The sequence below is a fragment of the Ananas comosus genome, linkage group 3 (genome assembly GCF_001540865.1).
Source record: "Ananas comosus cultivar F153 linkage group 3, ASM154086v1, whole genome shotgun sequence".
NCBI classification, from domain to species: domain Eukaryota; kingdom Viridiplantae; phylum Streptophyta; class Magnoliopsida; order Poales; family Bromeliaceae; genus Ananas; species Ananas comosus.
Genome location: NC_033623.1, coordinates 5245818 through 5316373, shown reverse-complemented (window position 1 = coordinate 5316373; position 70556 = coordinate 5245818). Strand labels below are relative to the sequence as shown.

The 70556-nt window shown below is 40.7% G+C and overlaps 1 protein-coding gene across 4 annotated transcripts; it reads left to right on the top strand.

Annotated features, from left to right (window-relative positions):
- LOC109707491 lies at positions 15851–22033 on the top strand. 4 transcript variants are annotated; one of them, XM_020228781.1, is made up of 7 exons: positions 15851–16072; positions 17522–17590; positions 17703–17849; positions 18282–18358; positions 18437–20104; positions 20517–20697; positions 21139–22033. In XM_020228781.1, the coding sequence occupies exons 3-7, from the start codon at positions 17768–17770 to the stop codon at positions 21813–21815; spliced, it is 2685 nt and encodes an 894-aa protein (XP_020084370.1). In that variant the 5' UTR covers positions 15851–16072; positions 17522–17590; positions 17703–17767; the 3' UTR covers positions 21816–22033. The 4 variants fall into 4 exon arrangements, with proteins under 4 accessions (XP_020084370.1, XP_020084366.1, XP_020084369.1 ...); XM_020228777.1 differs by having other exon boundaries at positions 15852–16072; positions 20517–20706; XM_020228780.1 differs by lacking the exon at positions 17522–17590 and having other exon boundaries at positions 15852–16072; positions 20517–20706.

The window sequence follows — 70556 nt, the reverse complement described above, 5'->3', positions numbered from 1 at the left end:
TAACTAGATTCTTCTCAATTTCGAAGGTTCTACTAGTTGTAACATCATGAAATAAGAAAACAGTACCAACAAAGGGAACGAGTATATAAACATCATCGAAGACACTCATATATGTTTCCATTTACTTATATCATAGCTCTTCTATGAACTACTAGTTCCAATCCCATGCATACTACATGTAAACTTGCATAAGTTCCTTGTTGTCTACTAGAACCAAATAAGATCATTCCAACTATAAAGAAGTTTCCATTAGATTCAATATGAAATGCATGATGAAACATGCCCAAGATTCAATCAAACAATTTAAATGCATATAATTATGTAACGATTCCGATTCCATATGTCCAAGATGGCATAGAGGGAATTCACCCTTTTCGGGAAGGTCCGACCCACCTATTATGAAGCTCAAATTAGCTAAAAAGGAGTCCCGAAACTCAGCTCAATTGGTTCTCGAACCTGCTGAAATCAAGTATCAAAACCGCGTTGCAATTAGGATCAAAATGTCCGAAATCGGCATAATTTTCACTTAGTACAATATATTAACTTAAATCCCTGTTTTGGTTCGAGTTAGTACCTCAAGTTCAACCTAGAAAGGCTCTCCAATATCAACCAAAGATAATCCAAAGGTTGGTTGCACTCTCGCTGCAAATAGCGCCGAGACGGTATTAAAATCCGCATATACTAGTTAATATAGCCGGAAACTTACGAAATCCGTTTCTAACGGAAATTTCTACTTACCCCTGGCTTAAACACCTTCCAAACCAATTCTCGAGGTCACCAATTTAGTTCAAAGTGGTTTGGAAATCTGCTGCGAAGAAATAATTCTAAACTGCGTCAGTTTACACAACTAACCCGCGTATAGTTCCGAAATTGATTCAAAATCACTAATTACCTTTATAAAGCTGCAATTCAGCTTTCCCCTGGTGATAGGACCACAGAAATTCAATAAGAAGTCTTCTCCCCATGTGCCAAATACTTCTCTTGAGTTTTCACATCAGCGAGTGTCGAGCGCGGCGCGAAAGAAGCTCGAATAGGCAATTTCTACTTGAGGAGAGAGAAACCATAGAGAGAGAAAATGAGGAAGGCGCAAAACCCTTCCTCTGAGCTCTAGCCTCATCCCTCTAGCTCCAGAAGTCATGCTGGGGGAGATAAGGATGGGTATGAGGTGAAAAGACCAAAATCTCCCTGCTGCCACGCAACTACTGCCTCTGCTGCTTGATGTACCGGTACAGCATCATGCATGTACCGGTACACCAATACAAAATGGCCAATTTCGCATGAGCAATGCACATTCTTGCTTCCTACATCCCGATCACTCTCAAACTCATTCATAAACATCTTTAAATCCTTTAGAACATGTAGGAAGGTTCCGAATGTCATTCTCCTTACTCGAACTTCGCAATTGACCCAATTCAGAGCATTGTATTTGAGTCAAGAATTTGCGATGCACTTTCCATTTCCAGCTATCTGTTTGCCCCGGTAATTTGCAGAAGCCTCTTAACAATCCTTCAACGGTTGAAGAAGAGTTCCCTTCACTATTCCAACCCTCAAATTCACAATTGCCAAAGTTCAGTGCATTACATTCACCCCTCCTAAAAAGGAGTTTCGTCCGCGAAACTAGACATTGAACCTCATTCAATATCCTCTAAAAAGATGGGAAATACATACCATCTTGTTCAAAAGTTTATAGCGTTTTCTTACAATACAAAGTTCTTCTTTCATCCATGAAATTCATGATTTTAATGGATGGAGTTCCATTTCTGCTTTTCCATAATCCGAGGACAGGATCCAACTTCTCTCATCTTGCTCATAGGAAGGGGGATTTCCCATAGTACTTATCATTCCTTTGATAAGAAGAATTCCAATGGGGGTACCATTTTCAAGAAGGTTTACTAGTTACACCCGGTACATGTCTCAGGTGCTCATAGAAGTACCAGATAGTGATAGAGAACAATGGAATTCTCAATTATCAACTTATTCCCAAACGTCAAAACTCTGCAAGGATTGCACAATTCTATTCCAAGAGGAAAGTCATCTTTTAATTTGCTCAATCAGTCCCTTCACAATTCACAAATTCTATTACCGTCATAAGTGAAATTCATACAACTTCCATTAATGTTGCCTCTATAGCTTTACTGTTTTTCTTTATACCAATCATAAAGTAAATCATAACCATTTCGTCATTGAGAGATTTTTCTCATGTACTCTAATTTGATTTCCAATCACTTTTGTCCCGAGAATGTGATACTTAACGTATTCATTGTCCTAAGTCCAATTTAAGCAATAGAAGGGAAATCAATTTATAGATGACCCACACGTTCTCTATTGCTTTCTTATACCATATCACTCTATCATGAAGGAAGGATTTCACAGAAGCTTCCCGTTAACCCACAAGTAGAACCTCACAATTTGCTTTTACACTATATGGGATTTCTCCTAATATGATCCTCAATCAAAAGGTTAATCCCAAAAGTTTGTCTCCTGTAATCTATTTCAAAATGCTTAAGTCCAATATCCATAAACTTAACATAGAATGAAACAGAAATAAGTAACCGGTTGATTTCTCTCTCTCAACATTCCCCCCAATACTCGATCTGATTAGGAGAGTCTCTTCTCAATCTTGTGATTTGTGTCAAGAAGCTTAATTCCATTAAGCCTAAGCTCAAATAAAGAAAGAAAAAGTAAGTAACTAGGTGATTTCTTCTTCGCTATTCTCTGATACATTCTCTCATACTTAATCCAAATCCAATTAAGAGAATTTCACTTCAATCCTATCAATTCTTCTATCTGGTCTTTCATCATCTGCAGGGTTTTCCAGAACAAACCTTGTCATGACATAGTTCCTCAGATTGTCACTCAATCTATCGAATACATCAAATGCTTCAAACAGATTACAAGATCAACATACCTCAACATAATCCAACTACTTGATCGAGTTTCCAATTGCTATCACGATATTCAACACATAGTCGAAGAACTCATTTTCTCTCACCACAAGTAGAAAGCACTAGGCACAAGAGCCTTCCTAATAGGCAAACTCACAATTTGTGACTCAACCAGAAATATAGCAACAACTTCTTAAAATCATCCTTCATTTGAGGATTCTCACATTCTAAATTATCAGCCAATTAGGCTCCAACCTTTCTATAAATACCCAATTTAGATAAAATAACCATTTTCGCAATCAGCGAATCTAAGCTGCAAAATGCATTACATTACGTCTAAACTCCCAAGGCGACTCAATTTAGTTCGCACAGTCCAGGGTACAAAGTATCTCACAACTAAAGTTTAACCAAAACCACTTATCACAGGTAAGGCCAATCCATTTGTTGGCATATACTAACTTCCCATTAGGCAGGGCGCCAAGCAAACCATTTCATTACATCAATCCTACATACATTACAACCAGTCGATCCGTGATGCAACTAAAGCAAGCATTATACTCATACTCTAATTTATAGAGACATTGCACAGTGTACAACCTGCAGTAACCATTTCCGTCGTCATATCTGACTCTACAATTCCGTCGGCGTACCTCCACTGGGTACTTCTTGCAACAAAGTCGGTGCAGACACTTTAGTCAACATGTTAGACCTTGGGCACTCGGATCGAAAATGACCCTCCTGACCGCATTCAAAACACTTTCCCTTCCGTTGAGGACACTTTGGGGGAACATGCGGACCTCCACAAATTACACATGGCCGTGGTGATCGACGTTTCACCCTCCTCAGCTTCGAAAAAGAACCATGCTTCCGAGATTGATTCTTCTTTACTTTTCTTGATGATACTCCGACATGTAACTGTTCAACTTTAGTAGTTTCCTTCACTTTCTCATTATATTCCACATCTTTTCTTGCAGTCATGTACGATTCGAAACGTTGTGGAATTTCTTGAGAGCAGCCGTCTGTTGGATCAACAAGTTTTCCAACCGTCTTATTCCTTCATCTTGTCGGCGCAAAGCCTCGGCTTGAAGTAGCGTCACAGTCGATTGTCGCTCCACTACTCCAACTAAAGTGGCCAACTGCTCTTTCAGTTCCCGAACTTCGCCAAACTCAGAAGAAACAAGCTTTTCTGGCTCGGTCGCCTCACTCGCCGTAGAAGGCATCTTTGACCTCGCAAGCTGCAACAAACAAAATAGGCACAGGTTAAACAACCTATGACATCGTAGCCCCACTCATAAATAAACAACCCCAATCATGCGAAAGTAATGAAATGACCTCCCACTATTCCCCAATATTGCATTGTCGGCCGCCAACGTGATCTTGCAAGGATGTAGAGGTTGTACACTTCGATTCAACCCCAACACTTTTGGAGTTATAAATAAAACCCAATCAAAATACTTTCGCCCACAATCGTTGCAAAAGACCCCGTCTCTCACGTTCCTAATCCTGATCATCCAATCGTCCAACCGGCCTAAGGTTTGCTAGGTCTCCTAAAACTCAACCCTAGGCTCTAATACCACTATAATCTGTCACGCCCTGGATTTCAGCGGAAGCTCACCAGTCGCGTGTAAAGACCCGCCGTGTACACCACAACTCAAGTATACACCAGGCGTCTACAATCAATATAGAACAAGAATTCAATTCTAATCAGGTAATCAGAGCAAAACGTAAAGTTGAAACTTATACAACACGACAGCTTAATACAATAGGAAGGAACAACTATAAATTTACAGAATACAGAACTAAAAAATATGAAGTGGTTCCATCTATTTATCATCGAGGAAGCTCTAGCTAGTCGCTGACCCCTCGCCAAGAACCCTAGCCTTTCCCGCTGTGGAAGGCTCTGTAAAAACAACAACAAAGAGGGTGTGAGAACTATTAAACAATAGTTCCCAGTGGGTAAGCCGCCGAGAATGGCGAAGTACACCACTAGGTCAACTGTGACATGAGTAACCAGTAATGAGGAAGCAAGTAAATGCAGTAGGTATGAAATATATCTATCAATCATGCTATTTACTGGTAATAAATCAATCAACTATTTACTCAAAATCTATAAGTAATCACATAACCACAAGATCTCATGATAGGTTCTATCATTCATGTCAAGTAACAATATAACTAGGCATATGTCAAATGGTATACAGGATAATTCATTGTCACTGGACTAACTGATGATATCATGTAATTAGTCCTATCCTAGTAAGACTGTAACACTCTGTTACTAAGTCACTAGCTAAGCAAGATGTCAACTCTAGCTTATTCATCAATAAGTTCACTTGACCAATGTTAAAAGGTATTCTTGCTACTATAGCCAATTAAGGTTAAGGTGACTTATCATAACCCAATTCACAATTGACTTACACAAAAGGTAAAGTCATAGCCGCGCGGTGCCTAATGGCCCCGTGGTAGTGTACACTCCCCACGGCAATCCACTTCGGCGCTCACTTCGTACATAGGCGAGCATCTGTCGCTAAGCAACTTCGGAGTGCTGGGCTTGGGGGGCGCGACCCCCGCAAGCGTGTACGAAAGAGCGTAATGGCATGCAAGCTGTAATCCAGGGTACAAATAGTCCAACGGCATCATGTCTCTGACATGGAATCTCAATTCGACCCAAGGTTGACACTGTAGTACCCAATCATAAGTCACCCTCAAAAACCTATTGCTCAACTCTACCAAGAGCCAATACAACTTAATAAGTTTAAGCTTTGCCTCACACTAGTGCGTCTATCAAGTTACATTGTATACTCACTTATAGTCCTCTCACTACTCCTTACATATAAGGAAAGTGGTTTACTACAGTTATGTTCAATGACTCATGGCACATAGCCTATAGTCCAACATCATCCTTTACTACTGGGTAAACAGAAATTAACAATAACCTAGATGCTTATAACAGAATAACATTCAAGTTATATCATCATGCCAGTATCTAGGTATTCAACTAGACTAATACCATAACATGAAAGTAAAGGAGAATCAATAGTGTAAAATAAATAGATGCAACCTTCTATGAAACGTTTCTCACCAGATTCACATACAAGTCCTTCAAGGTATTCAATGTAAACTCAATTTCGGATTTCTAACTAGATTCTTCTCAATTTCGAAGGTTCTACTAGTTGTAACATCATGAAATAAGAAAACAGTACCAACAAAGGGAACGAGTATATAAACATCATCGAAGACACTCATATATGTTTCCATTTACTTATATCATAGCTCTTCTATGAACTACTAGTTCCAATCCCATGCATACTACATGTAAACTTGCATAAGTTCCTTGTTGTCTACTAGAACCAAATAAGATCATTCCAACTATAAAGAAGTTTCCATTAGATCCAATATGAAATGCATGATGAAACATGCCCAAGATTCAATCAAACAATTTAAATGCATATAATTATGTAACGATTCCGATTCCATATGTCCAAGATGGCATAGAGGGAATTCACCCTTTTCAGGAAGGTCCGACCCACCTATTATGAAGCTCAATTTAGCTAAAAAGGAGTCCCGAAACTCAGCTCAATTGGTTCTCGAACATGCTGAAATCAAGTATCAAAACCGCGTTGCAATTAGGATTAAAATGTCCGAAATCGGCATAATTTTCACTTTTTACAATATATTAACTTAAATCCCTGTTTTGGTTCGAGTTAGTACCTCAAGTTCAACCTAGAAAGGCTCTCCAATATCAACCAAAGATAATCCAAAGGTCGGTTGCACTCTCGCTGCAAATAGCGCCGAGACGGTATTAAAATCCGCGTATACTAGTTAATATAGCCGGAAACTTACGAAATCCGTTTCTAACGGAAATTTCTACTTACCCCTGGCTTAAACACCTTCCAAACCAGTTCTCGAGGTCACCAATTAGTTCAAAGTGGTTTGGAAATCTGCTGCGAAGAAATAATTCTAAACTGCGTCAGTTTACACAACTAACCCGCGTATAGTTCTGAAATTGATTCAAAATCACTAATTACCTTTATAAAGCTGCAATTCAGCTTTCCCCTGGTGATAGGACCACAGAAATTCAATAAGAAGTCTTCTCCCCATGTGCCAAATACTTCTCTTGAGTTTTCACATCAGCGAGTGTCGAGCGCGGCGCGAAAGAAGCTCGAATAGGCGATTTCTACTTGAGGAGAGAGAAACCCTAGAGAGAGAAAATGAGGAAGGTGCAAAACCCTTCCTCTGCGCTCTAGCCTCATCCCTCTAGCTCCAGAAGTCGTGCTGGGGGAGATAAGGATGGGTATGAGGTGAAAAGACCAAAAACTCCCTGCTGCCACGCAACTACTGCCTCTGCTGCTTGCTGTACCGGTACAGCATCATGCATGTACCGGTACACCAATACAAAATGGCCAATTTCGCAGGAGCAATGCACATTCTCGCTTCCCACATCCCGATCACTCTCAAACTCATTCATAAACATCTTTAAATCCTTTAGAACATGTAGGAAGGTTCCGAATGTCATTCTCCTTACTCGAACTTCGCAATTGACCCAATTCAGAGCATTGCATTTGAGTCAAGCATTTGCGATGCACTTTTCCATTTCCAGCTATCTGTTTGCCCCGGTAATTTGCAGAAGCCTCTTAACAATCCTTCAACGGTTGAAGAAGAGTTCCCTTCACTATTCCAACCCTCAAATTCACAGTTGCCAAAGTTCAGTGCATTACAGTCATTGACTACAAAGGTAGTTGGGCAAACCATTTGAAGATGGTCGAGTTCGCCTACAACAACAGTTACCAAGCTAGCATTGGGATGGCACTGTTCGAAGTCCTATATGGACGGAAGTGTCGATCCCCTATATGTTGGAGCGATGTAGGTGAACCTGCGGCATTGGGCCCAGACATATTGTGAGAGGCGGAAGAGAAGGTCCGTCTCGCTCGCGAGAGGCTACTTATGGCACAGTCAAGGCAAAAGAGCTATTCTGACAAACGCCGTAGAGACTTGGAATTCGCGGTAGGTGACTGCGTTTTCTTAAAGGTTTCGCCGATGAGAGGTGTGAAATGCTTCGGAGTGCGGGAAAAGCTAAGTCCCCGATATATTGGGCCTTTCGAAGTGTTGGAACGCATTGGAGCAGTAGCATATAGACTAATATTACCGCCGAAGCTCGCGGGCGTGCATATTGTGTTCCACGTCTCCAACCTTCGTAAGTATGTCCACGATCCCGAGCATGTTATGTATTACGAACCGCCGGATGTACAAGAGGATTTGAGCTATGAAGAGTTTCCGGCGATGATCATTGCTCGAGAAGTGCGGAAGCTGAGAAACCGTGAGATTCCGTATGTGAAGATTCGTTGGACCGGTCACGACAATCGTGAGGCCACGTGGGAACTCGAGGAATCGATGAAAGTGCATTATCCTCATCTCTTTGAGGAAACGCAATGAGGTATGAGTTAATTAAGTTAATGAATTCGTTTCGAGGACGAAACTCCTTTTTAGGAGGGGAGGATGTGAGGAAGTGAATTCTTGAAATGCGAGAGTTAGACTTCATGCAAAATCGACCAAGGGTCGTGTTGGTGAGCTTTGGAAAAGCCAAAGATGTTAAAATCACCAAAAGTGTTTTGGAAGCGAGTCCACGGGACCAAACAGTGCAAAACCTGCACTGGAGCAAAACTGCTCTTGGGGATTGGTCCCTGGCAGGGAGGGACCGGTCCCATCGGCTGGGGTTGCGGGGATCTTTGATGCAACCGGTCCCTGGCAGGGAGAGACCGGTCCCCGAACGTGATCCCAGCGAGAAAAGCCAAAAATTGGCTAAGTCTTGAAATCCTAGCTCTCGGGAACCGGTCTCTCAGGAAGGAACCGGACTCCCGAGGACCGGTCTCTCTCGGAGAGACCGGTACCCGAACGCGTGACCTGAGCTGAAGTTCTCGGGGACCGGTCCCAAGTCGGGGAGACCGGTCCCTCTGGGCGCAGAATGCCCAGTGAGGGGCAGTGCACAGAGTGAAAAGGTGAGGGGCTTACTGGGATATTGTTACAAAATGAGGCATATGGGACCCCTCCTCTCTCTCATTCCCTCATTTTTCTCTCTCCCTCTCTCACACTCTCTTGCTCTTTCTCTCTCTAGAAGAGAAGAAGAAAAAGAAGAAGAAGAAGAAAAGAGAAGGAAAAGAAGGAAGAAAAGGAAGGAGAAGAAGAAGGAGATCAAGAAAAGGAAGGCCTTGGGCTTCTCCCTCTTCCTCTCTTCTCTCTTTTAAGCTAGAATAAAGGTAAGCTTCTAACCCTAGCTTATGAAACTTAGGGTTTTTGTGTTTTAGCTCTTTGGATGGGATCAAATGGATCCCTAGCACCGTGAATGGTAGGATTGGAGCTAGAATCTAGGGTTTTGAAATGGGTTTAGCTTGGTACTAACCCTAGGGCACCAAAATGGGGTTTTTGGTAAAGTATGAGATTGATCTCATTTGAGACCATGTAAACCTAATTGCTAGGTAATGAAACGCGGGGGCGAAGTCGGAATTTCGATTCGTCGAGCGAGTCAAGAGTTATCGACAAAATAAGGCCGATTGAGCATCGTTTGGACCAAGAAGACCGATGCTTCGTCATAAAGAACGCCAAAGCGCATTTCTAGAGCCTCCGTATACACAAAAAGTGAGGGGTGTCATCCCGAAGCATCCAGATTTCTTTTTATGTCTAAGTTATATATATGTTGATCATATTGCGCTATAGGAGTAGTAGTTGTACATTTTCATTTCCTTGCATGCTTTCTTGGTAGTGTAGCGGGATGAGCTTGACACGCGGACTAGGATAGCATGAGGATTGGGTCTTGTGACATAGAATCCTATAGCGGCATAAAGAGCCGAACTTGGACATAGCCTAGTAGAGTGGCAATGAACGAGTGTGGTAGAAACACTATGACATGAACGAGTGACATGTAGAATAATTGAGACATTTACTACAGTGACTGAACGAGTGGCATCGAGTCTAGTGTAGTAAACTTGACATGAACTTAGGGATAGTAGAGGTCCCAACATTGATTATATATCATAATTGTGCAGCAGAGGCACATTGACCCTAGTAGATAGGGTATCCTCTTGTGAGGATTGGATCATACTCACTAGTCTGTTTTGCTTGTCGGTGGTCGATCCACCGAGGCACGAGTCTCCGGAGTACTTCACTAGGGGCAGACGTAGTTGTCCCGCAGACGGTCTCGGTGTGTGACTGCAGCTTCTCCTCACCTATGAGATTGAGAGTGAGTCGAGGGTTTAACCTACGATTAACCAAGCAGATTGGGTAATAAACATGGAATGCATAGTAGATTGCATTATTACCTTGAGTAGATATAGTGTTTGTTGTACTTTGCATTGCTATATGCTTTTATATACTCATGACATGATACTATTATGATAGTAGTTGTTGCATGCATTATTATCATTGACGGCATGATAGAGTAGTTGCAGTTCATTTCTCCATATATCTATCTATCTCTCTATCTGTGCCAGCTTAGACCCAGTGGGAAAACCGGCGGCGTCGGCGGCCGAACCCACTGGGAACTATATTTATATAGTTCTCACCCCATGTGGTTTTGGGATACAAGTACACACAGGGACGAGCCGAGCGAGGATCGCGGCAAGGGCATAGCGCCCTAAGTGAGTTAGTTAGTACCTTTTTCCTTATGCATATGAGTACCCCCGTGTACGAGACATGATGTTGTGGATAGCTATTGGAGACCTACTTGTATTTTGAGGAAAACATGTATTTATATTTTGGAAGATGGAAATATAATATATTCAAATGATGTAAATGTTGAATGGTTGTCATAGTTAACTATCTCTCTTTATACACTTGTGCATTCACTTGTGGTTCTTGCTCTTAGTTATAGTGCACTTGTGTGCATCGTATCGATCATGTATGTTATTTAAGCATTTCCTGGGCGCTTAACTGTATATGATCCGGTTGCTTGGCCTTGGGCGGACAGGAGAGGTGCTGTCCGTTCGGCGCGTCCGAACCGTGCCAAATTGGTAGTGGATTCGGGGCGGGGCGTGACATTTATGGCGCTATCATTTTGTGGCTTTGGTACTATGGTTATTATAGTTTTTAGATATGGTTTTGGGTTTGTGCCTTTATAGTTGATGGCTTTAGTTTCACGGTTTCTACTGCAAACTATTTTCTATCCCTTATGGTAGTTTGTTTTAAAATGCTATATTTTCGTGTAGAAAATGATTTTCAAATGATTTTTAGATTTATCATATCTTTAGGATCTTAAAATAAAGTTTTTGGATGCGAAATACTTTAAAGGATGGTTGGTTTTCAATGAATGATGTATTTTGCATTCGTATCATCACTTCTAAGGAGTGTTTAGCTAAATGTACAGGACATGCATCATCTCCGCTAAGGATCGGTTAGCTGTATGTGCAGTCGCATTGCATTTGTATATTGTTGATTAGTTTGAGTGTAAATTGTAGTTTGTATGGTGTTGTAATTGGATGGCACGTCATGCAAATGAAAGGAAGGCTCTGTCTGCATGGATAGAAGAATCCCTATATTTGTGGCGGGTTTGCACGTCCCATAGACAACCCAGGTTTCAAAAATAAGGCACTTTTCCACAAACTTTGAATCTCAAAGTATACATTTCTCATAAAATGATTTACAAAAGGGTCCCGCGACGTGATACCTTTAAATTTTATATTTGCCGATATGTAAAACTTTTCAAAAATGCCCTTTAAATTTTTACTGACAACTTTCATAATCACACTTAGATCACACGAAAAAATTTGAATTGAAATATAAAATTTAATTCAAAATCTAAATTTAAATTTATAGTCAAATTCAAATTTAAATTTGAATTTTAAATTATAATTATAATTTAAATTTAAATTTGTAAGTCGATTTCAAATCCAAATTTGAATTTAAAATTTTGAATATGAATTTTAAAATGAAATTTGAAATTTTAATTTAAAACTAATTAAACATCTAGATTTGAAAGTAAAATTAAGTACAAAATCTCAATTCAAAATTGAACTTGAATTTAAAATTCGAATCCTAAATCAAAATTTAAATTTGAAATTCAAATTCAAATTTGGAATTTAAATTTGACCGAATTTAAAATCAAAATTTAAATTGAAATTTAAATTAAAAAAATCTGACTGTAAATTTTAGAACTACTTAGGGCGTAAAATTGGTATATTAAAACTAGCTTGTATTTAAAACTAGCCTTGAACTAAGGTTAGGGTAACACTTGGTGATGTGAGATAACAGAAAAGGGATTTAGGATACAACTCATTACATTGGAAGGGCATATTTGATATTTTGATATTTTCAATAATATTTGTGGTACTTCTAAAATTTTGAGGGATAGTTATAAAATTGTTCCTAAAATATTTGAGCAATAATGCTGCTACACTCCAAAATGGGATGCATATTTTACACCAACTCTATCCCATTAATATTCTATTTGTCACATCAATATTTTTTGATTTTTACTAAAACATTTTTAAATTTTTATCAGCCCTAAGGCGAGAGGAGTAAAATCTACGCTCTCTTTTTGGATGTACAAGAAGTATTTTTTAAAATATTTAAGGCCAATTGCCTATATAGCCCTATAAAATTTTCAACTTTTGTATTTATCCCTGTTAAAAAATTAATTACTTTGCTATTCTAAAAAATATCCTTATAAAGTAAATTGAGTCTTAAATATACAAAAAAACCCATTGTTAATTCAGAAAAAAAAATAAAATAATAGAATCTTATACACAAAATTGATTAAAAAGATTTATGTTATCTTTGTTCGAAGATTAGAAAATTTTTCTAAGAAGTGGACTCCAAAGAAGAGGATCCAATAAATATTTTTGCCGGTCGGTTCTATTATATATCACAAAGCCGCGGAGGAAACGTTACAAAAAGTTGATTACATTAAAAGGGGCAAAAACAATATTTTGCTTTGCACAACAACTGTCTTTGAAAAATTTGAGTTGAGAATATAATCTGGATTTAACTCGAGATAAACTAACAACTATTAACGGTAAGAGTTGATTTAAATAATAGATAAGTTATACGGATATTTTTAAACAAATAATTTTTAGAAATAAATAAGATATATTTTATATCTAGAGTATTTTGCGAATTCTTCAATAAATTTATATAAAGGTAGAGTTTGAAAATTTCCAATATTAAAAATATTTTATTAAATATTATTATATTTTTGGGTTAATTTTATCTATACTTTCGCAAAACTATGAAATATCATAAATACCTTTTAAACTTTTAAAATTTCACCAATACCCTCTAAATACAATATATCTTTCATAAATACCCTTACCGTTACTTTTTTTTGCTAACTTTCGTTAACTCAGCATTTTTTTTCTTTACTTTAAAAATATGAAATTATCATTACCCTTTCTTCACTGTTTTTTTAGAGAGACAATTTTATTCATACCCTTGAAAAGTTCCCGGTTATAATAAATACCCCTACACAATTTGAAATATCAAAATTAACCTTATGAATATTTACTTTGTTTTAAAAAAAACTTCAAGACATATTATCATCAGTTGGGTCGTTTTAATCTTAGTTACATTATAGTATAATGAATGTTAAGAATAAAATTTTCTATTTTATCCCTAAATATTGAAAATTGGTGAGGGGTATATAAATGTATGCTAGCCCATTTCTTTTTTTAAATTTTTATCCATTCAAATTTTGTTTATTTTGATTTCAAATATTTTAATCAATTAATAATGGAAATTCAATTAATCAGTTAATTAGCTATTAAATGAATTTTGCTATTTCAAATGAAAATTAGTTAAAGGTATTAAATTTGATGGAATAATTATCTTACTTTGTGAAATTTTTATTAATTAAAATTTCATGTTTTCAATTTATTGTTTCAAACTAATATTGGTTCATGTAATGTTCATTGATTATAAAAATTTAGTCGGTCTTTTCATAATAAAACTAATTTTTTTATCTGAGGTGGAAGTTTATACTAATGTATTGCTCTTGGTTATAATGTGTATTCACAACCACAAACTTTCTCTACTCTAAGTAGGTAAATTAAAATTTTGTATTACTTTACAATCGGTATAGTAAAAGAAAAAATAACTAAAATGAATTATCTTCTCATTTTGACAATGAAGCAAAATAAAATTTAATTTAACTACAATTTATTTGAAATATATATATTTATTTCTAATTGAAATGAATATTTTTTCTAAACTAAAATCAATCGAATTTTACTAAATCGAATTTAGTTAATTTTCAAATATAACAGGGGATATTTATGAAATAAAATTAGTAATTGACCATTAAATATAAAGAGGGGTAAAGTTGGAATTTAAATATCATGAATTTCAATTTGGGTGGGTACTTAATGGTAGTTTTTTTTGAAAGTTTCTAAATTTATGAGGGTATACTTGATATTTTAATTTTTAAATGAGTATTTATAAAATTAGATAGTTTTAGAAAGTTATTGAGAAAATTTTCGCTATGTTTTTATATAAGATAGTTAGTATGAGACGCTATATTTTTTCGACTCGTCTCTCTGAGGAGGAATTCTGCACTATCACACTTGCACCGCGTCATCAATAACAAACCAATCACATTTCTTATTTTCAAACAAAAGTACAATAAAAATATTTTTTTACAATCATAATGGGGCATATACCCTTAAAAAGATATATTTGATTGATTTGTTACGCCACGTCATCAATATATCCGTTGCATTCTAGAATTTTTTCTCCCTGAGATACTCCTCCAGCTCATAAAGATAGCGAGTGTAAGAAAGAGACAACGGTAGTCACGTGTCCTCTTCTCCCCTCAAACAAAGTGTACTCTCATTAGGTTCTTTAATGCCCTCCTTTCTTTTTTCTGCTATTGCTAAAGAGTAGCTTCCTTTAAGGCAACTTTCGTTCTACACACCCCAAACTCGGAGCAATATTTGCCTGGATTGGACCACACCAACTTCACCATGGGCAATTTAGAGACGATTGGATCTGTAGTAGTTATAATTCAACCAATATTTAAGTTTAATAAGAGTGAAAATATTAATTTTATGGAGGAGCTTTAATTTGGCAGCATATAGGTTAGCGCTTTTACTTTTTCTTTTTTCACTATAAATATATGTTGTTTCGCTGAGATACTTGTACTATATCTGACCTGCTTAAACTCACATAATTATAAATTAGTATATATACTTGACAAATCATTGGATACCGAAATATAGTATTTTACTAATTTAGTGCATTTTTTATTTTGCTATCTTGTTATTAAAAGGTGTCAATTTTTTGTATGTCACTATATATCTTGCAAATCATAGAGCTGTAAATTAATATACTTAACAAATCATAAGGTGACAAAATATAGTACTTTATACTATAGTTTGTAATTTTATTCCGAGCCACCCTATAGATGGTAAAGTACCGTATTACTTTAGTATCATATGTAAGGATAGATTTTTATGATAAAATAAATCAACGTTATAAAATAGAAAATATACCTTTTCAAATCATGGAGAAGCAAAGAGAGATTATGCGAAGTCAAGAAATTATGAAATTTTATCCAATTTTATTGTCTCTGATTGAATGAATAATGACTGAATCGCATTAATGCTAATCTGAACACCGGTAATAAATATGCCTGCCATTTCTTTTTATGTAGTTAATTTCAGTAATAAAGTGAATTCGGATTTCTTATGCCGATCTTCATCATGCGGTAATTTCCAATCTCCTGAGATTTAAACAGACATATGAGTGGTGAATCATGCCCATGCAATGCAATACAATCGATCCCACTAACGAGTGAGTGCCTATCCCCCAGTCCCACAGTCCCACTACTGCAAAACTATACAAGAGGGGGTGGGGGGGGTGGCTTTATCACACACTCTCCCATGTGCCGTTTCCCCCACCGTCGCCTCCTCCGTTATATCACACAAACGGATAGATTCCATTCCCACCCGCCCCCACTCTCGTCACGTTCATCTCTCGCTCTCTCGCTCTCTCGCTCTCTCGCTCTCTCTCTCTGCTCGACCGTACGCCACGACGCAGACACTATAACCCACCCCCGTCCGACATTACCCCCTCCCCGTCCCCGTCAGACCCCTCTTTCTCTCTCCTCCGACACTCTCTGGGGCCCATCGCCGGAGATGCTCTCGGGTTCCGATCCTCCGGCGGGGGCGGCGGCGGCGGCGGAGCTCGTTTCCGGGGAGCGAAAGGTAGGGTTTGATGCGTGGGAGAGGGGATCGATGAGAGATTTATTTAGATGTTCTGCTGTAGATTCCGGTCATTGTTCCCTGATCTCGATCCTCGGATCACGCTCGATCGCTCTCGCGAGGCCAAGTGTAGCTCGATCGCCGAATCGGCTTTACTCTTTCCCTTGGGATTCCGGGGTTTAATTTGTGTTCTTGGGCCGAGATTTCGAAGCTCTAGGCTCTATTCCTGCTTAATTTGCACGGCCTTTTGGGGTGCGATTTGCCCATGAAAAATGTGACCTTTCCCTTTCGTGTGCTTCTTTTCTCTCTCCGCTTTTTTCCTACAAAATATAACAGCTTTTCACTGCTAGAGAGAGTCCTTGGGAGAATATGATGCAGTGAGGGATCAGGTTTTATATGATTGTTTCCTTTCTCCTTCTCGTATTTCGTATCCCCCCCTTTTTCGCTCTTTCTCCTCACTTTTCTTCCTTAGTTTGTCTCCCCCGACCGATCGAATCTTTCGGTTTCGTGTGGTATTACTCGCTCAAAAATCTCTATAAATATATATATATATGATAAAAAAAAAAAGAGTCCCTTTTATTTTTATTTTTAATTTTTTTTTTTTTTTTTTCGAATGTATTACTTTAAAAGGTGGGCATTCCTTGTGCTTTTATTTGTAAATTAAGCCTCCTCCCAAAAAAAAAAAAAAAAGTTCCAATTTAGCAACTCCATGTTCTGTTTCTGATAAAATATATTATATCCTTTCACAGCTTGAAGCTTGAGAGGGGAGCTCTCCTTAGTTTGGATGGCTAAATCTGTNTTCTGCTGTAGATTCCGGTCATTGTTCCCTGATCTCGATCCTCGGATCACGCTCGATCGCTCTCGCGAGGCCAAGTGTAGCTCGATCGCCGAATCGGCTTTACTCTTTCCCTTGGGATTCCGGGGTTTAATTTGTGTTCTTGGGCCGAGATTTCGAAGCTCTAGGCTCTATTCGTGCTTAATTTGCACGGCCTTTTGGGGTGCGATTTTCCCTTTCGTGTGCTTCTTTTCTCTCTCCGCTTTTTTCCTACAAAATATAACAGCTTTTCACTGCTAGAGAGAGTCCTTGGGAGAATATGATGCAGTGAGGGATCAGGTTTTATATGATTGTTTCCTTTCTCCTTCTCGTATTTCGTATCCCCCCCTTTTTCGCTCTTTCTCCTCACTTTTCTTCCTTAGTTTGTCTCCCCCGACCGATCGAATCTTTCGGTTTCGTGTGGTATTACTCGCTCAAAAATCTCTATAAATATATATATATATGATAAAAAAAAAAAGAGTCCCTTTTATTTTTATTTTTAATTTTTTTTTTTAAAAGGTGGGCATTCCTTGTGCTTTTATTTGTAAATTAAGCCTCCTCCCAAAAAAAAAAAAAAAAGTTCCAATTTAGCAACTCCATGTTCTGTTTCTGATAAAATATATTATATCCTTTCACAGCTTGAAGCTTGAGAGGGGAGCTCTCCTTAGTTTGGATGGCTAAATCTGTTGTCCTACTTGTTATATCTGGTGGGCAATTGTAAAGCACATCAATTGAGTGCTTAGTGTAGTGGGGAAGGGCTATTCTGATGGGCTTCTTCTTCTTCTTCTTCTTCTTCTTTCTCTTTTGCCTTTCTACCAGGTTAGCATTTGAGTGGTTCTCGGAACAGGAAGGCTCTGGATTCGCAGAAGCCCGTTTCTGGGTGTATGGGAAAGATGATCAACTTATTTGAGTTGAGCGCTGGTATGACTGGAACAAAGCTGCTTACCGATCGAGCTCATAGAGATGGTATTAATTTTTTTCTTTTGGATTTTACTTCCTTGCTACTTAATTTGCTCTTTACTAGATTAGCTGTTTTGAAATCTATAAAAATACCTATTCAAAGTTCTTGCCCTCTAATTTTTCAACTATCTTTCGGTCACACTTTTTTTTTTTTTTTTTTTTTTTTTTTTTTTTTTTTTTTTCTTTCTGTTGTTTGCTTCTAAATTGCCTTTCTGTTTTTCCAGTGGTACTGATATGATGTTGATGCATGTGGATGGTTAATCTGTCATAGTTTCATTTTATATTGGCACTTCTATTTTGTTGTTTTTCGCAAAACAGATGGTCATAGATAATATAGTACACCATGGATAGTTTAAAATAGTAGTGCATTTCAAAATTACTTTTGTTTCTGCACTAGAAGATCTCATTCTTCTGTTAATCAAATGGGCGGTATTTCAGGTTCTCCAGTTCGAAAAAATAGGCCAGAAGCAAAGGAGGCTAATGGTCCTGGTGCAGTTCATGCGGATGACAAATCTGTAAGCACCGCAAAAAAGATCTAGCCACAGTTTTCGACTAGCTATCTTGTATTCTGATATATGTGTATTGCATCGCAGGCTAATAGCGACCCGAGAAGGAGTTCTTCTGCCAAGAAATCGGGTGGAACACCAATGAAGATGCTAATAGCACAGGAAATGTCTACAGAGACCGAATCAAAAAGAAAACCACCTAGTGTAGTTGCAAAATTAATGGGCCTTGATGATGATCTACCTGCTCCTCCAGCTAGTAAAAGAAGTTCACAAGAAGACCGCTGTTTGAACAAGCCGACCCCATGTGAAATTCACTCCTCATCTAGTGAGAGGATCGAGTACAAGGATGTGTATGAGGTTTGGCAACAACCTTCGAGACCCAATTATTCTCACGACCGGCAGAGCGAGAAAAGAATGGACCTGGTGCGCCAAAAGTTCATGGAAGCAAAGCGATTAGCAACGGATGAGAGGCTCCTTCAGTCTAAGGAGTTCCAAGAAGCCCTGGAGGTTTTGAGCTCGAACAGAGATATATTCCTAAAATTTCTTGAAGAGCCAAATTCCCTCTTCTCAAAACAAATAGATGGGTTACATACCATCCCGCCGCCACCTCGTACTAAGCGAATTACCGTTTTGAAGCCAGCAAAATCCGTCGAGGTAAAAGTTGATAAATTGATCAAAAAGCAACAATACCCAAATGTTGATAGAAATGGATGTGAGTTGAACAAGCCTTATTGGAGATCAAGTCTCACTAATTCAAAGTCGGAAAGCTTTTCTCAGCCTACTAGGATAGTGGTTTTGAAGCCCAGCCCTGCAAAGGCCCAAATTGTTTCACAAGAAGTGATGACACAGAATGACTTGTATGGAGGTTTGGGAGATATTGAAGCCAAAAGCTACCATCGAAGGGATGAGTCCTTGCTTTCTTCTGTATTTTCAAATGGATATGGTGGAGATGATAGCTCATTCAATCGATCGGAAAATGAGTACATAGAAGAAGAAGAAGAAGAAGAGGGTGGTAGCTTCAGCGATTCGGAGATAGTAACTCCGACTTCCCGCCATTCATGGGATTATATTAACAAATTTGGAAGTCCTTACTCTGCCTCATCTTTTAGCAGGGCTTCCTATTCTCCTGAGTCATCGGTGATTAGAGAAGCTAAAAAACGGCTCTCCGAGAGGTGGGCTTTGGTGGCAGCTAATGAGATAATCCACGAAGAAATTCAGGTTCCGAGGAGCTCAAGCACTTTGGGAGATATGCTTGCTATACCTGATGTGAAAAAGAAAGAAGAGGGAAGCAGGTCATATGGGGCAGAACATGAATTTAGGGCACAAAATGCTTGTTTAATTCAAAAAGAGGAAGAAGGGGAGGGCTCCCCTAGAAACTTATCGCGGTCTAAATCTGTTCCGGTCTCTTCATCAGTTTATGATAATGTTGGCTTGAATGCTCAAGTTTCTAATTCTCAGGATAGCAGATCTATTGTTGCCAAGGAGGCTGCAAGGCCTAATAAAGGGAAATCATTTTTCAGGAGTTTCTTCTCTAGAAGTAAGAAACCAGGTAGAGAGGGACCTAGTCCTTCATTGGTGGGCCCTGGTAAGGTCCATTCTCCTTGTATGGAGGCATCTAGTAATGATGACTTGTTGAAGCCAGATGACAAGAGTTTCCCTGATGAGAGTCCGGTAGTAAATTCAGAGGAGGAATTTGAAAAGGCTGTTTCGGCCCCAGCATCTAGTGTATCGAAGCAGGGAACTGTGTCCTCCAAGGTATGCCCTATGTTTTTCATTCGCTCTCGTACACGCGGCTGTTACAGTTCAGCGGAGAATTATTTTTGAACTTTTGCTGAATATCATACCATCAAAAGATATTATATATTGCTGGTTCTTTTTACCTTTGGCAATGTAATAGTTTGCTTCTTATTAATATATCTATCATCATTTTCCTCTTTCCAATGTTTTTCTGTTCACTTGACTGTTAATTTTCTGTTAAGCCCCTAGAATAAAGAAAAAGTATCATTTTTTCCCCTCCACTTTGGCATTCTTGCTTGATGGACTGATGGTTGCAAGTTGAAAACTATAAAATGCACGTATTGTTTATCTACCTTCAATTTCCTTTCTTTGCAAAGTGTTAATTTCTTCTTCCCTGAGTCACTGATTACGAAAGACTCACTCTTTGCAGGCTACACTTTCTCTTGTGAAACCTACACCATCGGATTATCCGTTTGAGATCCAAGAAAAATCCAAATCATCTAATAGTCCAAGAATCTACCTTGATCAGCCCAGCCCTACTTCAGTTCTTGATGCACTGATTGAAGATGCTAATGAGAATGAGACCCCATCCCATGTACATGCCAACACTGGTAATCAGCGTATGTCTCTCGTACTGTATTAGGTATTTATTATTTGCTAAAAGTGTATAGACCTTACTTGAACTATAGTGAGTTCTGAAATGAGTACTTTGATATTGAAAATTATTTATTTTACTACCTTGCCTTACAATATATATAATTTCGCTACTTTGAACCCAATAGTATTCTCAACTTTTAGTGGCGTATTGTGTAATCTAAAAAGAATTTTCCATTAGTTGACTGAGTACTCGTATAAGTTTTCTGGCGGAAACTACCAAGTTCTAACAGCACTTGACGAAATCTTTATGAAGTAAATAGTAATGAAAGGTTGGTGAGCACACTCAAATTTCTTATTCAGGTGGCGTTTAAAAGTATGCTAAAGTTCAAATTAGGTCTATAGGTTGTTACATAACTATTTTTCTTTGCCTGCTTCTTAAGATGATCTTCTTACAGAGGCAATTTCGAGATCACCAGCAATCGAATCAGTCGCCCGATCCTTATCATGGGAGGATGCAGATGCTCACATGGAAACACCATCATTTATTGATCCCCCAGATTTTCTTAGAACAATTTCCCGAGGAAATGTGGATGAACAAGAGCGTTTTACCTTTGTACAGAACCTACTATCCTCCTCTGTTTTAAACAGTGAGAAACCCAATTCGGTCTTTGCCGGCTGGCATTCAATTGACTGTCCATTGAATCCAAATTTGCTGGACAAATTCTTGGATCGCAAGGAGGAAGCCGCTAAGTCCCGTGAGAGGAGATCGAACCAAAGGCTTCTCTTTGATTGTGTCAATGCTGTTTTACTGGAGATTGGCCATTCTACCTTACTTGGTGTTTACCCATGGGGAAAAGCACATACCGTGTCACAGAAAAGTGCTTTACTGGCAGCTGAAGTGTGGGATCGTGTAAAGAACTGGTTTTCCAATGAGGCGAAGTTTGTACATGGTGAAAGTGAAAATGCAGGTGTAGTGGTCGAAAGAGTCACGAGGAAGGAGATAGAAGGAAATGGATGGGCCGAATTAATGAGGTTTGAAGTCAACGAGATTAGCAGAGAGATTGGTGGGGAGGTATTGGAGCAGTTGGTTGGCGAGGCTCTGATGGAATTTGCTGCCGGATGTTGCTTGTGATAAGGTAACATCCTCGCATTAATGCTCTCTTTTTGCTTGTTATTTTCCATTTCCTACTCCTTTATGCCTCTGTTATGTTCTGTTTTTAACTGTGATGGAGGCCATTGGTGTGACTATTTCTACATTCTCCAAATTGTGATATATGTGCATTATTATCTATTGTCTGATGAATATGTTCACAATTGCTACATGTAAAAATGGTTTCCCCAATTTCATCTCGCTTTGCCCTAAGTTCGATTCAGTTGTATTTATCTTTTCCATCGATATATTATTTGTGCTGAAGAATCATGATGACCAACTGACTAATTCTGAGTGTGTTCTGAGAGCAAGTGGGATTAAAATATTACGTAAAATTGCTCAAAGATTCACGAAAGATTAGAAATATGAGTCCCATGTGGTTGCAACAGACCAATAATCTATTTAGGTGTGAAACATCCTTTGTTTAATTCTCTTTTTGTTTGGGCTTATATATATTTTTTTAAAGTTAATATGGCTGGCTTTAGCAGCATTTTTTAATTAGCCAACTTGATAAGCACTGGAGGGCTTTTGTCTGTCAAACTGACCAGCTGAATAAAAGAAGGAAAAAGAGGACCCTCAAATAAAAGACTCGTTAGATTCTTAGAACAAAGGCTTCTTGTCAGTATACAGATTATGGTCGTATTATATTAAGTCGAGCATGCATTAGTTAATTGTTTCGATTACCTGTATGAAGTATCAGACAAGTATCCTTTGTTTATTTAGTTTTATAGTTGTGTGATGCCGGAAGGTGGTCTGGTGCCATGTACTATTTAAATGTATCTTAGCATCAGGTTTATAAGTGCTATATGTAATTTCTGTGCTGTATTATTGTGCCTGTTCTGATCCATGTCATGAGCTGTATTGACCTGTTGTATTTGGTGCATGCTTAATCATGCGGCCAACGAATTAGATACACGATAAACTGGTCTGAAACTTAAATGAGTCCAACATTGGTAGGTACACCGTCTTAATTGGGCATGAAACTTCGATACTCCATGCCTTTTTGGTCTATGGCTTTTTATGAGCTGTTTATCATTAGGTTATGGCATACATATAGCAGTTTAGTTTTTAATTAATCATTTTGTATCTCAAAACGACTAGATGGAAAGTTGTAAATAACAAATAAAAATGCTGTAGGTTCCAAAAATTCAGGGTTTGCGTGAAGTATAACTAATTTGAAAATTCAGGGTTTGCTATAGGTTTCGAAAGTATAACTAATTTGAAATTTTCTCTTCTAGCTATAGTCGGAAACTGTTAACTGAGCAAGCCCTTGTCATATTTTGATCATGAGACACCAAACTAGTTTGCCTCATCGAATTGTTAACCCCACATTCAACGAGGAGTTTTCAGTTAATAAGCTTACTTAGCTGCAATCTTATGAGATTTACATGTTCATCCGGTAATATGTAATCTATATACTCTTATTAATGCCCGTATGGAGAGTCCACGTGGCAAGTTTTTCTTGCCTATAGACGTGGAACCTGCCTGTCAATATTACATACTCCTTCCCTACCATTGAATCGTCTCATCGTTCTCATCATTAGACCGGTTTGCTTCGTCTGTTGCTACCATTGAACCGGTTTCTCATCTCATAGTTGAACTGGTTCGCTTCATTTGTTGTTGTTTCGTTCGGAGCATGTTCCTTTGGGACGGGAAATTGGCCTAATACATCGTTGCTCTTTCTTCCCTCCTCGGAGTTTTCGTTACCGCCGCTTCGTTCCCATCTATTGTTTTCATTCTTGATGAAAAAAATGAATCCGATTCATATTGCTTTCGGTCCCTTCGTTGCTTCGATTTTGCGGTCCCTTTGCCGCTTCTATTTTGTGTCTCTATTCATTATGAAGGGTTATTCTATGTCCTTTTCGCTCCTTATAAATGCCTATATATTAAGACATTCATCATCTTTTACTGTGCTTCCATGGACGTCTGGTTTTCTAAGAGCAACTTTGATTCCACTTGGTTGCAACAGTTCCTCTGATTATACTGATTTTGTTGGTTCTTCATCTGATTCCACTTGGTTGCAACCATTCCTCTAATATCACTGGTTTGTTTACTTCGAATTATCTACTGTATATATATTTTTAAAAAATAATTTTGATCCTTTTTACTTAGGAATTTCTTAGCTTCAATGGTTGTTTTGCGACCATTGCGCTCTGAATTTCTTAGTCTTTTTGTGCGTGATGCTTAAAAATAAAAAAAATATTTAGTTTATTTCTTCTTAATATGCAAATCTGAATATATAAAAAATAAAAAGGGTTGGTAGGGCTGGCAATCTAGTTCATTGTTTACTGGTTGGCTCTTGTTCGGCTCGAAAATGAGCTCAAGATTGATCGCTCGTTTAATAAATAAGCTAAATGAGAGTTGGTATCAGCTCGCTCGTTTGACTCGATATAGCTCGAATATATCTATACTATATATAAAAGAGTATAGAAATTTCGACAATGACAGACGGAATACAAAAAGGAATAAAATAATATTCCTTATATTCCCTACAAACGGAGCTTATTAAAAAAAATTCAAATAAGAACGAACAGTTATGATCAATCTGTTTAAAAATAGCATTCTTATCCATCTATAAATCCAATCCTACGAACAGTTGTATCAATTAAAAATAAACAGTGTATCTATAAATTCAATTCTATGAACGGTTGTGATCTTAAAAACAAACTGTTATAATGATCAATCTGTTAAAATTTTAATCTAAATCGAAAATTAAATTTATTATAAATTTAAATTAAAAAAAGTTTAAATTGTAAATTAAATTTAACTTGGGTATCAAATTTGAATTATTCATCGGTTGTGATCAATTTAAAACGAACGGTTATGATCAATCTGTTAAAATTTTAATTTATATCGAGTCTACAAATGACTGTGATCAATTAAAAACGAATATTCATGATCAATTAAAAATGAACGGTTATGATCAATCTATTCAAAAATAGTATTTCTATCTATATCTATACTATATATAAAAGTGCATAACAATAAAAAATATTTCAAATAAGAACAGACAGTTATGATTGATCAATTTGTTTAAAAAAATTTATTCAAATCTATCAATAAATTTAATTATACGAACAATTATGATCAATTTGTTAAAAGTATTTCAAATAAAATGAATGATTATAATTAATCTGTTAAAAAATAGCACTTCGAACCATCTATTTTATATTAAAATTTAAATTTGAGTTTAAATCGTGATTTAGATTTTATTTTTAATTTTTGATATCAAATTTGAATTAACAATTAAAAACTTTTAATTATATAATGGATCAAAATTAAATTTTAAAACATAAATTTTATTCTAAATTTGTTGATAAATATNTATATATATATATATAGTCCAGCTATGGTGCTTGTAAAAGTACAAAGCATTTGGTGCTTATAAGTTTTTTACCGTTAGATCTACTCCTTGAATCATTTTCAACCATTAGATTATACTATTCAACCAATCACCCACTTAACCCTAGAGGGCCCACATCATCCTAACCGCATATCTCTTAATCCAATGACTAAAAATCTATAAGCACCAATAACTTGGTACTTTTAAAAGCATAGGAGCTCAATTATATATATATATAGAGGTAGGCTGAGGTGCTTGCGGAAGCACTGAGCCCTCCGTGCTATGAAGTTGTTTTCAATTAGATTTACTACTCGGATCATTTTCAACCGTTAGATTATACTATTCAACCAACCACCCACTCAACCCTAGGGGGCTCACATCATCCTAACCGCACATCCCTTAATCCAACGGCTAAAAATCTACAAGCACCAATGTTTTGGTACTTTTAAAAGTATAGGAGCTCAATTTTATATATATATATATATATATATATATATATATATATATATGAGAGAGAGAGAGAGAGAGAGAGTCTAACTATTATACTCTTAGGGTTTGTTTGTTTACACGGAAGTGAGGTGGGAGTGGGAGAGGGGAAGTGATTCTCGGTAAAAATTGACTACTTCTGTTGTTTAGTTAGCCGTAAAAAGGTTACGGTCGAAACTCTAGTTAACCTAAAACGGCGTAATTGATTTCGGCCTATCATGGGCCGAAGTCAATTACCGTGAAGGGAGGTGAAGAAAAATAATAAAATAATATACTAGGTAAAGATAGTTATATTTAATATATTTAATTATAGTATTAATTATTTTTTTATTTATTTGGCATATTTAAAATATGATAAAATTTGATTAGTTAAGTTTTAATATTTTTTTTATTTAGTTTGTACAATTAAAGTATAATAAAAATTAATTAATAAAATATTAATATTTTTTTATTTTATAATTTTATTGTTGTATTACTATAATTTATGTATATAAAAATAATTTAGTTGCTTTAAATTAAATTTTATATAATTATATTATTTTTATTTATTAAATTATTTATTATTTATTATTTATATATAAATTATAGTTTTACATCATACACTTTCTATCAAACAAACAGCAGAACTAATAAACTTCACTTTCATAACTACAAAACAAACAGCGTAGAAAAAGTAATTTTCACCGAACTCCATTTCAACCCAAAATCCACTCCAACCCAAAGTCCAGTTTCGATGAAACAAACATGTTCTTAACGATTGTCTTCGTATTCACAAGTTTTTTTCGGTAATAGAGCTTTCAAATTGATAATCCATACCATTAAATATTATCTAGAGCATTTAAAACTTTTAGAAATCGAATTTCATAATTTTTTGATATAATTTACCTTATGATCAAAATATCTTAAAATTGATACTTCTTCACGGTCGGTATAGAATACGTACTAGTTTAATAGTATAAAAGAATCAAAATCGATTGAATTTTTGATAAAAAATTTTATTCACTGTCTAGATAAAGATCAATAACTTTGATCATAAATTGAAGTATTCGATCATTATTTTTTAAGACATCATTCGATTTTGATCATTCATTTTATACCCGCTTGATGGACTTTATTATGATTTTGAAAAATTACAAAATTTATTATTTAGAAGTTTTAAATACTCTTGATCATATTTGATGATATGGATCGTGGATTCGAAAGCTCTATCATTAAAAACAACTTATAACTCCATCATTAAAAATAACTTATGGATGTGTTTGGTTCGGGTATAAGTAAGAATTGTTTATTTCAAGATAGGTATAAGCAGGAACTAGACCAATTTTATATTTGGATGAAAATTAGGTTGTCTTTAAAAATAAGATAAATAGTGTTTGGCTGGTTAGGTCGGAACAAAGGGAATAAGAGATATAATTTTAAATTAAAATTATTTTATCTAATTAATTAACATCAAATATGACTTAATAATAATAAATTAATATTAATAATTATAAATAATAAATTAATTAAATAATAATAAATTATAAATAAATTAATTAATAATTAATTAATCAATAATAAATATATATAAATAATAAATTATTAATTATAAATTACTAATAATAAATTAATTAGATAATATATTCATAAATAATAAATTAATTTAACTAATAATAAAATAAATAAAAATATAAATAATTATATTATTAATAATTATAAATATAAGATTATTACTATAAATTAATTAACTAGTAATAAAATTATTAATTAGTTAATTATTAATAATTATAAATTACAAATTAATTAATTAATATTAAATTAATTAATTAAATAATTATTAATAATTATAAACAATTATAAATAAAATAAATAAATAAATTATAATTATTTAATAATAAATAAAAGAATTAATTAATTATAAATTAATGAATAATTAATTAATTATAAATTAATAAATTATTTTATTATTTAAGCAATAAATAATGATTTAAATATATTAATTAAATTAACTAATTATTTAGTACCATAATTAAAATTATTTTTAGATTTTAATTAATCTTATTGTCACCTGAGAACAAGCTTGTTATAGAAAAAAGGTGGAACTGTAGGTCCAGCTTTATACCGACTTATTTTAGAAACTCGAGAACTACTGTTCTCGGATACCAAACGCAGCATTTGGGAACAAAGGGGGGAAAGGGCTTATTTTCTCCCTTGTTTCCGAACCAAACGCTATCTGAGTACGAAAGGCTATTACTCATAAGAGTATAATAGCCCTACTCATCTCTCTCTCTCTCTCTCTCTAATTAGAATACTATTAATATTACATACTATTCACTCTTCCAATATTGGATCATAACTATTACACCAATCATTCATTCAACGCTAGACTTCTAATAGTCACAAAGTAGGTAGTGTCATATTATTAATAGTATTTCAGTACAACTCTCTCTTTCTATATATATCTATAAAATTACAATTAAAGTACCAAAAATTTTTTAGCCTTGGAAGTACCATTTTGATCATTGGATCAAAAGTAAGTTATAATGGTTACTTGCGGGTCTCACCACTGTGTATGATAAAAAATTAATAGGGTTGATTCAATGACAAAAAATGTTTTAGCACCAACAATTTAGTGCTTTCAAAAGCAATCCAGCGGAATTCATTCTCTCTCTCTCTCTCTCTCTCTCTCTCTCTCTCTCTCTCTAGATATATTAAAAAGGGTTTTTTTTGCAATTGGATCCCTGAAAAAAATTATTTTTAAAAATAACCCTAGCAAATTTATATTTGCAAAAATGGCCTGCTCCTGCCACACAAGCGCCACGTCAGCGCCACGCGGGCGGGGCTGGAGGCGGTAGTTAAGTTAAACCCGGTGAACCATTCACCGTGTCTAAACACGGTGAATGGTTCACCTTGTTTAGAGCTAGTACGTATTTTTTGTAATATAAATATTGAAAAGATGATTAGAGAGTAGGAATGTCAATGGATATGGATATCCGAAATATTATTTGAATCCAAATCCGAATAAATTATATATATACATAATTTATTTTTATTTATTTATACAATATATAAAATATTTAATAATTTTTATTTCTTAGATCTCTATCCAACGGTATAGATTTTTAAAATCTGCTGGGTTCAGGTTCGGGTTTCGAGTTTTTGGTCAGATATGGATATGAGTATGAATTTTTAAAATCCGTCAGGTTTGGATTTTAATTTGATTTTCAGGTTCGGATTTGGATTTTTGAAAACGAAAAAAAAAAGGAATACAAATATGAAACACGGTGAACCATTCACCGTGTTTGAATATAGTGAATGGTTCATCGTGTTCAACTTAACACACTGGCCCCGGCCCCGCCCGCGTGGTGCTGACGTGGCGCCTGCGTGGCAGGCCCAGGACCATTTTTGCAAATTAAATTTTGATAGGACTATTTTTAAAATAAAAATTTGTCAGGGGGCTAAATGCAAAAAGAGCCCTATTCAAAATTTTTACTATTTAGATTTTAGGCCAACCTAAGTGTAAAGAGATCTATATTTTGAGAAATTTAATTATTAGATTAAGATTTTAATTTTTTAATTTTTTTTCAACTTTTCACTTAATAGTAGGGTTGGCAATTTAACTTACTCTTCGCGTGAGCTGAATTTTTTAGCTTATTATTTTAACGAGTAGCTTGTGTTTGGATCGTTTATTGAACAAGCCGAACATGCGCTAGCTCCAACTCACCCTTGTTCGGCTCGTCGACGGCCCTATTTGTTGGTGCGCTCACTTATCAAAGATCTTTATCGAGAAGTATGTCAAATGTGGTGATGGGTGCAGTGGCCTGTGACTCTGGTAGTTAGTGTGGCCGAAGGGTGTGCTCACTTCTGTTTCGTTTAGTTTTCTTTGATTTTGTTTTGAGAACCAAAATTTTCGATTTACAGATTTAGGAACGGACTGAACTGACTAAATGAACCAAGTCAAATCAAAATCAAACCATCTCTAACGTGGCTTTTGTATGATTTAACCAATCAGTTAAGGTTTTTTCCTTGCAAGTCCGATTCTTTTTCAAAGTTTGACAAGCACAATCTAGTCAATTTGACGGATGACAGTTGTTCATCTTTACATACTCTTAATCATTTGTGTGATTATTACATCAAAATTGTTTGTCACATATAAATATGTACGGAAGAAAACAATGCCAATTTATAGCATTAGCTATTTGGCTATCGATTCTTCTTAGAAGTCGTCAAAACCAAACTGAATCTTGGTTTTCCCATCCAAGTGTAAACGAATACAAATCATATCTAGTGGTCGATCGGCAGTGTTGAAGTTGAGGAAACCAGCTCATGGGCCAGGCTGTGTCATATCATTCATACTCGGCTCAAGCAAGGCCTGATCTGCCGCTGATGACAGGTCCAAGCCGCGCTCACGAGAGGTCTTGGCTTTTCATAGAACCTTTGGGCCATAGAACATGCACTGCAGGGTCAGGCTGCGCTGCTATTAATGCAATTGCTCAAGCTGTTGGTGCCTTAATAAAGTCATCTTTAATAATCTGATATTCTATCCGACAATCCATACTATTAATATGATCTAGCGAGTCCGGCCTTTCCGGATGCCAAATCTTATAAATTGTTGACATTATTAATTTAGCCCATGATTGGTTTCCAGAATTAGTTATCCCGTGATGTTCTATTCATGATAGAAAGTTAGGAGTTTTGTTTTATTGTAATTCTTTTCCTCCTTAGTAGCTCTTGGTGTCCATATTTTGCTAGAATAGCATATTTCATCTTTGACTTAGGAAGTGATTTCTTTTATTCCGTTAAAATGACTCAAGGCTGAATATAGTATACCAATCTAGACACTTTGTCACGCCCCGCGACCGCCAATTTGGTCGGTTTGGATACGTCCACAATCGCCGAACGGACAGAACCTCCCTTGTCCGCCCAAGGCTCCACACAACATCAACATGTATAGCAAATCATACAAGGAGAATTCGGATATACATGGCTTGCGCAAGGGCAAGCAACCACAAGCAAGTGAAAGGACTACTACCCATACATCTACACATGTAATTTGATTTTCTTTAACAAAATACAAGCTTTTTACATATTACATTGTTTTTTCAAATACATTACATATCCTTCATCCAAAAATATAATCCACATATGAATTTACATCATTTGTACATAACCATTTACATCACCATTTCTTATCGTACACAAAAGATGATAGTAGATAGGGTACAACTATACTCGGGAAGCCGCTATCTAGGGTGCGATATCCTTGCCGCGATCCTCGACCCCCCACTCGCACTAGGATCTGTAAGGTTAGTGGTGTGAGAACTAATGAAAGTTTTCAGTGGGTTCGGCCGCCGACTCCGCCGACTCCGCCGACTCGCCCACTAGCTCTACTCAGGCATATGTAGGAAAAGAAGAGATAGATAGCTAACCAAACTAATGCTACTACAATGCCTGTACAAGAACTGAACAAGTAATATGCTCATGATGCATTCATTTCATTTTTACCTTTGCTATTACCCAATTCTCTTGGTTAACTCATGGTTAACCTCAACTCACCAACCAAATCTCTTTTAGTCGGGGAGAATTTCGCTACGACCCGACGGGACCGTCTACTGGGGAGAATTCTGCTACAACACAGTTGGTCACCACTACGGAGCTCACCGCTCAAGGTGCAGCGATCACCCTCAAGCATATAGACCAACTGTAAGTATAATCTAATCCTCAACTTTGAGGATACCTTGCCACTATTGCCACTATTGCCACAATGCTCATAAGGTTTTACCTTGTCTAGCATACCAATTTTCAGGTGCTAATCATACCCTCTAGTATCAATGTCACATTTATTTACTAATGTCATAGTCCAACATTCAATTCATACATTTATAGGGTTTCTATATGCAGGGTCCATTATCAGTTCATATGTTCTTTTACATTGAAAGCATACAAGAGTTTCCCAACCATAGCCACATATCACAATAACCCTACCATGCATGAATGCCACAAGTACACATATATGCTCAAAAAGGCGACATACACATAATGAGAAATTCGATGATTTCGGATAGCACCACCGATCTCGTAGTGATGCCGAAAGGTTACAACTCAGGTCTCACGATTTATGGTTGCCTATTTCCCCCGACCCACGGCAAACGAAGCTGAAATGAGGTTTTTCCTCAATATCTCGACGTAGACTCGTCGGAATTCTAATCCAAGTCTCCCAACGCGTCGGTTTATACTCCAATTAGGGCTATAAGAGATCAAACGAATATTAGATCTCATACTCTACAAAACCCCAATTTCTAACCCTAAGGTTTCCATCATTACCAAATACCCAATACTTTTGGGGATTCATGAGTTAATCTACTATACCATCTTCTAGGTACAACAACTAGAAGAGATCTGACCAAACCCTAGTTCATAACCACAAAAACTCACCTCAAGTTCTAGCTTTCTCCTCCACTCAAGCACAAGAGCTAAGCTTCACCCTTAAGGAAGCCTTCTTCTCCACCAAGCTTCTCTCTTGAAGTAAACTCCAGTGAAAGAAGGAGAGAAAGGGAAAGAGAGTGGAGAGTCTTAGAGAGAGAAAGAGAGTTTTCTCTTAGGTCTCATGTGAGGGGAAATGAGGTTAAGGGCATTAGATCCCATATGTAAACCCTCCCAACAAATAATTGCACTAAGGCCCCTCACCAAAATAACATTTTGGTCCAACTCAAACTGCTGCGTGTTTGGCGTCCGGACCCTATACTCAGGGTTCGGACTCCGAGAGCATTTCCAGCACAAAAGGCTTGGAATTTCTCAACTTGCTCTCCAAGGTCCCAAACACTTGTCTAATGTATTCCGAAGCACTCGGAATGACTAACAGACCTCACCATCTTGTCCATCACCACCCTTGGTCAATTTGACTGAAGTTCGGTACAACCTATTGGGCATTCGGTATGTTACATTTTCCACCCCTTAAAAATAGTTTCTTCCGTGAAACTTAAATCCATACCTTAGCTCGTCTACTCAAATGGATGAGAATAGGTCTCACGCATTGCGTCATCAAGTTCCCAAGTGGCCTCACGCCTCGCATGATTGCTCCACTGAACTTTCACAAACAGAATTGTACGATTTCGCAATTCCCTCACTTCTCGAGCAGGGATGCACACCGGAAACTCTTCATAAGTCATATCTTCGTGCAATTCTACCGGTTCATATTCCAAGACATGAGAGGAATTATGGGCATACTTGCGGAGATTGGATACATGGAATATGTTATGAGCTCCCACAAGCCTCGGTGGTAGTGCAAGTCTAATGCCACCGCACCCACACGCTCCAAAACCTCATAGGGTCCAATGTATCGGGGACTAAGCTTTCCCCGAACGCCAAACCGCTTCACACGCATGGGTGATACCTTTAGAAAAACGCGATCTCCCACCGCAAACTCTAAACCTTTTCGGCGCTTATTTGCATAACCTTGCTGTCGCGACTGCGCTGTTGCGACTGCGCTGTCGCGACTGCGCTGTCAATAATTTCTGGCGAGCAAGGCGAACTTTTTCCTCTGCCTCCCGCAGCACATCTAGACTAAGGGTGACTCTTTCACCCACCTCGCTCTAATGAATAGGGGAGGGACACTTCCTTCCATAAAGTGTCTCGAATGGCGCCATCGTAATACTTTCTTGGTAACTGTTATTATATGCAAACTCGGCCATTGACAAATATTCATACCACCCACCCTTATAATCGAGTACACACGCCCGAAATATGTCCTCAAGGATTTGATCGTCCTCTCCGATTGGCCATCACTTTGAGGATGAAATACCATACTAAAGTCGAGCCGTGTTCCCAGAGCATCTTACAAGCTCTTCCAAAAATGAGATATAAACCGGGTGTAATATACCGAAACTCGGTAGTGTATATCGAACTTTAGCTGAATTGACTAAAGTGTGCGAAAGAAATAGCTGAACGAAGTCCATTTAACATTCTAACAATATTGGAAGGGTTAAAGTTGAGTTCTAAAAGAGTTAGAAAGGTTTTAGCATTGCTTGGCGCGAATTGGAGTCGAAACGCTGCAAAATTGAAGTCTGGAACTTTAGTTACCGGTAATGCATTGAGCTTGTATCGGTACCATGCATCAGACCAAGAGAAGCAGCTCTCGGGTTTGAGTAAAAAAAGGCTGTTGAACCGGTGAAACCCCTGGTGTGTACCGGTACCAAGTTAGTTACCCGAGAGAAGTAGCTCTTGGGTTAGCCTCTACGTGATCGTGTTACTGGTGACAAAATGAGGTGGTACCGGTACCAAGTGTCCTTCGCAGCAGAGTTTGGTTTGCTACAAATATGAAGCTTTGGGGGGCCTAGCTGCTATTGTAGCAACCTATATATGACCCCACACCCCTCCCTTCTCTCTCCACAGTTGAGAACACCATCCTACTTCATTTCTCTCCCTTTCTCTCTCTAGAAACTCTCTCCCAAGCTAAAGGAGGAGCTCAAGAGGTAGATTTTGGAGGAGATTTGGAATTTTTGAAGGGTTAGAGCTCTTCTACAAGGTGGACCTCGGACTGCTCTTGGGCTAAGGTGAGTTTTTACACAAGAATGATGCTAGGGTTTAGTTTTATACCCTAAATCTTTGAGTTTTGATCTTCTTGCAAGGCTAGAAACCTAGTAAAGGCCATGAATCTATGAAAATCCATGGTTTCTTCATGAGCTCTCATGGTGGATTTCTAGGATTTATGTTAGATGCCCTAGGAATGGTTCAAATGACCTAGAAATTATTTTAGAGGAATTCTTAGATGATTCTAAGCTAGTTTTTGCTTAGCTCTAAGATCAATTCAAGAAAAATTACAAAATGACATTGTTAGGGCACCAAAATTGGGGCTTTGTTCTAGGTTGGTTTTGAGGCAAATTGACTTTGTAGAAATCAAATTGGGGGTATTTTTAACTAGAAAATAAATTCGGTTCGGTGATCCGACGAGTCTACGCAAAGTTATGAGCAAAAAGCCTAATTCAGCTTCGTTTTGCTGGAGGCGAGAGAATAGGAGCCCCAAAATTTCGAGATTTGAACCGTAACACCCTTGCAACCATACAAGGTGGATAGTGCATTCTGAAATCATTAAATTTTATTTTATGTCTAAAGTGTCATTTTTGAGCATATGTATGTATATCAATTTCATGCATAGTAGGGTGATTGTAGTATATATGATTGCATGCTTTGAGTATGAGATGCATTTGAGATATTGTGAGCCAATGAGAACATATAAAACCCTATGTAGGCATGAATGGTGACAAAGACTTAGATGAGGTAAAGAACAAAATGACAAAATGACATATAGATTATGTGGCATTAGTAAACACATAGAGTGGCATAAATGAGCTTTGAATGCTAGAGTTGAACACTTAATGTGTGTGTGGCATTAAGGAATGTATGTGAATGAGTATAAAGAACAAGTAGTGTAAGTGACACTAATGAAAGTTAAAAAAATGCAAATAAAGTGGGATAGTTGATATTATGACATAACAACTTCAAAGTTAAGGGTCATATGAGCATAGCATCCTCATAGTGAAGGATTGGATTGAACTTGGTATCCTTAAAGTTAAGGATTGATCATACTCATCTATAAGTCTTGGCTCGGTGGGTGGTAGCTCCCCCATGAGCGATGAGCTTCGGAGTAGTCATCACTGGGTTGTAGAGAGTATCTCCCCAGAGGACGGTCCCGTCGGGTTGTAGCCAGTATCTCCCCGATATTAGAAATTTGGGTTGGTGAGTGGTTGGTTGAGGCGAAACCTACGGGTTAGCCAAAAGTGCCGAGAATTGGAATACTTGATTGTTGAGGTGAAACCTACGGGTTAGCTAAAAGTATCGAAAATTAGAAAGTAATCCTTGCATTCATCATGAGTATTTTATTGAGCATAATCATTGATTACATTGTTCAGGTATATTAGCTGCATTTGTTAGTCGGTTACTATTTATCTATTTTTCTATTATGCCTTATTTAGACCTAGTGGAAAAGTCGGCGAGGCCGGTGGCTGAACCCACTGGAAACTTTGTTGTAGTTCTCACCCCACTATTTCCACAGAGCCGGGACCGAGTGAGCCGGCCGACGATCACGGTAAAGGTATCGCACCATAGACAGAGACCACCCGAGCGGGTTCTATTTTGAGTAGTTGCACACCCTTTTATATATATATATATATTATTTTTTGTATTTTGATGATTAGAGTTATAGGAATGATGCAAATGTATTAAAGATGTTAAATGTAAAGGCCTATTTTGGGAATATGTGATGTAAAAGAAATGATAATAGGTAAATGTAACTTGTGGTTGAATGCTTGTATCTAGTTAAAAGTTAAGCATTGTACTTGTATATGGTTTAGTTTAGTACTTTCACTTTTGGCTATTGCTTGCCCTCGTGCAAGCCAAGTATATTTACGTTTCCGCTATGAAATTTATGTACTTTCTCTGTACTTGTCGTTGAGCCTTGGGTGGACAGGGGAGGTGCCGTCCGTTCGGCGTCTGTTCGACGTGCTCGAACTGGCCAAATAGGACCGGGCTCGGGGGCGTGACACCAGGGGTCTCGATCCGATACTATGGATGACGAAACCCCATGCAATCTCACAACCTCATCGAGATATACCTGCGCCAATTTATCCCCAGACCAAGTGGTATGGATCGGCAAGAAATGAGCCAACTTTGTCAAACGGTCCACTACAACCCAAATAGCATCAAGTTTGACTTGCGATCGGGGTAGACTGACCACAAAGTCCATCGCTATATCCTCCAATTTCCAAATGGAAATAGCTAAGCTTTGCAACATTTTCGCTGGAAATCGGCGCTCCACTTTAACTTGTTGGCATGTCAAACATTGCGCCACAAAATTCCCAATGTCCTTCTTCAACCCCAGCCACCAATAATGCACTTTCAAGTCTTTATACGTTTTAGTGCCGCCCGGGTGTACACTATAAGGGGATTGATGCACCTTTTGTAATATAGCCTTACGAATATCCTCATCTTTGGGCACACACCAACGGTTCTGAAACCGAAGTGCGCCGTCGGACCCTACGCCGAAATCACCGGTGCGCCCGTTCTCGACATCATTCCGCACCTTTTGGAGATATGAATCTAAAACTTGTTGTTCTGTAATCTTCTCCAACAAGGTCAATTGAACTACCAATGCGGCAAGAATAGCCGGAACCGCCGGTGCTATGACTTCAAGACCCAACCGTTGCATCTCATTGCGCAATGCCGGTTGATGCGTGGTTGTCGTAGCTAAATTTTCCACCAACTTTCTACTCAGTGCATCGGCCACTACGTTGGCTTTTTTCGGATGGTATACAATAGTGACATCATAATCCTTCAGTAATTCCAACCACCGACGTTGCCGTATATTCAATTCCTTCTGGGTGAACAAGTACTTGAGGCTTTTATGATCAGTATATACCTCAAAGCGCTCACCATACAAGTAGTGCCTCCACAACTTCAATGTGAATATCACCGCTTCTAACTCAAGGTCATGTGTAGGGTAGTTCTTTTCATAGTTCTTTAGCTGGCGAGAAGCATACGCAATGACTCGCCCATATTGCATTAGAACACACCCAAGACCACTGTAGAAAGCATCACTATAAACCGCAAAACTCTCCCCCGAAATCGGTAGAGCGAGTATCAGGGTCGAAGTCAACATCTCTTTCAACTCCCGGAAGCTCTGATCGCAATCATCGCTCCACACATACTTTATTCCCTTGTGCGTCAGGCGCGTTAGTGGAGTAGTTATTTTGGCAAACCTCTCCACGAACCACCGATAGTAGCCCGCAATATCAAGAAAACTACGGACCTCCGCAACATTCGTCGGGCGAGGCCAATCTTTAATCGCCTTAACTTTCTTCGGGTCAACAGAAACACCACTCCCGGAAATCACATGGCCTAAGAAGGCAACCTCACGAAGCCAAAAGTCGCACTATTTTAGCTTAGCATAAAACTTCTTTTCTCGGAGTATTTGCATCACGATCCTCAAATGCTTCTCGTGCTCTTCATCGCTCCGAGAATAGATCAATAGGTCGTCAATGAACACCACGACGCATCGATCCAACAACGTCCGGAAGACCCAATTCATCAAGTCCATAAACGCTGCAGCGGTATTTGTAAGCCCGAACGACATTACCGTGAACTCATAATGGCCATGACGAGTACAAAACGTCGTTTTATGCACATCCTCCGGCTTGATCTTCAACTGGTGGTATCCCGACTGAAGATCAATCTCTGAATATATCCGAGACCCTTGCAACTGGTCAAACAGATCATCAATTATTGGCAACGGGTATTTACTCTTAATCGTTACCTTGTTCAGCTCGCGATAATCAATGCAAAACCGAAGTGTTCCATCTTTCTTTTTTACAAATAGCACCGGAGCTCCTCCCCACGGTAACACAGTCGGCTTCACAAAGCCTTTGTCGAGTAGGTCTTGCAGTTGAGCCTTCAATTCTCTTAACTCCGCCGGTGCCATTCTATATGGGGCCTTTGAAATTGGTGCCGTTTCGGGAACCAAGTCAATAACGAACTCGATCTCCTGGTCCGGTGGCAATCCCGGAAATTTCGCAGGAAACACATCCGGAAATTCACATACAACCTAAATATCCCCAAGTGTTGGGAGCTCCTTCTGAGTCTCCACCATAGAAGCCAAGTAGGCAACACATCCACTATTAATCAACTTCCTCGCTCTCGACGTCGACACCGTCATAGCAAAGAGCGAGCCTTTACATGCACGATAAACCACCACCTCCTGACCAGGCACATGAAACGTGATTACCCTGCTCTCACAATCAATCGTAGTATAGTACTGTGAGAGCCAATCTATCCCAAGAATTATGTCAAAACCCTTCATCTGGCTCAAAACAAGCAAATCCGCCAGCATAATCCAGTCGCCAATTTGCATTGGACAAGCCGCACACTCCCCATTGACATTAAAGGTGTGCTCGGGTGCATAGACCCACCAAGCATCCGCACTATCCGAGATTTCAACATCATGAGCTTTAGCGAATGACACGCTAATGAACGAGTTCGATGCGCTAGTGTCGAAGAATGCTCTAGTTTTGGTGCCATTGATTAAAACAATACCTGCCATGACATCGTCGGCTACGGCAGGCTCCTCCACCTGGGCAGCAAAAACTCGACCACTCGACATCGCTCGAGATCCCTCTGGCTGACGCAGCACGGATGAGCGTCCAGTCGACATAGCGGGTGGCAATCCTACAAGCTGTCTCGGGGCGAACTGGACTGACAGGGCAGGCGATGCTCCACCCGGGCACTCCCGACTCAAGTGCCCTACCTGGCCAATCTATAACACCTCCCCTCACGCTGAGGACAACCAAAAGCTTGATGATCTCCACCGCAAATCATACATTGGAATGATCCCCGGCTCCTCGACTGACTCCCGGCTCCCCTCCACTGTGTTCGTGGGTACCAAGGGGGCCGCTTAGAACTCGACTAACCCCCGAAACCACCAGCAGCACGTTTCTTAGTCTTCTCCTGTCACGCCCCGGGACCCAGCGGAAGCCCGCCCAGTGCGTGTCCAGACCCGTAATATGCCTACAACATATAATGCGTCTACAACAAAGCGATAAATGAAACAATAAAAAAGAGCATCTATGAGTATCAGAGCATACAACAATTAGATTCTAGAATAAAGAGGTAAATAAAGAAACTAATCCACTAACATAAACATAAAGTAGTACAATAATAAAACCCCAAATACAAGTACTATAATATCTAAAAATGGTGGTCTCTATACATGGGTACAAAAACTCTCCTCCTCTCCAAATAAAAACAAAAAGAGAGGTGAACCACCTATTGTAAAATCCCTCGCTAACTAGCTCGAGGCGATTCCTTTCCCACGATCCCGAGCCTCTCCTGGAGTGGAAAACTCTATAAGAAAACAATAAAACAGGGGGCGTGAGAACTATTAAACAATAGTTCCCAGTGCGCAATTGCTGACCTCAGCGAAAATGAACCACTAGACTAAATGGTAAAAGTAATAAGTTCAACTTTTAACTAGAATGTATAACATGTATGATAAACATGATTAAACTTGCTATACTACTATGCCTCTGCTTAGCATGAAGTTACATAAGTATAAAAGCTATTCTAACATGAATACGCATAAGTATAAGCAACAAGATGTCCACGAGTGCAACTAGTAAATTATCATTGTTTACTAATTTGTTTAATATCCATCTTGCTTTCGAGTTCAATAATATTCCAATCATGTAGGACGTACCCGTGGGTAGTCCGGCTTGCGCTATGCCTAATGGCCCCGTGGTAGTCAACATTCCCACCCTACGAATGAGCCTCCCCCACGGCATCCTATTTCGGCGCCCAATCTCGTACGGGCGAGCTTATATCGCGATGGCTATTACGGAGTGCCCGCTTATGGGGAGCGACCCTTACAAGCATGTGCGAATGAGCACAATGACAAGCAAGCATAAATATCCATCCCTAGTCCAATGTCATCATGTCTAAAACATGGTATGTAAACTAGTGATCCAATGGCCTATCACTATGTCATCAAGTAAAGGTTTTACATTTACTATGTTCCATGCCACTTTATGACATTCTTATCCACTATGTTAAATACGAGTTCTAAGTCCAAGAGCATATTATATAAGTTATTTTCATCACATAAAACATGAGTTCAAACCACAAGATAGAATGCTATTCACATGCATGTCTACAATGCACATATATCTCTCTACTACATAGAGGCGATTTTTCATGATATATAATATAAGGACTTTAAGTATTCGAAAATTCACATATACACTATCTAACATGAATATGCATGAATTTCTATTTTACAACAATTAAAATGATATAAGTGAAATTTTTCTCATTTCGGTGAGGCCAAATCCACCGAGACTCCTCAAATCCCCTTCGTTCGTGCCGACGAAGGTGCCCGTACGTCTCCTACCTCCCTAGAGAAAATTCTAGGAGGGTTAGACAAAACAAACGAACATCCGACGTGTTCAACTCAAAATCAACCCAAGAATAGGGCAAAACTCATCTAAAGTGTAGAAAAATTCTCTCAAATTCTAAAAGAAGGTTAGAGCACTTCAAATCTACCCGAATGAGATATTCTACACCTATCAATTAAGCCCCAAGAGCTACAAATAAAAAATCTCCAAAATAAACCCTAGTTTGCTCATTCTAGGTTTCCATCTCATAAAATCTACTAAAACACGAATTAAAGAGTAGATTTAAGTTACTAACCTCTCCAAAGTTTCAAATCATGCTAGAAAGTGAGCTAGGGTTGAAGATCTCTCCTCCAACAAGCTCAATCCTTCACTTCAAGGCTTCTCCAATGGTTCAAAAGCAAAACCCATGAAGAAGAAACCAGAGGAGATCAAACCTCTAAAAATCCTAATAAAAAAGAGGAAAAACCATGGAAAATGGGGAGGGAACTCACCTCTCCTCCTTCTCTGTTGCAGCACAAAAGCCCCAGCCAAGAGGTGTGGGGGAATATAAGGTGTTGCTACAATTACAAAGAGATCTCTCAAATACTACAAGACTGCAGTTTGCACTGCGTACCGGCACACGGGAAAGAGTATCGGTACGAGGCTACAGTACGAGCAAACTCGAGCCTCGGGTTCGCAGAAAAACACACAGGGTACTGGTACTAGCTCGATACTATACCGGTACCACCTCCAATTTCGGTACGGGCCCGATACTGTACCGATGCTCTGCTCTACAGAGTCCAACCCGAGAGCAGCCTAAAATCTTTACTTTAGATATTTTAGTGCTAAGTTTTAAATCTCGATTCTCGGGATGCGAGCCATAGGTCGGAACACTGTCAATGACCTTCCAGAATACCTTGAAAAACTCGGAACACAGATCAAACACTCGAACCTCGCAATTTGTAAAGGTCCAGTGTGTTACATTTTTTCCTCCTAAAAAGGAGTTTCGCCCGCGAAACTAAAAGTAAGATACCTCAAGGCTCCATCTAAAAAAGATGGGGATAGCGCTCCTGCAATGTGCTTTCCAGCTCCCACGTGGCCTCGCGTTCATCGTGGTTGCTTCAAAGAATCTTCACATAAGGAATATCACAATTCCAAAGCTTCTTCACCTCACGAGCCAGAATCCTCACAGGTTGCTCTTCAAAGCTCAAATCATCCCTCAACTCCAATGGTTACACATCCAATACGTGAGCCGGATCGAAGATATACTTCCGAAAGATCGATACATGAAAAATATTGTGTACACCCGATAAGTTCAGTGGTAGGGCAATTCAATACGCTACTGGGCCCACACGCTCCAAAACCTCATACGGTCCAATAAATCAGAGGCTTAACTTTCGCCGAATACCAAATCTTCTAATCCCTTTGGTCGGTGAGACTTTCAAGAAAATATGATCTCCAATCTGGAACTCCAAGTCTCGTCGACGCCTATCGGCATAACTTCTCTGTCTACTCTGAGCTGTCAACAAACGCTCCCGAGCAATACGAACCTTATCCTCATCTTCCTGGAGCACATCCGGGCCTAAAACCAATCTCTCGCCAACTTCAGTCCAATGAAGTGGCGATCTACACTTCCGTCCATAAAGTGCTTTGAAGGGTGCCATCTTGATACTTGCTTGATAACTGTTGTTATAAGCAACTTCCACCATCGGTAGATGCTGTGACCATCCTCCCTGGAAGTCTATCATACATGCTCGAAACATATCCTTTAGTGTCTGTATAGTGCGCTCAAACTGTCCATCACTCTGAGGGTGAAATGCGGTGCTGAAATCCAAACGAGTGCCTAAGGCGTCCTGTAGACTCCTCCAAAAGTGAGACACAAATCGATGGTCTTGATCAGATACAATAGAAGTAGGCACTCTATGAAATCGCATAATCTCATCAAGGTACACCTGTGCAAGCTTCTCCCCTGTCCAAGTTGTGTGAAAAGGTATAAAATGCGCCGATTTCGTCAACCTATCCACGATCACCCAAATAACATCATGCCCGGCCTGTGAGCGAGACAATCCCATAACGAAATCCATGGTGATCTTTTCCCACTTCCACACGGGAATAGGCGAACTCTGAAGTTTTTCCGCGGGAACTTGGTGCTCAGTTTTCACTTGTTGGCAAGTTAAACATTGAGCTACAAACTCGCCAACATCCTTTTTCATTCCGGGCCACCAATAAAGTAGTTTCAAATTCTTGTACATCTTGATGCCTCTCGAATGTAAAGCATACGGTGCACGGTGTGCTTCTTGAAGAATATCCTCTTTAAGTACCGATTCCGCCAGTACACAAATCCGCCCATGGAAACGCAATATTCCTTGATCATCCACAAGGAAATCACCGGTGTAACCATCAACCATCTTAGCTCGAATCTTTTGCAACTCCACATCGTGAGCTTGCTTTTCTTTAATTCTTTCCAATAGTGTAGGTTGCACCACTAATGTTATCAATCTCAAGGGTGTATCAGGAGTCACCACCTCCAACTCTAACCGCTTCATCTACTCAATCAACGGCGGTTGAGTGACTACAAGTATCGCTAAGTTTTCCGTCGATTTCCGACTTAACGCATCTGCCACCACGTTAGCCTTGCCCGGGTGGTAGAGAATCGTCAGATCATAATCCTCGAGTAGCTCCAACCATCTGTGCTGCCTCGAGTTCAGCTCTTTCTGAGTGAATAAGTATTTTAAGCTCTTGTGATCCGTATAAACTTCATATTGTTCGCCATAAAGATAATTACGCCATAGCTTTAATGCAAAGGCTACGGCCGCTAACTCCAAATCATGTGTAGGATAGTCCTTTCATAATCCTTTAATTGGTGAGAAGCATACGCGATCACCTTCCCGCCCTACATCAAAACACAGCCCAATCCATTAAAGGAAGCATCACTATAAATCACATACCCTACTCCATCAACTGGCAGGGTCAAGATCGGTGCGGTCGTCAATCGAGCCTTCAACTCTTGGAAGCTTCTCTCGGACGCATCATTTCAAATGAACTTAGTGCCTTTGTGCGTAAGCCACGTGAGGGGAGTAGATAACTTATCAAACCCCTCTACAAATCTCCGGTAGTAGCCGGCCAAACCAATAAAACTCCGTATCTCGGTGACGTTAGTCGGTCGAGGCCAATCCTTGATAGCTTCAATCTTCCTAGGATCCACGGCTATACCCGATCCCGAAATCAGATGTCCAAGGAATGCCATCTCTCGAAGCCAAAATTCACACTTTTTCAACTTGGCAAAAAACTTCTTTTTCCGAAGCACTTGGAGTACAAGTCTTAAATGCTCCTCATGATCCCTATCACTTCGGGAATAAACCAAAATGTCGTCGATGAACACCACGAGGAACCTGTCTAGATAAGGCTTGAAAATACGGTTCATTAGATCCATAAAAGCTGCAGGGGTATTAGTAAGCCCAACTCATAATTTCCATACCGTGTTCTAAAAGTCGTCTTCGATACATTCTCAGGTGCAATCTTTAATTGGTGGTATCCCGACTGTAAGTCGATCTTGAAATACACACTCGATGCTTGAAGTTGATCAAAAAGATCATCAATTCTCGGCAACGGATACTTGTTCTTGATTGTGACTTTATTAAGTTCACGATAGTCCACGCACAAGCGAAGTGATCCGTCCTTCTTCCTAACAAACAAAACCGATGCTCCCCAAGGTGAAACACTCGGGCGAATGAAGCCTTTGTCGAACAAATCCTGTAGTTGTGTCCTCAGCTCTTTCAACTCTGCCGGTGCCATCCTATAGGGCACCTTTGAGATTGGAGTAGTCCCAGGGACAAGATCTACCACAAACTCAATCTCCCTATCAGGTCGCATACCTGGAAGTTCCGCTCGAAACACATCACAAAACTCCCGTACTACCGGGATATCCTCAATCCTAGGGGTGTCATCCTCACCCCTCAGAACAACAGTAGCCAAATGGGCTATGCAAACCCTGCTGATCAACTGCCTAGCTCGAGACGAGCTTATCATCATCGTAAACAGCGAACTCTGGCATCCTATAAATACAACATCCTCCTGTCCCGGCTCTCTAAAAGTGACAGTCCGATTCTTGCAATCAATAGTGGCGAAGTACCTCATCAACCAGTCCATACCCAGAACCACATCAAACTCCCCCAGCTTGCGCCAAGCTAGCAGATCCACGGGCATAATCTAATCCCTTACCCGAACAGGGCAACCAGGGCAAAACTCCCTAATATGAAAGATGTGGTCGGGTACAACAACATGTCCCGGAAGCAACAAAGAAACTAACGGGATGCCATGCAACTCGACAAACAGCCGATCTATGAATGAATGTGATATACCGGTATCAAATAAAGCTTGAACTCTAATGCCATTTAATAAAATGATACCTGCCACCACATCCTCGGCTGCTGCCGCCTCCTCTGTATAGGCCACATACATGCGCCCGCTCAGGGCCTGTCGTGACCCCTTAGTCTGATGCCGGACGGGTAACCATCCAGGTTGGTAGTGTGCCGTTGGAGTCCCCTGACTGGCGGCTGGTAAAGTCGGTGCCGATGCAGATGACGGTGCCGGTGAAGAACCTCTCGGGCACTTGGTCCGTAAGTGGCCCTCCTGGCCACACAGGAAATACCTGCCTCCCCACTGCGGACATTGCGGTGGAATGTGAGGACCACCGCAGATCACACACTGGGAAGGCCGGCGACGGTCAGAACCTCCTCTCTGCGCAGATGAGCCACGCCCTCTCGGCGGGCTCCTAGGGTGCTTCGGCGGCCTCCTAAAGTGCATTTGACTCCCACCCTCAGCTGCGGGCCTTTTGCCCTTACCCATATCCAAGCCCTCTCTCCGCTCCTGTACATCCGCTGCGCCGCTCTCCACAATAAGCGCACGGTTCACCACCTCTCGATAGGTTTGGAGGTTGGAGGATTGCACAAACCGAAAGATCGACGGGTGGAGTCCTCGCTAAAAAATGCAGGCCTTGTCCTTGTTGTCCCGCACGACGAAAGGCATGCAATGAAGAAGTCGAGAGAACTCCTTCTCGTACTCAGCCACACTCCTCTCCCCCTGGCGCAAGCCGCGCAAGTCCTTCTCCATCTGCCTCTTTACACTGTCGGGGAAGTAGTGCGCCAATAGAAGCTCCTTGAACTTCTTCCACGAAATCGCTGAAAGGTTGGTGTTGGGGTTGTCTTGAATATCCAACCACCAACGGTAGGCCTCGCCGTCCAGGTAGTGAGTGGCGCGCCAAACTCGGTCTCTTCCTTTACAAAGGTGTTGCGAAAAATCTTTTCCATGTGCATCAACCACTTCTCCACGATCCAGTGGTCGACTTTCTCTCCATCGAAGATCCGGGGATTGCACCTCCTAAACTCGTTGAGGCGATTCATGAGCCGGTCCCTTTCCTCTCCAGCAGCCATCATGGGGAAAACTGTCCCGAGGCGCTTGAACTGGTAGTGCCACAATGTCCTCCTCCCGAGGCGCGACTACGGGTGCCGCCCGCGAAGAACCGGGTATGGGAGACGGCACCCTCGGTGCGACGTCGTCAACGGGCATAGGTGGTGAGGGAATCTGAGCCTCCCTAGAAGCTGCCTGTTGCAGAAGGAGATCTTCAAGGCGCTTCATCCGCACCTTCTGCCGGCGCGCCGCATCGGCCTGCTGTCGGGTCGCCTCCGCCTGCTGTGTCACGAAGTCAGTGAGGGCCGCAAACTGGCCCCTCAACTCATGGACCTCGCCAGATCCAGAGGTAACGGAGGTCTCCACCTCCTCAAAGTTTGCCGCATTATTCCCTCCAACTGATTTAGAGTGAGTCGTTGACATATCACTACAACATCATAAAAGCGCAAGTTAGTAAAACCCACGCTATCGCAACCCCACTCAAGCCAATAATACCCAAATCATGCGAAAGTAAGGAGGTGCCCTTTACTACTAACTCCCGATGTGACGTTGTCGGCCGCCAACGTAACCCTCTGCGAAGTTAGAAGCTATACACTTCAATTAAACTCCAACATTTTTAGAGTTATCATAAACCCAATCATAGTACTTTCGCTTACAAGTCAAATAGACCTCGTCTCTCACGAGCCTATTTTCTATAGTCCAACCGGCCTAAGGTTTGCTAGGTCCACTAAGACTTAACCCTAGGCTCTGATACCAAAATAATCTATCACGTCCTGGGATATAGCGGAAGCCCGCTCGGTGCGTGTCCAGACCCGCTGTAACACACTGGACCTGTGCAAACTGCGAGGTTCGAGTGTTTGATATGGATTTCGAGCTTTTCTATACTTGGTGGAAGGTCGTAGACTGTATTCCGACCTAAAAGTTCGAATTCCTCGATTTTGGCTAAGTCCTGAGAGTTTTCACTCTCGGGGACCGGTCCCTGGTGGGAGAGACCGGTGCCTGGTGGGAGAGACTGGTCCCCGTGGAATAGTGTTGTGGCAGACTTGAGGCAACCGGTCCCTGGCAGTGACAGACCGGTTCCCGAGAGCTTGTTTTGCTGGAAGGTCCCGAGGGACCGGTCCCAGCTGGGAGAGACCAGTCCCTCTGGGCGAAAATTGCCCAGTCCGGGCTAATGCACTGCTTCGATTGTTGAGGGACCTAGGTGGATTTTGTTACATGAGAGGACTTTTAGGCCATTTCCTCTCTCTCTTTCCCTCACTTCTCACTCTCTCACACTCTTTAGAAAGAGAAGAAGAAGGAGAAACAAGAGGAGAAGAAGGAGAAGGAGAAGAAGGGAAGCTTGCCTTGTGGACTTAGGACTTCTTCCTCAACCTCTCCTCCTACCATTGGAGGCTTGGAGCTTTGTGGAGGATCAATCTTCAACCCTTGAGGATTTTGAGCTTCGTTTGGAGTATCTTAGAGGTAAGTGATGTAACACACTGGACCTTTGCAAATTGTGAGGTTCGAGTGTCTGAGTTGTGTTCTGAGCATTTTCAGATTTTCTGGTAAGTCGTTGACAGTGTTCCGACCCATGGCTCGTATCCCGAGATTTGAGGTATTTGAAGTAGCCCTAAGGTCACCAAAAAGTTGGACTTAGGCTGCTCTCGGATTGCTGTTTTCGGGGCTGTGTACCGGTACAAGCTGATGGTTGTACCGGTACAGGGTTGATGGTTGTACCGGTACAACCACCGGGCTTGTACCGGTACAGAGCCGTTGAACCCCCAACCCGAGCCTCGGTGTGATGTTTCGTAGGGCTTGTACCGGTACAGGGGCCCGTGTACCGGTACAAGGTGGCAGATTTTGAGCAGTTCGAACTGCAGGGGTGTTTTTGCTATTGTAGCATCTCTATAATACCACCCACGCCCCTTTGCTGATCTCCTGAGCTGGGAAACACAGGAGGACAAGGTAGGGAGCCCTTTTCTTCTTCTCTTTTGATTTCCCCCCCTTTTTGCTTGGATTTTGATGGTTATCCCCTCTTTTTGCTTTTGGTGACTTTTCCACCATGGGAGAAGCTTGGGAGCTTGGAGTTGAGCTTGTTGGAGGTGAGATCTTCGATCCTTGGGGATTGTGAACCTTGTTTGAGGCTTCTTGAGAGGTTAGTTGCTTACTATTTCCCTTTCTATCATGAATTTCATGAATTTTGTTTAGAAACCCTAGAAATGAGGATTTAGGGTTTGTTTTGGGGATTTTTGATCTAGGGCTTTCGGAGCTCAATCGATCGGTTTAGAACCTTCCCTTGGGTTGGTTTGGAAGGGATCTAGCTTCCATTTGGAGCTTAAAAGGGATTTTCTACACTTAGGTGAGATTTTAGCCCTTTTTGCCTTGATGGTTAATGTTTGAGTTTCGGGTTGTTCGTTTCGTTTGGGTAAACCTCGTTTTGATGCTTCTAGGGTACTAGGAGTCTTGTGGGCACCTCCGTTCGGCGAAACGAAGGTTTCGATTTTGGTGGGTTTGGCCTCACCTAGATGAGATAAACTTCTCATATGAGGTTAATTTGTAAAGTGAAACGAATGCTACTCTTATTGGATAGAATATTTGAGAAGATAGAATGCATTAAATTGCCAATTTTCTATACAATGCATATTGATCCGCTATATAGTAGAGAATTTTCATGTTGGCTAGACCTATGGGTAGCATTCTTACATTTTGATTAGATTCATGTTGGCATTGGTGCCATAGATACTTCGATTACACTCTGAGACTATAGAACCGCGATGCTTCCTCACATGGTTGACAAATCGACATAACGTGACATAGGCCTTAGATGGTTATACAAATTAATAAGTAATGTCATAAAGCGCAGTCATTAGGGTTTGAGCTAGATATGGACTTAGCAAGTACTAATAAAAAATATAATATAAAAACGCGTGTCAATTTAACACGCGGCATTAGGCTTGGATGCGATATGTAAATATGCAGTGTACATTGTTATTATTATGAGAAATATGCAAGTTGATAGTATGCATTGTATAGATAAGCTAACGTCATAAAGGACACATATAGGTGAAATTCTCTAGATACTATAGTAGGTTTAAGTGTACATAAATTGCCACTAAACATCAGTGAATGTGGAACTTACTAGAATTTGACTTAGTAAAGCTAAAGGTCATAATTGTATATCGCGAAATAATGATACGGCTTAAACTTCACTTTGAGACATAGACTTAGACTTTGGGTTGTAGGACTGTTACCATGTTAGAGACATTGATGATTGGCTACTTGAGTTTTGACCATGCTTGCTCTGCATTTTGCCTTATTCGCACCCATGCTTGTTCTATCCGGCATCGATTATGACATTTGATGCTCGCCTCGGTATTGAGAAGCCTAGGGATCCGAATGACAGACAATTTCGCTAAAGCCAGGAATTTGGTGCTTACAAGGCAATAGCCCGCACAGCCGACACACCCGTGAATCCTAATGAGCATTGAACCAGAATAATAAACACAGTTTGTAATCACTACTATACATTCATAGTAGTATGGATTCCTTGACATGCTACGCAGAGTTGGACATTGACAGATCATTAGCATACTTGACCGTATCGCTGCTATGCATCCGTACTCTTTACTTGGATTGCCAGGATAATCTACATACTATCATGAGTTGGCTTTAGACATTATATTATACTTATAGTATTACTTTACATCATAGCATCAACTTGTTTTATGTAATTTGTCATACGTAGATCATGTAGAATAGAATGTACTCCATTTTACTTATACATACTTGGCAAATAGCATAGCATTTAACTATTATGCTTATTTACCCCCTGTATTAATTATCTTATCCTATTTCTGCTCTCTTCGAGACTAGTGCTCGCTGATGTGCCAGGTCAGTAATTGCCCACTGGGAACTATAAATTATAGTTCTCATGCCCCCCTATTTTATGTTTTCTTTCAGAGCCTTCCATTCCGGGAGGGGCTCGGGATCGCAGGAAAGGTTTCGCCTCGAGCTAGCTATCGAGGGATTTGGCGATAGGTGGTCCACCTCTCTTTTGTTTTCTGTTGGAGAGGTTGTGAGAGTTTTGTACCTTATTATAGAGACCACCCTACGTTTGTATCTGGAGACTTATGATGTATTAGTTTCTTTATGTTCTAGTGGTTTAGTCTCTTTTTCTTTCCTTTTTATTTCCGCTTGTTGATAGAACCTAGCTATATACTTGCTCTGATATCTCTAGTTGTAGATTTTCTCTTGCTTTACTCTTCCGCTTTTGTGTAGACGCCTTATATGTGTAGACATATGGCGGGTCTGGGCGCGCACCGGGCAGGCCTATGCCGGGTCCCGGGGCGTGACAAGTAACTAGCTTCCTTCCTCTAGATCCTAGTTTTGGAGCTTTAAACTAGATGAAACCCTAGATTTGGATTTTAGGGTTTATTTTGGGGATTTTTGATTGGAGGGCTTTGGGACCCAATTGATTGGTTTAGAACCTTCCTTTAGATTGGATTGGAAGGGTTCTTGCTCTCTTTTGAAGCTTGAGAAGGGATTTCTACGGGAGGTGAGTTTTTCTCCACCTTAGCTTGAGATGGTTATGATTTAGCTTAGTATTGTTCGTAAGGTTCATTTGACTCTTGTTCCTACATTTTTAGGGTACTAGAAGACTAGTGGACACCTTCGTTCGGCGAAACGAAGAGTTCCGTTTTTCGGTAGGTTTGACTTCATGAAAACGGGGCAAAATGACCCCTATGCTTTCTATACTTATCGTAAAGTCTTTTTGAATGCAAATTCATGCTAGATAGGATTTATGTGAATTTTAGAACACTTAAAATGCATGTGCTATGTGTAAGATAAATTTCACTCTATATAGTAGAGCATTCTGGGTAATCTTCATGCATGTGAGAAGTGTTCGAGATAGCTATGAAAATCTTGTCTCTTGTGTTAAATTAACTCATAATTGGGTAATTGTAAATACTACACTATGATTGGACTTGGTGAACAAAGTGTCATAAAGGAGCACTTGACTTGGTAGACTATGAAGCTATTATATTGAGACATTGACATGATGACATAGTTATAGGCCATTGACATCTATTACTTTTCATGTTTTAGACATGATGATATAGAGATAGGCCTTGAGACATTCGATATATTCCATGTTGTTAGACATGAGGACTTGGTACTTGAGACGGATCTTACGTTACTTGCCATTGTGCTGATTCGCACATGCTTGTGAGGGTCGCTCCCTACAAGCCGGCACTCCGGAGATGGCCATCGCGATACATATTCGCCGTACGGGATTGGGCGCCGAAGTAGATTGCCGTGAGAAAGGCTCATTCCTAGAGTGGGGATGTTGACTACCACGGGGCCATTAGGCTCGGCACCGGCCAGACAGCCTACGGGTGGGTCTTCAGGCCAGACAGCCTTCGGGCGGGTCTCACGAGATTTAACGTTAAGTAGTTAACGTGCCATGTGGACATTGACTAGAATAGTAAATAATGACATATTTACTATTTAGCTTGTGGACATCATACTAGTGATACCTTAGTACATTCATGCTAGTGTAGCCTTTTATTACTTGAGCAAAATCATGCTAAGTAGAGTTATCTTGTGGTAGCAAGCATTCTTATTTATTTACTCGTTGTACATATCGCTCTTACTTTTACTTGTTTACTGACCCCTTTTTGTAGCTTTTGGGCCTAGTGGCGCATTTCACTGAAGTCAGTAATTGCCCACTGGTAACTATTATTTAATAGTTCTCACGCCCTCTGTTTTATGGTTTTATTTTAGAGCCTTCGGCACCGGCGGAGGCACGGGCTCGCGGCAAGGGTGTCGTCTAACTAGATAGAGCGGAGCTCGCTTTTGCTCCTAGGTGATTACTCTCTTCTTTTTGCGTTTTTGTGTGAGAGAGGTTTTGTACCATGTATAGAGACCACCTATGTACCTTGTTTAGCTCTTGTATTTGGGACTCCTATTGTATTACTTTATGGTTTTATCTAGTGGATTTGGCTTATGTTCTTTTCCCTTATTGTAGCCTCTAGATATACTTTGCTCTGATACTCTTAGATGTTCTTCCTCTATTGCCTTATTTATCGATTTTGTATTAGACGCCTTGTATGTTTTAGACGTATGGCGAGTCTGGGCACGTGCCGGGCGGGCTTCCGCTGGGTCCCGGGGCATGACACCCGCCATATGCCTACAACATATAAGGCGTCTACAATAAAGCGATAAATGAAATAATAAACAATAAGCATTTATGAGTATCAGAGCATACAACAATTTAGATTCTAGAATAAAGAGGTAAATAAAGGAACTAATCCACTAACATAAACATAAAGTAGTACAACAACAAAACCCCAAATACAAGTACTATAATATCCAAAAATGGTGGTCTCTATACATGGGTACAAAAACTCTCCTCCTCTCCAAATAAAATCAAAAAGAGCGGTGAACCACCTATCGTAAAACCCCTCGCTAGCTAGCTCGAGGCGATTCCTTTCCCGGGATCCCGAGCCTCTCTCGGAGTGGAAGGCTCTGTAAGAAAACAACAAAACAGGGGGCGTGAGAACTATTAAACAATAGCTCCCAGTGCGCAATTGCTGACCTCAGCGAAAATGCACCACTTGGCTAAAAGGTAAAAGTAATAAATTCAACTTTTAACTAGAATGTATAACATGTATGATAAACATGACTAAACTTGCTATACTACTATGCCTCTGCTTAGCATGAAGTTACGTAAGTATAAATGCTATTCTAACATGAATACGCATAAGTATAGGCAACAAGATGTCCACGAGTGCAACTAGTAAATTATCATTGTTTACTAATTTGTCTAATGTCCACCTTGCATTCGAGTTTAATAATATTCCAATCATGTAGGACCTACTCGTGGGTAGTTCGGCTTGCGCTATGCCTAATGGCCCCGTGGTAGTAAACATTCCCACCCTAAGAATGAGCCTCCCCCACGGCATCCCATTTCGGCGCCCAATCCCGCACGGGCAAGCTTATGTCGCGATGGCTATCTCCGGAGTGCTGGCTTGTGGGGAGCGACCCTCACAAGTATGTGCGAATGAGCACAATGGCAAGCAAGTGTAAATATCCGTCCCAAGTCCAATGTCATTATGTCTAAAACATGGTATATAAACTAGTGACCCAATGGCCTATCACTATGTCATCAAGTAAAGGTTTTACATTTACTATGTTCCATGCCACTTTATGACATTCTTATCCACTATGTCAAATACGAGTTCTAAGTCCAAGAGCATATTATATAAGTCATTTTCATCACATGAAATATGAGTCCAAACCACAAGATAGAATGCTATTCACATGCATGTCTACAATGCACATATATCTCTCTACTATATAGAGGTGATTTTTCATGATACATAACATAAGGACTTTAAGCATTCTAAAATTCACATATGCCCTATCTAACATGAATATGCATGAATTTCTATTTTACAACAATTAAAATGACATAAGTAAAATTTTTCTCATTTCGGTGAGGCCAAACCCACCGAGACTCCTCGAATCCCCTTCGTTCGCGCCGACGAAGATGCCCGCACGTCTTCTAGCTCCCTAGAGAAAATTCTAGGAGGGTTAGATAAAACAAACAAACACCCGACGTGTTCAACTCAAAATCAACCCAAGAATAGGGCAAAACTTATCTAAAGTGTAGAAAAACCCTCTTAAATTCCAAAAGGAGGTTAGAGCACTTCAAATCTACCCCAACGAGATATTCTATATCTATCAATTAAGCCCAAGAGCTACAAATAAAAAAATCTCCAAAATAAACCCAAGTTTGCTCATTCTAGGTTTCCATCTCATAAAATCTACTAAAACATAGATCAAAGAATAGATTTAAGGTATTAACCTCTCCAAAGCTTCAAATCAAGCTAGAAAGTGAGCTAGGGTTGAAGATCTCTCCTCCAACAAGCTTAATCCTTCAGTTCAAGGCTTCTCCAATGGTCCAAAAGCAAAACCCATGAAGAAGAAACCAAAGGAGGAGATCAAACCTCTAAAAATCCCAATAAAAGTGAGGAAAAACCATAGGAAATGGAGAGGGAAGTCACCTCTCCTCCTTCTCTGTTGCAGCACAAAACCCTAGCCAAGAGGTATGGGGGAATATAAGGTGTTGCTACAATTACAAAGAGATCTCTCAAATACTGCCAGACTGCAATCTGTACTGCATATCGGTACACGGGAAAGAGTACCAGTACCAGACTACAGTACGCGCAAACCCGAGCCTCGGGTTCGCAGAAAAACACACTGGGTACGGATACTAGCCCGATGCTGTACCGGTACCACCTCTAGTTCCGGTACGGGCTCGATGCTGTACCGGTACTCTGCTCTGCAGAGTCCAATCCGAGAGCAGCCTAAAATCTTCACTTTAGAGATTTTTGTGCTAAGTTTTAAATTTTGATTCTCGGGATACGAGCCATAGGTCAGAACACTGTCAACGACCCTCCAGAATACCTGGAAAAACTCGGAATACATATTAAACACTCGAACCTCGCAATTTGCAAAGGTCCAGTGTGTTACATCTCCTTTTCCTTCTTGAACGAGTTGCGCTCCTTTTGTGCGATCGTGTTGCCTCGCTCCACCCAAAGAGTGCGATCTAACACATCCTCATAAGTCTTCAACCTGAAGGAATATATAACTTTGAATATCTCGGGCTGCAACCCCCACTCAAAACATTCCGCCCGGTCCTGGTCACTATGGATTAATCCCGGGAGACAATTTGGTTTTGGTGGTGTCAGTAAAGATGTATCAGGTGGCTTGATACATGGATGTGTCTGTCGGATACCACTTGTCGGATCGTTTGCGCTTACCATTAATCCCAAAAGCTCGAGCTGTTAGAAATACGCAACCAATTCACTTAAAGCATACAGAAACAGCGCCCACGGGTCTCGATTGTGACTCGGCCCACATGGCCTCACGCCACTTCGAACATGACTCGGCCCAACCCAGCCTCACGCCATTTCGAACATGACTCGGCCCACATGGCCTCTCGCCACAGGGCAGGATGCTGGCCCATTTAAGTCAACAGTGTCATGCTTCCAACATGTTGTTGGTAGTGGATTTTCTGATATTTCGGTTTTCTTTTGATAAGTATATTGGCTGCAGATAATGTACTATCGAAAGTTGGGTCGAAATACCTTTTTTCGTTTGGGACTTTTGGATTGGGTCAGTGTTTTCTCTTGTTTTTGGTTGGTAGTCTCGGTCTTTTGTCGGGAGGTTCAGAATCATAGTTGTTGAGTGACTTGAGCCTATTTGTCGGCTTTGATTGTCACGGTATGTGATAGTCTATAAGATTTGTGTCTCGACTTATCGTGCAAATCTTGGAATATTATGCTGGTCCGATTATTTGGGTCTCAATGAGACTGATGTTTGGTGTTGCTGGGAACATCGATCGCTAGGGTCCCTTTGGGACGGCAGCGTCAGAGTCTCGTAGAGACAGGTGTTGGGCATCACCGATCGTTATTATCGCATATTGCAATTGGCAACCCTGTGCATCAAGTGATGGACTTGCATAGAGCATATGTTGGTTTTATTGTACCGGATTAAGTTATTAAGGAGACAAAATTATCAAGTTCATGGGTAATGTCAGCCTTGGATCTTTTGGCCAGGCGGTAGGTGAAGTCTTGGACCTAGGACTGTCGAAATACCGCAGGTGGCTTTCCGCTGATGGGGATTTGACTTTGGCAGTTTGTGTTTTAACTGGTAGGAGACTGTGGTCTCTGAGGTGAGTATTATTGACTCAGGTTTAGGACTATGATACGTTTTCGCTCGTGATGAGCTAGTTGACGTTGTTGGCTAGTCGGAGTGTGTCATTTCGACCTACAAAAATATACTCCAGACTTGTGGAATTGTCCCATGACTCTTCTATGTGAACTTTCGACATAGATGAGTCGGCTACTGCTACACGGACCAAGGTTGGGTGGACTTAGAGTTTCTAAGTGGTGAATTATTTTCTCAAATTTGACAGATTTGGGATCGGATAATTCTGGTCGCGGAACTTTTTTATCCGCAGGTTATAGGATGGTGTTGATCCCGGTGGGTCTTAGTCCATGGTTTTTTGGGTTGGTATGTTTTCCTTCGTCTCATTCGAGTGGAACCACAATTTTTATTCTCCCCTACTTCGGAGATTGATCTTTCCAGATTCAAGGCTAGAAATTTGAATTGGGAGTAGCATCAATACTCGAAGGAGGAACCACATTAGTGGTTCGGTATTCAAATTTGATTATGGTAGGTGCGTAGTCAAGTTTCGGGGACGAAACTTCCTTTAAGTGGGAGATGATGTTAGGACTGAGATTTGGTAGTGTAGCTAAACTCTCTGTTGATGATGTTTTTGTCTGTAATTTAATTACATAAGCACTCATCAAGTTTTAGCAGAAAACGAGTTAGAATGGAGAAGTTACGTAAGCTTTATTAATAACTTAAAGTGAATAGTAACTCCGATTTTCTAGAGAGGCCAATCAGTGGAGAGGGCTTCTGGTGCGTATTGGACTCCATTCATAGTGATCCAATAGCTCGTTTTAACGGTTCGACTGTCTTGGACCCAATAGCATTGACGGATTTGGGTTTTGATGCACAATTTTCAAGGAAAATGGGTTTTATCGAAAAAAGAGTTTTCGTTCCTTACTATTCTTGCGTTGTAACACTTCTCGTGCTCCGTGCATGTGTCCTCGAGTAGGGTGGAGGATGTTTCAGGTGCCTATCAGTGGTAGGGAACTCAAATTCGAATTTGAATTTGAGGTTTATTGGATTTACACTTATATATAAGTGTGGTTTTTGAAATATTGGAGAGTGGATGCGTTTCATCGCAAATTGGCGACCAAATCGAATGAAACAAAATCGTGAGTTTGATGTCTCAGTCGTGCTGATTTCACTCGTGCGATCCGTTCACAAATCTGACGGACGGATCTCCTAATATCGTACGTGGATCAAGGAGGGGTCATTAATGGCAAAACGGTAATTTTGCGAAAAGCCCTACATTTTATGTACCGTTTTGCGTGAAATCAAATTTGCGGGTGTGTTCTCGCATTTTACTTGCGCTGTGAGGGACTCGAATTAAAATATCCAAGTTTGGTGGACTTATACGCAATTTACACCTTATGTATATATAGCCATTTAGGGTTTGCACCATGCAAACCCTAACCCTTGCCCCAGCTGAAACCCTAGCCGCCTTCTTTGCTTTCCCCTGACCTTGTCGGGCGCGCCCCGGCTGCCGCCGTGCGCCGTCAGCCACCGGAAATGAGCCACATTGCTTTCCCTCTCGATCATCTCCACTATCCTCCATCATTTCTTCCCACGGACTACCCAGGGTGATCCCTCACCCTTGGGTGCTGCTCCGGCGACTCCCCCGACCTCCGATGACCTTCCCCAACCGGCCACAGCCGTCCTTGCGCGCCGCCGTCGCTACCTGGGTGCCCTGCAGCCGAGCTGAGTTTAGCTCGTGGCCCAGTGGCCGCCGCTGCCGCCTGGGACCGGCCGCTCCGCCCTCCCTCGACCTCCGACGACTCTCTGCGCGCGTTCCCGTCGTCCCCGTTGGCCGCCGCCTCCGCCCTAGCTCCCTGCGACTGCCGCCACCTGGGGCCACCCTTACTGCCTCCCTCCGGCCCTAGGCGACCCCTCTTCGTCGCCTCGAGGCACCCCGGCCGCCGCCTAGGCCAGCGTGGCACCTCGAGCCCGAGCTCGGCTTGTGCGGGCTCAGCTTGCTCCGCCGCCGTCTCCTGCCGCCTGCTCGCACAAGCCCCGGCCTCCCCACGTCAGCCGCACCCGTCGGCGGCCGGCGTGCCCGCCGAGAGCCGCCGCTGGCCGTGCCCTATCTCCCACTACTCCGGTAAGCACAATTAGAGTCTTTTGGTTGCTGTTCTGGGTTATGCATGCTTTTCCGGTGATCCGAGGCTGTCCCGATGCCTCCAGAGGTGAGCACGGTGATCACTGGTCAGTTCTGATCACAATGCTCACCTCACTTTGGATCAGTGATTCCCGAAGTTGCATTTTCGGCGCGATTTTCCCTGAGTGCGTAATGTTCACTGAATGTTCAGGTCGCTCCCGCTCCTCCCATAGTGGGCCGTTGTGCTTTGGATCGTGAGCACGGCCTCCGGCACGTCGAGACCTATCAGTACATGTCTCGGCTGAACTCGTAAACCCTCGGTTTGTGGTAACAAGCCACAAAATCTCCCTATTTACATAAAATAATAGGATTTTATGTAAAGGTAGGGACTTTTATGCAATTTTGCACCTTGTGGCTACTGTGGGCTGTATGTTTGTGTGGTAGGTGACCTCTGGACTGATCGTCCAAGGTCCGTTAGCCTTCGCGGAAATCGAATGTCGATTTCGATGCATTTTTTGGCAAAATTCGTCGGTGGAATGCGGTTTTGGTTCAGATTTCATCTGACGGTGTTTGTTTGCCCTAAGATTTGTTGCTACGCCTTCTCGGCTGGTCACCATCCTCATATCGTGAGTTCGGAGATGACGGATGAGCGACGGTGGGTTCCGGTGTCAAAATTGACACTTTCGGGAACCCGAATCGGAACGGTTATCCAACGATAATCGTTTTCGATGTGAGCCTATGTATTTTACTGCCAAGACACCTTTATAATGGTGTTGTGTGGCAACGGGTGACTCGTGGCGCGAGTCGGTGAGTCCCGGGACACTTCGTGGGTCCTGGCGGAGTCCCAATACAATTTTCGGGACTTTCGATGAGTACGGTAATCGGTTTTGGAAAACCAATTCCCGTGGGATTAATTATGGGGTTGTGAGTTCAGTGTTTCATATTTGTGGGTTAGATACTAACCCGGTGGACCCTCCGTAGGTTCGATTGACGTGCTTCCGCAGTTAGGAGACAGGCACTACATTCGTACAGGTGGGTACTTCGATTCGAAGTCGGTACAGTGGTGCACGCTGGGTGACGTTCCCTCTATCCCTTTCCGTTTATTACCTTGCATATCATGTTATGAGCCTAGCACCTCTTGACTTCGTACTTACCGCTCTACTTGGTTACATTCTATATTTATCATCATGATTTAGAAGTAGAGTGGACTATCTGTTGTGACCTACTCGATCGGTTCTATGACTCTTGTCGTTTGATGACCTATGAGGTCGATATACTGTCACGCCCCGAGACCCGCCTATTTGGTCGGATTCGAGCGTGCAGATAGACCGCCGAACGGACAGAGTATCCTCTGTATGTCCAAGGCGTCGCAACCATACAATACAAGAAGTTCCAACGAGGAACATATTTAATACATGGATTGCATAAGAAGGATACCAAAAACGTAACTGCTAAGCTATTACAAGCATTCAGCTCATTACCATACCTTTACATTCAACTTCAAAATACAATCCTCATTACAATTATTACAATTTTATTCTTTCCGGTACCCTAAGCTATGCTGAATCGGGTACTGCTATCTCTAGTCTCAGTGGTAGGGCGCTATCTACTGAGCTACGCCCTTTCGTCATGCCGCTCGCGTGTGGACTTAAAAAATGTGGGGTGAGAACTATATAAATAGTTCCCAGTGGGCACGGCCACCCAACGGAAGAGCTCACCGACCAGGTCCAAAGGAGGCAACAAAGCAAGTTAGTCCAATAGATATATAATCATCACATAATTTTATGCAACTAATCGCTAATATGCTTATGCCTCACAACATGCAATCCGCAAGTTATGCAACCAACGCAAGTAGATCTACTGATTCTACTTTCGATTCCATAATCTATACCATTTACCATTTTATATTATTAGCTATTCTCTATCATTTGCCATTTGCTTCTAAGGTTTATTTACCTTAGCCAACTATGCCGATTGACTCGGTCTCGAGTCAATCATCCACGGAATACTATGCACATCTAGGCCTGAAGAGTGGAACCTGTCGTACACCTCAGGCTTCAATCCATAAACCACATCGTCCAACGGGTCGTGAAGCACTGCGTACACCCATGGTCAGGGATCCCCCGACGGGAGAGGAACATGCCGCATACACCCACGGCCGAGATTCCCGATAGGGAGAGGAACATGCCACATACACCCGAGCTGTAATATACCGAAACCTCGGTAAACAAATATCGAACTTTAGTCAAAATGACCAAAGTGCGGGGTTGGTACGCTTCGGAAAGGCCGAAGGTGTCAAAAGAGGCAAAAGTGCATTGTGGAAGGTCTCGGAGAGCAATCTGGAGCAATCTGCACAATCGCAGATTTTGTGCTCTCAGGGACCGGTCCCTAAAGGAGAGACCGGTCCCCGTACGCGCAGCCAGCGAGAAAGGGAAAAAATCGGCTAAGTCCTGAGAGTTTTGCTCTCGGGGACCGGTCCGTGCGGGGAGAGACCGGTCCCCGTGAGATCGGTCCCTCAGTGGGAGATCGGACCCCGGCTACGTAAACTGCAAAGAGTGCTCTCGGGGACCGGTCCCTGCTAGAGAGACCGGTCCCCGTGCCCAAAAAATCGCCAGTCTGGGCAGTGCAATGAGATGAAAGTTGAGGGGCTTAAATGCAATTATGTATCATGTGGGTTATGTAAGGGGTATGAGAGCTCTTATCTCTTATTTCTTTCCCTCTCACACACTCAAAGCTCTCTCTCTCTAGGATTTCCAAATTTGGGGCTTTTGCATTGGATGGGTTTAGATAAAAATTGATCTTATAGAAACCTAATTGGGAGTATTCCTGACGCGTTCGTGCGCTCAGTTCGTCGATACGAAAAGTCTATGTGAAGTTATGAGCGAAAAAGCCTAATTTAGCTTCGTTTTGCCGCAGGCAAGGAAATAGGCGGCTAAAAATCATGAAATTCGAACCCGAGCACCTTAGCAAACCTACGAGGTGGGTGGTGCTTTCGAAACTCTTTGAAATTCCTCTTATGTCTAATGTGTCGCTTATTGAGCATATGAGCAAGTATTGTTGCATGCATTGTAGGGTGATTGAGATGATATTCATGTGAGTGGTTGCATGTTGTGAGTACAAATGCATTATGAGATGGTTGAGAACTATGTACCCTATGTATGCATGATTGGTGATAACAAGAATCCTAGTTGAGGTAAAAAACAATGTGACAATATGATATGTAGATCGAGTGGCATTAGTAAATGCAAAGATGAACACTAGAGTTAGTGTGTGTGTGGCATGAACAATGAACTTGAATGCTAGAGCATTGGAACACTAGAGCTAGTGTGTGGCATTTATCGAACAAGAGTGGCATTAACGAATAATGAATGCCAGAGTTGAGGACAAAGGACATGTAGTGTAAACGACACTAAAGAATGCAGAAAATGCAAGTGCATGTGAGAGATTGGCATTATGACATAACAACCTTAGAGTTAAGGGTCATGAATGCATTGTTTCCTTATAGTTAAGGAATGGATTGAACTTGGCATCCTTATAGTTAAGGATAGGATCATACTCGCCTTACGTCTTGGCTCGAGGGCAGTAGCTCCCCCTCGGGTGATGAGCTCCGGAGTAGTCATCACTGGGGGTAGTAGTCTCCCCAGAGGATGGTCCCTGTCGGGTTGTAGTAGTCTCGCCCGACAATTGGGATTACGAGTTGGTGAGTTGCTTGAGGGCGAAACCTACGGCTAGCCATGAGATTGAACTTCGAGATTGAGAACTTGCATTTATCATGAGTAATTCAATTGAGCATAATCATTGATTATTTTGTTTAGACATATTAGCTGCATTTGTATAGTTTGGTTACTATCTATCTGCTTATTTCTTCTATTATGCCTTAGTTAGACCTAGTGGGAAAGTCGGTGAGATTAGGGCCAAACCCACTGGGTACTTCGTTGTAGTTCTCACCCCACTATTTCCACAGAGCCAGGACCGAGCGAGCCGACGAGCGACTGCGGTAAAAGTATCGCGCCGTAGACAATGACCACCCGAGTCGGGTTTCATATTTTGCAAGTAGCATACCCTTGTAGCATCTTTTGTATTCGATGATCATAGATGTTAAATGTAAAAGCCCATTTTGGATGAAATTGTGTTGTAAAGAAAGAAATGATGAAAAGCATGTATATGGTAAAAGAATTGTGAATGTAAAGTTTGAATGCTTGTAAAGGGTTTAAAGTTAACCTTTATACTTGTGTAGTTTAGTATTCTTTCACTTCGGCTATTGCTTACCCTTGTGTAAGCCATTATGTATGTCTCCGCTTGTGCATTTCTCTTTGCTTGAATTGTACATGTGTTGAGCCTTAGGCGGACAGGGGAGGCTCTGTCCGTTCGACGTGCCCGGACCGGCCAAAGGGATCGGTCTCGGGGTGTGACAGATATAGTGGTATCAGTGCCCAAAGTGAAAGAATAGGAATGGACCTAGAGACTGAAAGTTTTGAGGAGCCCAAGGATCTATCTAGATTGTATCTATCACCTAGAGAGCGGGGTGAATAGGTGAACGGCCAAAAACCACAAATCTCGATGCAATAAAAATAAATGCGGAAAATAAAAAGCACACCAAGATTTACGTAGGAAAACTCCAACTTGGAGAAAAACCCTCGGGACCAACACGCGAAAAAATAATTCACTAAGAGAAAAGATTACAAGGTGATTTACCGACTCCACGGACTCAACCTCTCTTAACCTCCTATGAATCTCGCGCAATCCTCCGGGTTGTCCACGCCCTCACGTTCGAATCCACGAACGCCTCCACTTCGAATCCACGAAGCTTCAATCACGCCGAATCCACGACGCCACTCGAATCCACGAGCCCACGATCCGAATCCACGAACCGCCGTCAAATACGCCGAATCCACGACGCCACCATGAAGAATATCATGAATATGGTGATCCTTCGCTTTGGAGTATCGTAGAAAACCAGGGAATAGAACTCCAAGCGAAGCGGAGATCAAATCGACATATTAATATCAAATTTCAATATCTCGATTTGATCTAAAAGAGGCTTTTTGTAGAAAATAGGTTTTTGATGAAATCCGAGCCTCTAGGGTTTCTCAAATATGTATTTTCGTGATGCTTAATCAGTTAGAGAACCCCTATAGCTTATTTATAGACTTTAGAATCAAAACAGAGTAGGATTAGAAAGTTTCTTTCCAAAATCAGCACCTTGTACCGGAACAAGGAAAGCTGTCCAGGGTACACCATGACGGAAGATTTTTCTGCGAAGCTCCTGTACCCTGGATAGCTTTAGCTTGTTCCGGAACAGGGCTTGTACCGGTACAGCATGAAGCTTGTACCGGAACAACCATCAAACTTTCTGCGCAACGTTGATGGCTGTACCCTGGACAGAAAACCCTTGTACCGGTACAGCAATGCAATTTTCGCTGAAAATGCATTGTTTCGGGTTTTACAAACTCTTAGAAACTTTCTAATCAATTACAACTTGAAAATATGATTCTAAGATCTATAAATAAGTATGAATCACCATAAACAAGATTTAAAACTTACCTACGCATCGTGATTCAAGTTTTGCGTGTTTTGCGTCCTTTCCGATTCTTCGAAGTCTTGGATTCTTCGATCTTCAATACTCCGCTCCGAACTTCTTCAAGACTCCGACTCGACCCACGAAACTTGCCAACACATAGGACCTAACAATCTCCCCCTTTGGCAATTTCGTGACAAAACACACACAAACTCACAAATTACAATTTAAAGAAAAAACGAAGTTCAATGTCATCACCAAAACATCGAACCCCTCGCGTGTAATCCAAATACAATTTGAAACTCAAAATTACATCAAAACTCCTAAAACAGACTCTATGACTTAGACGCAACTAGGAGTCTTGAAGTCTTGATTTCCTGCAAACCAATTCATTCAAAAAATAATTAGCACTAAATTCTTATACCTTCTCCCCCTTTGTTCTTCACATCTCGATCACATCTCCCCCTTTGTTCTTGAACTCATCATCCTCTGCTTAGTTCATTGCCTGTTCATCCATGCTCTCCCCCTTTATCTACGCTCTCCCCCTTTTTGTCAAAAATTGCCAAAAGAAAGCAAATAAAGAGAGAAAACATACTAGAAAAGCATAAGCGTAATCAAGTCATAGTTACAGGCCTAAAAAAAAAAACAAGCAGAACTGAAACTAAAACATCATCCTAAAATGCAAATGAAGTGAAAGAGAGAGACTAAGCTCGACGAACGATCTCAGATTTCGAAAAATTTGCTTTAAAAATCCATCAAATTAAATTAATTTCAAATAAATTAAGGCTTTTACTCCAAGAATCATTATAATGACAATAAGATATTATAAAATTTCAAAATACATCAAAACATCAAAATTTCATTATCAAAAATAATTTAATGATTCAAAACCATCAAGATGTAAGTTGATGAAAAATGATTTTTAGAAATTCAACAAAAATTGACACCAATTTGTCGTAACACGTTCAAAATAGAGATTTAACTAATATGATACCGGGGGTGGCTCTTTGAGCATCTTTTTCAAACTAGCACCTTATTACTCCGAAAATTCTAAAATATTTATTTTTTTTCAACCTTTTTCGGCTTTTTCAATTAAATTCCATGTGGTAGCTTCACACACTTGCCGGACGACCGGGGTGGTAGCTCTTTCCTACATGTGGTGGTAGTTTTCACACTCCTTTTGGATGTAACTCTTTCCACATCTTTTAAACATAGGAGTTTCTTTTTCTCTTTTTTTTTATTTTTAAACAATTTCAAACTCCCCCTAAATTAGACAATCTCACAATTGAAAATAATTTTGACGAATTTTAGTCAATTAGAGAATATCCATTCATCATATCCAACACTCACAACCAAGATGAATTAATCACCAAAAAATCAAATTTGATTTCAAAATTTTGATGAATTTATGCAATAAGAAATCATATAATAAATTATCGTCAAAATAATAAATAGTGGAGTAAAGACGATAATTAATATGAATTTACCTTAATATGATTGTGAAGATTAAACCCGTTTAACCAATTCTTTTTTAAAAAAAACTTTCTCTCCAAAAACGATTCTCAATCATCTCCTTTCTCAAAGATTTGAATTTTCCAAACACCTCTTCCTCAAAAAGATTTTTAAATAAACAAAAATTCAATGCACCAAAAATCATTCAAACATGTAATGCAATGAATAAAATTAAACAACAAGCACCAATCAAAGCATTACACTAAAGATCAAAAATGACTAAGACGAGGAGCAAGGAAAGATATCACCTTTCCGGATCCAAACTTGTCGGATCTTTGGTTTTCTCGGCTTGTCGACGTTTGGTGCCGTTTGCTTAGATTTTTGATCAATCGTTGGTGTTTTCTTCGCTTGAGGCTTAGGTAGAACTTGGCGTTTAGGCTTAGAAGTCCGATTCTTTTGAGGCACTCGACTTAAATTATTTTGCTTTTGATTCCGTGGGGGATGTCGAATAGTAGATGACGCCGATGGATGTTTTGAATTTGCCGATTGTGACTTGCCATTTTTGTTTGGGCAATTCCTTTTGATGTGTCCTTCGATGCCACATCGATGACACACTTTGCCTTTTGAAGTTGTTGAGACTTTAGATGTCGCCGTTTGATCCTTCTCAACATATGTCCGTTCATATCCAAGGCCCAATTTGCTCGTTTGACCCAATCCAAGCATTTTGTCCAACTTCTTTGATCCCGAAGAAAATTGTTGAAGATCGGATTGGAGTTGACGAACTTGGTTGGTCAAGACTTGATTGGACTTGTGCGATTCATCAAATTGTTGCTCCAAAAATCCAATCTTGTCGTTAGAAGATTTGATCGTTGATTCCGCATCATTAAGCTTCTCTTGGAGGTCCGAATTAATCTTCAAGCTTGAATCCCTTTCCTCCTCAAGAACCTTATTCAAATTCTTTACGTTGTTGTTTTCCTCCTCAAGTTCCAACAAACGACGTCTCAACTTCTTGTTGAGTTTAGCCATCTTCTTTGATTCAATGAGAAGTTGATTGTACGCTTCCGCTATGTCGTCGTCGTTTGATTCCTCTTCACTTTCGCCATTGTTGCTCGATGAATCATGTGAAGAAAGAGAAATATTGGAGTTAGTAGCAAAAGAGGATAAACACACAACATTCGACGAAGGAGTATTAGCAAATAAAGCAATTTGATCATTCTTTTCTTCGTCACTTGACGATGATTCACTTGATGTTGAATCATCCCACGTCTTTGCTTGCATAGCCTTTTGTCTATACGTCTTCTTTGAAGGACAATCCGTCGCAATGTGGCCGTAGCCTTTGCACTTGAAGCATTGGATCTCGCCTTCAAAGACATCCTTTTCTTTCGAAGCCTTTGCACGCTTCTTCTCCTTAGATGTAGACGATGAAGATTTAGACGATGAAGCCTTGTCCGATCTATTCTTCTTTCGAAAATTCCGACGAAACTTCTTCGTGAGAAGCGCCAATTGTTGTTCAAAGTCCGCAATTGATAAATCATCGTCGGAACTCGAGTCTTCGTCCTTCTCCTTTGTAGATTTCAATGCAACACCTGTGCTTTTAGAAGAAGACTTGGAAGAAGATTGATTAGTAGGAAAAGTCATTTCATAAGTTTGTAAAGCACCTACTAATTCTTCGACTTTCATCTCGTCCGGATGTTTGACCGTTTCGATCGCGGCTACTTTAGCCCGAAAACGTTCCGGAAGAGTGCGAAGGATTTTCCTAACAACCTTTGAATCCGGGATTTTCTCTCCCAAGTTAGCACATGTGTTCACAACATCTTGTAGACGTGTATAGTACTCGGTAAAGGTCTCATTTTCGTCCATAGAAATTGAATCAAACTTGCTAGTTAGCATTTGCAATTTTTGGACCTTTACTAAGCTCGTTCCTTCATGCGTAACTTGTAGAGTATCCCAAATTTCCTTTGCCGTTTCGCAAGCCGAAACACGAGTAAACTCCGTTTGAGACAATGCATTAAATAAAGCGTTTATGCCCTTGCCGTTAAACGAAGATGTCTCGTTTTCTTCTTTCGTCCATTTGTTCCGTGGTTTTGGCTTTTCAACATTATCGACCTTTTCTATCGGATGTTTCCACCCAAATTCAATTGATTGCCAAACCCGCTCATCGATAGCAATTAGAAAAGCTCTCATGCGAACTTTCCAATAGGCATAATTCGTGCCGTCGAAGAGCGGAGGTCGATTAATGTTACCACCTTCGGCCATTAGATAACAATTTATCTAGATCCCGCTCTGATACCAATTGAAAGTTTTGAGGAGCCCAAGGATCTATCTAGATTGTATCTATCACCTAGAGGGGGGTGAATAGGTGAACGGCCAAAAACCACAAATCTCGATGCAATAAAAATAAATGCGGAAAATAAAAAGCACACCGAGATTTACGTGGGAAAACTCCAACTTGGAGAAAAACCCACGGGACCAACACGCGAAAAAATAATTCACTAAGAGAAAAGATTACAAGGTGATTACCGACTCCACGGACTCAACCTCTCTTAACCTCCTATGAATCTTCGCGCTACCCTCCGGGTTGTCCACGCCCTCACGTTCGAATCCACGAACGCCTCCACTTCGAATCCACGAAGCTTCAATCACGCCGAATCCACGACGCCACTCGAATCCACGAGCCAACGATCCGAATCCACGAACCGCCTTTGTTCACGCCGAATCCACGACGCCGTTCATGAAGAGCATCATGATTATGGTGATCCTTCGCTTAGGAGTATCGTAGAAAACCAGGGAATAGAACTCCAAGCGAAGCGGAGATCAAATCGACATATAGAGAATGCGAAACGATATCTCGATTTGATCTAAAGAGGCTAATTTGTAGAAAATAGGTTTAGAATGAAATCCGAGCCTCTAGGGTTTCTCAAACATGTATTCTTATGATGCTTAATCAGTTAGAGAACCCCTATAGCTTATTTATAGACTTTAGAATCAAAACGGAGTAGGATTAGAAAGTTTCTTTCCAAAATCAGCACCTTGTACCGGAACAAGGAAAGCTGTCCAGGGTACAGCATGACGGAAGATTTTTCTGCGAAGCTTCTGTACCCTGGACAGACTGCATCTTGTACCGGAACAGGGCTTGTACCCTGGACAGCCGTGATGGTTGTACTGGAACAACCATCAAACTTTTCTGCGCAAACGCTGATGGCTGTACCCTGGACAGAAAACTCTTGTACCGGTACAACAATGCAATTTTCGCTGAAAATGCATTGTTTCGAGTTTTACAAGCTCTTAGATACTTTCTAATCAATTACAACTTAAAAACATGATTCTAAAATCTATAATTAAGTATGAATCACCATAAACAAGATTTAAAGCTTACCTAAGCATCGTGATTCATGTTTTACGTGTTTTGCGTCCTTTCCGATTCTTCGAAGTCTTGGATTCTTCGATCTTTAATACTCCGCTCCGGACTTCTTCAAGACTCCTCGGTGTGTCATTTAAGGCGGTGAGCATCGCCCGGTGACGTGCACGCAACGCGAAGGAAAATGCTTCAAGTGCGATCAAGCGGGACATATGGTATGAGAGTGCTCGGCTTGGACGTCGTCTGCACCGACGACGGCATCAACCCCGTCTACCCCGGGACAGCTCGCGGGGTTGCCACCGGTGATGTCGGCTAGACGTGTATCATCACCACGTCAGCCGGAGGGATCACGAGCACCTAGGGGCCGAATTTTCGCCACTCAGGTGGAGGAGCAGCCTGCAGCACTAGATGACATTGTGGCAGGTATTATTTTGATCAAAGGCACTAGAGCTAGAGCTTTATTCGATGAGGTGCATCTCATTCATTCATTGGTGCATCCTTTGCGAAAACTCATGGCATCAAAATAGTGCATAATTACGACTATTGGTGGGTCAATACACCGGAACTTTCGTTCAGAGCGCACGAGGAGTGCTTGGCTTGTCCAGTTCAGATAGGTGAATGGATCATGCCAATCGACTTATTGGTGCTAGACAGAATGTGGGGATTCGATGTCATCTTGGGGACCAATTGGCTCTCCAAGTATTATGCAGTCATAGATTGCGAGAGCAAGGTGATCACGTTTCGTGAGCCTAACCAAGAAGAGTTGGTGTATCGAGCATATAAAAGCTCGCGCTTCGCGGCGACCGTATCGGCGGCGAGGGCGAGGAAGATGATCAAAGGTAGATGTGTGGCCTATTTGGCCACCATGGCAGATACTCAAGGGGAGCACCCAGAGTTGGGGAATATTCAAGTAGTATGCGAGTTTCCGGATGTATTTTTGTCGGAGTTACCGGGATTGCCACCGGACTGGGAGGTTGAGTTCATCATTGACTTGATTCCCGGGATGGCGCCAATTTCGAAGGCCCCGTATAGAATGGCACCGATGGAGCTAGTGGAGTTGAAAGCACAACTACAAGACTTGGTCGATAAAGGCTTCGTGAGGCCAAGCGTGTCACTGTTGGGAACTCCGGTGCTATTTGTAAAGAAGAAAGATGGTACACTTCGACTCTGCGTGGATTATCGCGAGTTGAACAATGTAACGGTCAAGAATAAGTACCCGTTACCCCGAATCGACGATTTGTTTGATCAGTTGCAAGGGTCCAAGGTGTATTCGAAGATTGATCTCCAATCGGGGTATCATCAACTGAAGATTAGACGGGAGGATGTGCACAAAACGGCGTACCATATGCGGTATGGCCGTTATGAGTTTACGGTAATACCGTTTGGACTTACTAATGCCCCGACAGCGTTTATGGACTTGATGAATCGAGTTTTCAGGCCGTTATTGGATCGATGCGTCGTGGTATTCATTGACGACGTGTTGGTATACTCGAAGAGCGAGGCGGAACACGAGGAGCATTTGAGAACCATGTTACAAGTACTCCGATAAGAGAAGCTTTATGCTAAATTGAAGAAATGTGACTTTTGGCTTATGGAGGTCACATTCTTGGGCCATGTGATATCGGGCAATGGAGTCTGGGTAGATCCTAAGAAAGTGGAGGCGATCAAGGATTGGCCTCGCCTAACGAGTGTAGCAGAGGTTCGCTGTTTTCTTGGACTCGCGGGCTACTACCGGCGGTTTGTGGAGGGGTTTGCCAAAATAACTACTCCACTAACTCGCCTTACCCACAAAGGAGTAAAGTATGTATGGAGCGACGATTGCGATCGAAGCTTCGAAGAGTTGAAGAACAGGTTAACATCGACCCCGGTGCTTGCCTTGCCGACGCCGGGGGAGAGCTATGTAGTGTACAGTGATGCTTCATATTTCGGTCTCGGGTGTGTGTTAATGCAAAATGGTCGGGTGATAGCTTATGCTTCACGACAGCTAAAGAGTTATGAAAAGAATTACCCGATTCACGACCTTGAGTTAGCCGCGGTGATATTCGCGCTAAAGTTATGGAGACATTACTTGTACGGCGAGCATTGTGAGATTTACACGGATCATAAGAGTCTCAAATACTTGTTCACCCAAAAAGAATTGAACATGCGACAGCGGCGGTGGTTGGAGTTGTTGAAGGACTACAATGTCACTATACTATACCACCCCGAAAAAGCCAATGTCGTGGCCGACGCACTTAGCAAGAAGTCAGTGGAAAACTTGGCGACGGCAATTACGTCACAACCGTTATTGCAAAAGGAAATGCAATGGATGGGTCTTGAAGTAGTGGCGCCGGGAGTGCCGGCAACACTAACGGCGTTGGTAGTGCAACTGACCTTGTTGGAGAAGATCAAAGAGCTACAAGCTTCAGATTCTTATCTTCAAAAGGTGCGGAGTGAAGTTGAAAG

Bases quoted from the DNA above. Each gene is read 5' to 3' on its own strand.
- LOC109707491 (XM_020228780.1), top strand. From the start codon at position 17,768: ATGGGAAAGATGATCAACTTATTTGAGTTGAGCGCTGGTATGACTGGA. The intron at 17,850-18,281 runs GTATTAATTTTT...GCGGTATTTCAG, and splicing joins CGATCGAGCTCATAGAGATG to GTTCTCCAGTTCGAAAAAAT. The intron at 18,359-18,436 runs GTAAGCACCGCA...ATTGCATCGCAG, and splicing joins TTCATGCGGATGACAAATCT to GCTAATAGCGACCCGAGAAG.